Source organism: Larus michahellis, chromosome Z (assembly GCF_964199755.1).
Source record: "Larus michahellis chromosome Z, bLarMic1.1, whole genome shotgun sequence".
NCBI classification, from domain to species: domain Eukaryota; kingdom Metazoa; phylum Chordata; class Aves; order Charadriiformes; family Laridae; genus Larus; species Larus michahellis.
In genome coordinates this window covers 39068888-39140976 of record NC_133930.1, presented here as the reverse complement: position 1 = coordinate 39140976, position 72089 = coordinate 39068888, and the positions used below count along the sequence as shown (strand labels likewise).

The following is a 72089-nucleotide window of genomic DNA, read 5'->3' as shown; positions in this document are numbered from 1 at the left end:
TTACCCAGTCATTTAACACATATAAAATAAAAGCATACAGACAAGCCTTATACTAAGTTTGAGTCTGGAAAAGTGCCACCCTGTGAGTTGAAATCGGTGCAAAACTTTTATTGCTCTTAGTGGTATAACAAAAAGCAGATGCAGAAGACAGCCCAGTAAGGCAAGTAAATCATTAACAGTCTGTGAACATGAAATTGCTTTATAAGAAGATTGAGAAACTCACAGATATTGCTCAAATAAAACACCAATACAGTTTTACTCTTACCAGACAAAGAATAAAGTTCATTCTTATTTATATTAGCACCTGAGCTTAAGTTGCAGTTAAAATCATAACACCACCACTACATCAGTATCACTTCACTGATGCATTATTTATGTAAAGATCTGTCTAAGAGCATGATTTCCAGATATCGATCCTAAATATAGGCAGTGTTTAAGCTACATATCAACACACAGAGGTAGCCTTACAGTTGTGCTGTGTCTGTATAGTCTTGAATAGGGTTTTAGACATTTCTCATACAGATATAATAAAGACAACCAGAGTAAGCAACTATGAATGAGCAGATGAATACTCAAGGTATATATAATAAAATCAACACTTCTACAGAAAGGATAGAAATTATTTTCAATAGCTGCCACCTAGTTCATCTCCATTCTGAGTTTCTAAAAAATAGTGTTCGTACAGCCCAGAAATACAACAATGTCCTTAAAAAGGCTGAGCAAAATGAAGCTGATGAAAATTCCAGTCAGGCTTGTTTTTCTAGAGCATGCTCTGTTGGATGCCCATGAATTCAGAATCCAGATTGAACCTTTCCTTAAAAGTGGTGTCTCTTCATTGCCTCCTTCATGGTCTCCTCTGCCATGATTCCTTATAAAAGCAAGGATCTTGTCATGATGATAAACTGTCAGTTTTAAACAAAATTAAAAACACAGGCACAAATATAAGTGGTATGCTGCTCTGATGAACAGGTTGTGTAAGAACTTTTGTCTATGATGTGATAGTCCCCCTTCCTCCCTCTCTGCATTAGTGAATTCCAGGAGCCAATAATATTCGGAAACATTGCTGCAAGCAGTAGAGTAAGGCATGGTAGGAGCACTTTAGACTGGAAAAATAGTAAATAGCACAAACAGCCGTAACTTGTAATACCCTATTTATCATTTATTTTTTGTCACGTTTGATGGCAGGTATTAATTTTCTCATTTAACTTCAATCTTCCATGTTGAGTAGAGAATGATTGTTAGAAGAGTTAAATAATAATCTTCTAAATTAAGGGCAATAAAAAGTATGGTAGTCTGAGTTCAAACAACCTTCAGGACTTTATTAGGCATTTTCCTTAAGCGGTATGTGTTTCTGTGTTTGAGGTAAGGAATTGTTAAATTGATGCTCATTAATTTTCTGAATGAGCACTGTTTTTTTACTGAGAATGGCCAGCCCTTGGTCTCAGGTTATAGTGTTTTTCAAATTAATTTGACAAGTTTTATTAAATCAGTGCTCATTCAGAAATCAATCCTATTATGACCAGAATTTACAGACATTAGATTGTTCATATTAGAAAAGTTCACATCCACTTACTGCATTAACTTGGTTAAATTAATGAACATCAATTTAACAATACTGGAAAAAGAGAAACTTCAGAAACTTTAGCAAAATAATGGAAAAGAAATAATGACAATGAAATCTAATGAGATAAGCAATTAGAGCCTGTAAATTAAAACCTAGCTAATAAATCCTAATGCACAAGTATTTAAGTTAATCAGTACAAAATAAATCAAATTCTCTCTGCAGTATTCCACAACTAACTACCAATAATTAAATGCTATTCAGGATTACCTTGATGAGAACAAGCAGATTACTTTCATTCATTCTTGTAAAGAACCCAAAATTTTTTGGATAGGCGAAGGAAGTGAACAGTGAGTAGCATTTAATGAATTCCTTGGTTCAGAGCTTTTTCAAGATTTAACAATCCAGTGAATATATTTTTATTCTAAGTCTCACACCTATTATCTTTTTTCTGTGACAAAGAGTAGAAAATTTTTCAAGGAAGGAGGAAAGTGGTATTTTAAATCTAATTCCCTATTAAAACAGCAGGTCTCAAGAAAACTCAACAGAGAAAAAGATGTCAATATAAACAAAAGTCAATTATTTCAACACCCATGGTGAAACAGAAAATGAGGTAGCTTAAAACTTCATTTGGGTATACAAATTTCATGTAATCTAATAAAAATTATAATAAATAGAGATTTTTATTATGAATGTAAAAATAGCGCCAATTACATATAAGAAGAAATGATGACAAAGAAAATCATGAGATGCTCTAATAGAAAAATATGAGAATAAAGGTAGTCTTTCTGATGAAGCAGTTACATTCTGGAATTGCTTATTAGATGTGAGTGTTACGGTGGGAAGAAAGAATAGAACAGAACTCTGGTGGTGCAAGCTCCCCATTAAAGTGATGATACATAATTTTAGGATATAGTTAAGTGTGGAGAAAGATGTGTTTCTGGGAATTAACCGCAGCTTCTGGTAAAAAGCTTGAGCAGAAAAATGAGCAAGTGAAGTCAGTTAAGCAGGTGGTTTTGTTGTTTTTACTACATTTTAATATAAAATTAATTTTCCTAATTAAAGAGTCTGGCTCTTATCAAACCTTCCCCAATCTCTTGATAGTTAAAGAAGGTATGTGCAAGCCTTGCTTAAGTGATATTTACTGTACAGAGGTTGGAATAGTTCAATTTTTAAGTACAGTGTTAAGCCTTACAGTAAGTCAAGCATTTTTAATTTTTCTTCAATAGGTCTTCATTCTAAGTTGTATTCTACAAATCTGCAAACTGAACTCTCAGTCCTGCTATTGGATGTAAAAAGGAGCAACTTTTCTCTGGTCAAGTTGTGTAAATGCTAACTGATTTGCTAAAATATAGTTAATTTCTACTTTGCTATGCTTTTATTTCTAGTTCATATTAACAATTCTAAAACAACTACGGGATTTTCTTCCGTTGCTATTTTGATTTTATTTTTTTAGTGCCTAGCGACAATTCAAAAATTCCTTGGTCAACCACCAATATTAAAGGTGCACACACAGGCTAACTGGTCTTTGCTGTGTTTGTAACAACACCAACAGAACCACTGTAATTGAAGTCTGACTTTTTCTTTGGTAAATATATGTTAGCTCAGAACTTTAAGTTTCCCGCACCTTGATGCTAGCCCTAGCTGATTAAGACCCAGTTTACAACAATAAAATGGAACAGCAGACAGTAACAGAAGTAAAACCACAACACACTCCCTTTGCTTCTACAACTGCCACTGTCTTGTGCTTTTTTTCTGTTGGAGACAGCAAAAGATAACCAGGACCTACCGTTAGAATACCTGGAGTATTAGTGGAAGTAACAATATCTAATGTAAAAAAATAGGAGGATCTTAGGAAAGACATGTAACCTCAGAAGAAAAACAGTTACAACTGTTAAGCATAGACCTTGAAAAAATAAATAGTGATTATATCCACTGGATTGACATGTCACTTCAGATACCATCTGAAAAGTGCTACCAGTAACTATTAAGAGAAAACTAAACTGCAAAAAGTTTCTTAGATAACGGTTAAAAAAAAATAATAAAAATAACTGATAATTAATGCTTGGGAATCCTATAAAAGCACTTTAGATAATGTATCATAAAAGTCCAACCACATCTGCTTTCATTACCACAAAGCGTAAGGGCTTAATCCTGATTACACATGCTATAAATTGAAATGATCCCACAGTTAGTCTGGATTTGCTAAGCAAGGATGTAAATTAAATGAGAACTGAGCCCTAAATTACTTTCTTTTCCTTTATTCTAAGAGAGACTGTTTACAAATACTGCCCTGAAAAATCCTAACCACATGCATAGCATTTCAAATGGTCAAAGTACACTATGAACAGTAATGAATTGGCAATATAAGGCTATTTACTACTGCAATCTTTCACATAATTTGAGTAGATTTGAGGGAATTCAGCCATGAAAGTTACGTCTTGAATTCAATAAATTTTTATCAATGGAAATAGTGAATGGGTAAGAAGCAAGGGTCTTGAACTTTTACCAAACTTATTGAAATACTCTGTTATGCAATGTGCATAGTAGACACTGTATTAATTTATCAGGTTTTCAGGAATAAATGCATCTATATTAAAGATACGCTGCAATATAATTCATTTTTACAATTCATTAATCTAGTTTTGAAGGAGTTTATTAATGCCATTTGAAAGAAAAAGTAATACAAGAGATACTGAGGTTTAATCATGTATATATCGAAAGTCTGCTGTTGATACCTCAGTCGTTAATGAAGCAATCTCATGGAATCTCTGTAGTACTTTTGAGAATTATATTTAATTATAAAGAAAAAGATGTTAAAATGCCAATCAGAGAGCAACGTATGTCAGCTGAGTACACAGCCTGAAAAAATCTTTTGGACTCAATCAATATTAGTTCAGTCCACATGTCCCCTAGGAGCGGCAAAACTTCTTTCGATGCAGAATTTATTTTAATTTCTCTTAATACAGAAGATAGCTGATTTGAGAAGTCATACTCAAGCAGCTGTCTTTGGAAAAGTCTAAAACCCAGTGAAACATGGGAGTTCATAAAGATATTAAAAAAAAAATACCCCAAAGAATGACTAAACAGTCAGCTAAATTCAATCTCTTTGTCCAGTAAAAGCTATTCATGTTTATTACAGGTAGACTTCCACCGAAGAAAACAGCAGCAGAAAAGGTGGGTTTTTTTCATTCAGACACACTGCTGTCTTCAAAGACAGCAAGAATTAAAAAGGCAGCCCTTGAAAAAAAAAAAAAGCAGGGTTTGTTTGCATGAAGAAATAGAAGATAAATCTTCATGTGACAGGTTCCTTATACAGCTTGGTCAGCTCTAATTCAAGCAAGGTCACCATGACAAGGAGCAAATAGAACACCTCACAGTTAGCTCCTTTTTCCTTAACAATAAAAAAATCAGAAACAAGAAACTCCAAGACAGTACTTTAAGACAGTAATTAACATGAAGACTTCCAGGTAGAAGGACAGACAGATCCCACCTGCCCTGAGCAATTCCGATTGTCCTGTTCTGGGAGTCCTAGTGAATCAGCTACTTCAGAGCCCATCTGTCGGCTCACATACGGCCACAGTCTGAACAGCGCTGCACTCCAGGGGCTTCGTCCTCTGTGCCTTCAATATCTGACACTTCACAGAACTCAGGCATTTTCCTGACTACTCTGGTGCTGTTCTTTTCAGTTGTAAAAAGCAGCACTATGACTAAAGCATTTCCCATTACACTGGCTGCTGTACTAATTTCCCACCAAATGGCAAAGACTCATCCATTACTTTTGTTTTGGGGGACACTTTTCTAGTTGAATTTTTTTACAGGAACATGACTATGAGTTTTGGAGATAGACATTCATTGCTTGGCGAGAAATTTAGCAGTGTTGTGCCTAGAATTTTCCTATGCAACTTTTTCCCAGATTCAGATGTACAAGTGTTTTATAGTAAATTTATCATTTAAATATCTTTCTCTCTCTTAATGAAAATCTGACTTACAGTTAACATGGAGCATGTGCTAAATGTTGTTTCTCAGCTAAGTGAGCATGCTAAATATTTCCTTTAGGTTGGCAGATATTTGTTGCTTACCTTAATTTCCAATATATACCAAGTTAAACTAAACTGTACTTTTAATGACGCATACATGTGATAAAAGGTGTATTTTATCACGGAGGTGCAACAGACACGTAGTTCACGTCAAGAGGCTGTTTTGTCCCAAAAAATGTTTAATAACAATAGTATACTATATTTCACAATAGTTGCATCTCCTCCAAAATGACATACATTGTTTCACTGCCATGGGCATAGATCTGCCTGAAATAAACCTGTAATAAATGACACATTTTTAGATTCAGTCATGCCAGACATCATTTACAGGATGGACTTCTCTGAAGTCCCTAGGTTCCTGTTTGCTTGACTTGGCAACTGATAGTACATTTTACAGCAGAATGAAGACCAAAATTGATGGACAAGTGCCAAAAAGTCCTCCATCCTCCACTGATTTGCAAATCGTTGAGTCAAAAGGTGATGAATAATACGACAATTTCTCCATATGTTAAAATACTGCTTCCCCTCTGCTGAGTGCATTACCATCTACCAGGAGACGTTCAGCTTTTGTGAGTGTAATACTACACCACAATTATGTTTCTCGGGAATCCAGACTAGAACTAACGGAGACACAAAAGGTGTTAAAATATTTGCAAACTATGAAAACACATGCAATAAAAATAGCAAAAAAAAAGCACCTAAAATGTAAGCCACCTCTCGTTATAAAGGCCTGACCTTGTTCCACTGCTGGAGTAATTTAACAGTAATGTGACTAAACTCATTGAGTTGTGCTGATGTAAAGCTGGTATGACATTAGCTTCAGGCATAAGTCTACGTTGAGTGCTGATAACTATTTTAGAGCTTTCCATGCTCCAAGGGTAGGAAAAGAAAGATGTAGAAAGCGCATACATGCAATGAACAGACCTAAAACCTGGGGATGTGTTGCCAAATGCTGCATCATTCACGTAACCGATGCATGTAGGAGTGGGAAGGGTAGTCACAGTACAGACAAGTGCTGGCATAATTTATGCGGGATCTACAGAATTGCGAAGAGGGGCTGCTAAGACAGCTGGCTGCTCTGCTGTATTCACATCTGTCTGGGCAGATGTGCCAGTGCTTGACAAGTTTGGTGGCAAAAATTCATCAAGATGCTCAGGAGGGATTGTTTTCAAGTTCAGGCAAGTGGCTTATACCTGCCTGTTCCCTTGGGTCTGCTCCTCGTGTGTTGGCTGCTACAGAGCTCAAAAACATCCTTCCTATGAGTATGGCAATTAATTTCTTCTCACATGAAAAGCACTAGGAAACTCCAAAGTTTCCTAAAGCTTTAGGAAATTCCTGCTAGCACACAGTGGCAGAAAACAAAATGCCGCTTGCGGCAGCAAAATGGAATCCCTTGCGATCCAATAATTAATCCAAAATTGAAGATAGTGATTTCCATGCCATCTTCATTTTAAAGAGAAAGTTTAGATTTGTTCTCTGCATAGCCTCAGCAGTTATAAAACACTAAATTGAATAGTGCACACTTCTTACAGTGTTTTTTTTCATGCTCTCTGAAGTCTCAGGGAGGTGCCTATTCATAGAGATTTACTGGGTTCCCACCTGTGGGGTTTTCAGAACATGCTTTTTTTAGTAAAATGTAAAATCCAACATAAATGTGGTTGCTGACTAATCATAATATCTATGAGACTTTGCTTACCCAGCAGTAGAGTATATGTTGAAAGTGTTTTTTTGTTATGATGGTTTTTTTGATAATAGATTTCCAGAGAAGCTTTTAATACAACTGGAATATGTATTGCCTTATAAAACAAAATCTAATTCTGAAGGGAATTGCCCAAGAAATCTATGACAAGTACTACGCAGAAAACATTATTAATGTCCTTGCATGCTTCTTCTCAAAACACAAATTTTGTTGGAATAACTTGAAGATAATTACACAAATTTTTAAAAACCCTATTTTGATAAAAAGGTGAGGAGTGTGTGATTCTACGTATTACTTGGTGGAATTCAAGCTGTAATGAAGGACTGCTACAGGTAAGCGTGATAGAAAGTTTTTAGCTGGTGGAACTTCATTGATTCCAACACATACCAGTAATCTGAATGTAATTTCTCATTATTTATACTTTGTGATATAAGCCTTTCCTTTTTTTTCTACATCAGGATTAGACCAGAAACACACTTTTTTTATTTATTTTTTTTCTTCTCCTTTTTGGCATGAAAAGACTTGGTGTAATTTGATATTTGGGGTTTACTTCTATGTATTTCAGAAAACCTTTTGTTCTCTAAGGAGTTAATTTTTATTTTTCTGCAATCATTCCCGTTACTGTGTCAGTCTGGAAAAGGACAGAGTAATTTAACCCTCATTTGAGCAAGCTATTCCAGCAAGCAGACTGGCAGAAGATGTGAGTTTGGGCTGTACCATTCCTTGTATCTTCAATCCTCTGTCCTCCCTGAATTTGACACATAGGATACCACTTTAAGAGCCTTCCTGAGGGCTGGAGAGATCAAGCACTCAATGCATTCTGTTTTCCAAAGCCTCATAGCAGTTGTAAACCTACATTTCTGGCAGACCTTTGTGCCAGTATACGAGGACCAGACTGGTCTGTTTCAACTTAATTTAGCCAAAGAAGAGAGATATGCTAGTCTGTGTGACAGGACTGTCTGCATTAGCTTTCTGTAAATATATAGCATAATATGTGTATGTAACAGGTTTAATGCCAGTTGTCTACAGAGTTTTGCTTATTTGAGCTGGGACTTCAGCCAAATTGTCATCAGTTTTCCCTAGTTCTTCTGTTTTCTCATGAATACAATTTTTCAGGTGACATACAATATCCATCTGGATTTATGAATGTTGCATGGGGAAAAAAAGTGATTATGCATTGTAGAAGACCCATTTCAGAAAGAAAGTTAATTTACAACTTTGAAAATTTCATCTTTCTCATTTACTTATGTGTGCACACAGATGCAATACAGAAGGGTCTGCCAGTTAAAACTGTCAAAAACGGAGACCTGTTCTTTTTTTTTGCCTTTACAAATCTCTGTGTGCTCTTAATAATTATTGGGAACCACGGATTTCTGACTTTTGTGTTTTCCAGTGCAAAGAGAAAGAATGTTGGCATGAGCACAGATGTGTTATGTTCTAGATAATCAAGTGTAAAAATAGTAAAACAGTTGCCTTTTTGGCATCCTGCACTCAGTTGATTGTTTTTGACTCCAAGCAGCACTGTACGTTAACCATAATATGGCTTCTGTAAAATACTAATCCCTAGTGTGAGCTTTGCACAGTGAAATGCAGCAGCCTAAACCTACCCACTGTTACCACTTATTTATCTTGTATTTTTGAAACATCACAATAAGATGAAAGTCAAATTTAGGCTACTGAGAACAAAAGTATATTCTACTATTTTGCATTACTAAAGGCAATAAACTGCAGTATGCATACTTTTTTTCTTTCTTCTCGGTAATCATTTTCTCTTATTATTTCCTTTTTTAGGAAATTACAGCAGCAGGGAATGCAAAATGCAGCTACCCTATAGCTACATATGTATTTCTTCAGATATGCCTTTGCTTGCTTCTAAACCCTAGTAGCAGTTGGTTTGTTGTTCCCATGGGGAGAATTTTTTAGTGGTAACCAGAATATTCTGCTACCTTTGATATATTTCCACTACTTCCACTACTTTTAATTTTTAAATTACGATTCGCATTCTCCTTTTTACTTTGCTTTGTCAAACAGCTAGACTTAGGCACATGATAAAATAGAACATCCCTAAGTGTATTTCAACAGCTTCTCATAAAAGTTTTTTGAGCAAGGGGTATTTCTAGGTAAGTAAATTCTCTGGCCCATGTGGACCTGGATATATACACATCTACAGAAAGAATATTCCCATAATTGTAGAAACACAGTCAACAGCACATTCATCTTATGGTCTATTGCAGCCGTACCTGTTTGCCAATGCTATACATTAATGTCTTTGGATGCCCAAAGCCACTTAATGATTGCAAAGATAGTGGTGGTCATATACTTAGGACCCAGAAGTCAGGCTGTTCATCATTTGGCTATGTTGCTGAATGCATTTTGACAGCTAATGTTTGCGTCCTCTCATACACCATGTACCCTCCTCCCTACAAAAAACCCCAAACCCTCTGTTGTTAATGAGATGAAGATGTGAGAATCTTTATAGTTATTTTGCCCTATGTGAAGTGAATGTGTCAAAAAATTCCTTGGAAAAAGAATTAAAAAAAAAAAAATCAAAGAAAACCTTGTTGCAAAGTTCTGTGTTGGCTGAGTTTGTAATTAAAGTTGCTTTTGTGCTCAGTCTGAAACAAGGTGTTGTAGGGCCCCCCTTTCCCGTCCTCCCTCCCCAGCCCCTTCTCCCCCAAGCCAGGGCTGTGTCCCAGCACCCTGCGCTCCCGCCGTCCCTCCCCTTACTCTCCCAAAGATGTCTGGGGTGGTTAGGATTCGTCAGGTCACACCTCGGCCTGTCAGGACGCGGCGCCTCCTTTGCCCTGCTTCAGCCCATCGCTTCATTTCATCTGCACAGAGCCTGGTGACGAGCTGGCCTCGTTAGACACAAATAACCACAGCCAGCCAAAAAGAGCTGGCTCTTTCCTTCCCGCTTACCTGTCACATCCCCTCGGCTGTTGTTAAACCAGCCGGCGCTTTTATTAACCCCAATCCAGGCCACGGTAGAGAGGCAAGCACATGCATGCACGCATGTGCGCATGCGTGTGCCAGCACACGCAGGCATGGAGTCCAACAAGAGCATCTGATTTTGGCCTGAGGGTAGTGGGGACGAGGCTACACCCCAGCCCTTGCCTCCCCGCTGCCTTCCTTTTCCCCTTCCCCTCCCTGCTGCACGCTGCCTGTGGAATCTCCTCCTCATCCAGCCCCGCTCTGTTTTTGGCCTCTCCCACCTCTCCGCATGTTGCTTTCCCACTATTTCCCTCATTTCCCCAATGTGAAGGTTTGACTCCTTCTCCACCTTCCCTTCCCTTGGTCTGACACCATGTTCTGACACTGCCATTTTCCTTCAGGCTGACTCACAGTGACTGTCCCCAGCCTGCCCTCCTCCTTGTCATCACCAGCTCTCCCCTTCCACCTCCACTTCTCCTATTGCTTCCCTAGCTTTTATCAGCCCTTTTTCTTCCTGCCTGGCCTGAATCTCTAGCGGGGACGTGTTGAAGTTGTGAAGTCCCACTTTGGGCAAGCCCTACAGCCTCAGTTGCAACTACAGCAGACATGCTCCCATCGTCCCCTCCGCCTCCAGCAGGCTTCCGTCCCCATCTCTGCACGTGGAGAGAGGAGACCCCAGGCACAGAAACATGGGATTGCTGGCCAGAGCCTTCTCCTGGCACTGGGGCAAAAAGGCACCCCTCTAAACATGACATTATGCACACTATGTGCGCACCTGAAACTCAAGTCTAATTTCACACTTGCTCTGCATTAAAGTTGGTCAGTGCTATTTTATTATAGGTTGCGCTACCAGGCCCAGCAAATACCCTACTGGTAACAGCAGTGTGAGAGCAGAATCAGGACAGCACTGAATGTATTTAAGATCACTAGAGATTCAGATTTGTGTATTTACATAGGAAATCTTCCAAAGAAGGTCTATCAAAAAATGTGTTGTAATATATTCTGTTTAAAGATGTCTACATACAAAATAATTTGTAACAGTAAAAATGAAGAGTGAAAACATCTTGTACATGAACATAAAATCTAGAAATTACTCTATCCATAGCTGAGAAAATTACACACTGTTTTTACACTGGGACCATTCACTTCTACCTTCCTCTTTGTGCATTTGTGCCCATTTCTGACTCCTAGTATAAGGAAAATTACACTGAAGTTTGTTCGGTACAGTACAGGAAAACCTGACATTTCCCTGGCATTTTTTGTGAGGCTTAGAAAGAACAGACCACTTTCTTCCATGAGTAGTTCACATGGTATTTTGTTGGCAAAAATAACTATGTCAATAAATTTTGGGTACATGCTGGAGAAAGCTGTTGATAGCAGAGCAATAGCTGGATTTTGGAATCTGAGCTGTTCTCCAGTGGGTGCTGAAGTATTTCCTAACAACAAGCAAGAATCTGACCTCAGTACAATGTTGGATTGCTTATATTTCTTTGGTGTTTTTGCAAGGCATCTTTGCCTTTTCTTGGAAATAAAGGGCAAATCTGTTCTCAGGTCCTTCTCCCCTACTTCTCAGCCTAACTGTATCTGCAACTCCTCCCCCTCCCCTCCTTTTTCTTTTCCTTTCTCCATCCCCTTTAAGTTGTAATTCAATCTCTTCCAACTCATGATCTCTTTTCTCTTTCTGGCACTCCCTCCACCCTCTCTCTCTCATTAGTTTAACTTGAGTTAATTAGGAATAGTAGGCAGCCCTCAATCTGTTATGTGTTAAAATAGAACAATCCAAAACAGAGAGGCACAGACACAACTATGTGATTTCATTGTCTACGGGAGACAGAAAACCAGTGGGGATTCTCTTATCTACACTAACATCTTCCCAATGGTTAATCTAACTGGCTTTAAAATGTTCCGCAAATGCAGATCTAGGATAACAATCTTTCCGTGTTTCCTTTTCTTTTTTTTTTTTTTTTTTTCATTTCATCATTGGCAAGAATGAGTGAATTGGATTGACATGGAGGTGATAGAGGAAGAGAAATAGTCTACACGTCAAAATGACAATGTATATTACATGGTTAACAGAATGAGTGGTACGTGTAATGGCTGCGGGTATTTTCATCTGCTGTGTTGTACAATAAGCTCCTTTTTTTTTCCCAAGTGTATCATCAAGATCATTCCCAATTCAATGCAGATTAAGTGTTTGCTTGAAGGATCTCTTTCTATGAGTAATATCATTTGATAAATGTGGAACTGAAGTAAGAATCTAAGTATTCACTTGTTGCTATTACTCAATTGTGTATATATAGAGGTCATGCCTGGTACTCTGACTGTAGTGCTGATCACAGACCTTAGGGCAGAGAGTGCTGTGGAAGTGAAATATAACAGATCTAAGAAATCAAGCCCTGATTGTAAAGGTAAGGCCTTGCATTTTTGATTGACTACATATGGTACTGTTTGATTGAAATGCATGCTCAGGAAAGACAGGTATAACTGTGCAACTAATAGAAAAATATGTAAATCCTATGTAAAACATATATATGTTTCTGTGTACTTGTATGTTTATATATGTATATGTAAAAACACAAATACATAAAGTTTAAGTCTTCAGAGAGAGTTGTGCAAGATTCAAGGACTATCCACAGTCAAATTTACGGCAATGGTTACATTAAATTGCTAATTTTGTATGTATGTGCCTGCCTGCACATGAAGATGTGTGGCAGTAATTAGTGTTAATAATTTATGCATTAATTAGCAATGCTAATGCAAATATGTTTGAAATTAAAAGAATTCCATTGGTCTTTTTGAAATCTGACATTCAGGAAACAGAATGAAAAATCTATTTGAAAAAGGGAAGAAAGATATTGAAAGTACTGCAATTGAAATGTCATTATACCTGTTAAGAAAAATTAATTTCCTTTCTGCCAAAAACACCTCTTTATGATAGAGAAAACTTCAGGCTAATGGGGCACAAAAGGAATGTGTAATGAAGGACAAAGTATAAGCTTGATTATGAGAACGTACAAGAATGTTAAAGCATTGTATAAGATAATATCCCCTGAAAAGGTATCCTTGGCCGTTTCTTTTGGGGGAGTGTGAGGGAGGTTCTAGCTAGCCAGAATCAACATGAGACCAAATAAGGAGATGTTGCACTAAGTTTAGGGGATTTTTACAGTTTATGGTTAATATATTGATTATTTATTTCACAAAATATTGGTACAACTGTGTGCAAACTGTATTAGATCCAGTGAGGAGAGACAGATTTGGCCCTTACAATGATCCTCTGTTTGATTTTTGCTTTATACAGTAATGCAAAAATGCAGTGATGGCTGTTGGTCTATTTTACACCACAAACGAAAAATACTTTTCTTTTTCCATGTAATGAAAAGAATTTACAGTAACACCTCTGTTTCAACATTGATGATTAAGACTGTTTAATTTACATATCATCTTTTTCTATAAGCATTATAGAAGACAGTGGGACTGTTGCATAGGAAAAATGTATAAACGTGATTAAATAAAACTCCAGGGTATCGTAAACCTGTACACTAGATGACATTAATAATTTTATGCAGTTTTAACACCTGAAATTATATTAATTCCAGTTCTACATGGATGCTGAAACATCTTCAGGAGGCCATAAAACACATATGAACTCACGCTTAAAAACATTATTTAGTCAGAAAGTAAAATAGTAGGGAAAAATAGTAAAACTAAGTTAATGTAACATCTATCCAACAGATATTTAGAAAGTGCATACCTTTAGAAAGGCAGAAATTAATTGCCATTCTATCACATAAAATAAACGTACTGGTGATTTTACAAGAATAAACATATTTATTCCCCCACATGCAGCAGATTAGAACCAGAGTTTTTGTCATTCCTTATTGCTTTCCCCACATAAAACTGACGTGCAAGCCCCTGAAAATGTTCTGTGCCCATAACAGCACACTTTTCAGTGCAACGCACACAAAACCCCCGTCTTCCATCAACATATATACTGGCATGGCAAAAGCAGGAGAAAGATAGTGCTGTGGTCTGAAAAGAACCACTTCAGTATGTAAAAAGCTAGGGCAAATATTTGTAATGAGCTGAGCGGAATGACTGTAGAAAATTGTTACGTAATGCAAAGAGGAATCCACAGTCCTGAGTGTTTTCAGCTCACTGCTATCTATGAAATTTAGTCCTGACAGAGTTTCCACAACAAGCTCAGTTTCAGCCGTACTGGGTATGAGACTTTGTCAAAGCTGCAGAATGCAGCATCAGATAATAAACAGCTACAGGACCGAGAGCGAAGTAACTTTTAAAATGCACAGGTAGTGAAGGGGTGGCTGTGTTTTGTGGGAGTTAGTGACACACAGCTATTCATACATGTGGTTATCTAGCCCAGAATATTACAAAAGCATGAAGCCAATTGTTTTAGAAAATATCCTTTAAGAAACACTGTATCAAGTGGATTAATAACTTTGATATGAAAAACTGCTGTAAATCATTTTGGTGTGACGACAGTTTATCATGTGTTATCAGTGTTTATGTTTGTATTGATTCTGCTTTATTCTTGAGACATAGATTCTCTATCATATAGAGAAAGATTTTATAACACATAAAGATTATATATCATATAGAGAAAGATTCTATATCATATAGAGAATGATAAATATAAATATACAATGAAACGACGTATTTTGGCACTTGAAACAATGGTGGGTTTAGATTTGATATAATGCTTAAATTCACCTCAGAACTAAAACTCAGATTAAGAAATATTTTAAAATGCATTGCTTATATATTTAGGCAGACTGCTAAAAATTACATAAAAATTAATTCTGCCACCTAGACAAAGAAATCCAGGAAAAAAGAAAAGAGGTACTGAAAACATAAAGGCAATAAAGCTCACAATGTTCAAGCTGTAGCAGTATAATTCATGATCTCAAAGAATTTAGTTAGGCTAACTATAGAATATTAACTATGATCAGAGTCATCTTACGTGCTATCTCAGGAACACACAGAATATTAATCAGATTGCTAATTTTCTCAGAAGCCAGAGGTTCAGCAGAAAATTTTGAGGGTTAATAAGCTTTAATGTGTTAATAGGGACACTGGAAAAGGATTTAGATAGTCAGAACAGCTTGCTGTATGTAGAAATATGCTACAATTTTTGGACATGCTCCTACAGTATATTCCATCCTGGTTACTATTGCCTTTGGCAAAAAAAATCAGAGTTTAATTAGTTCTGTACCTTTAAATACATTTGCATTGTTGGACTGATGCTAAAAAAAGTATGATATATTAGACAATGAGGCCCTATATAAATGTTATAAATCTAAATCTAACATTTTCTCATAAAATATTAACTCCATACAGCGAAGTCTTCCTGGGATTTAGATTTGAACAGATTATTTTTGGTATCTGTGTGAGAATAGCAGATTGGGGGGGGGGGGAAATATATATATAAATATATAAAAACTTCATAAATGAAATGGAAAATATTGAGAAAGGACTTCAAGGTCCCAGCAGACACAGGAACCACCCACAGCTTTAGGTGAGGAAGCTCTGCTTGATGACACCACCATGCAATGACCCTGCCACTGTAAATAATTCACTCTCACTGACACATGGCATGGTCCTTTCTTCTGAAAGATGTTTTGTTTCCATAAAACAAACTCTTATTTCAAGGGGTTTCAATCCTGATGCAATATGGTGTGATTATTCTAAATGTTAAGGAAGTTTGCTTGCTGTTGGGGTGTGGGGGACTTGTTTTTTGGTTTGGTTTGTTTTTTTTTTTCTTCTTTTATCTTTTGACTGAAAAAAATAGAGGTATGTGGGTAAAAATACTCACTAAGATTTTGGATGGTGTCTGTGTCTCAGGTGACAGCATTCTTTTTTTCATCTTCGTACAGCAGCAAAAAATCTATAAAGAAAATATTTTCAACTTTTATGCAGAGATATTTGAGTGCTTTTATATTTCAGTCATAGAGAGAGATATCTGATATTATTAGGACAAAAATCAGACAGATTCTTACTGTACTGTACTGTAGTGTACTGTACTGTGGAGTCACCCACACAAAATAGCCTTTCCTTTTTTGAACCCTGACCATCCCTATTCACAAACACTCCCTTTTTAATCCACTGCTTGGCATTACATAGAGTCCCTGCTTCTGCAAATTCTCACCATACGGCAAAGCACTTTCTACCATGAATATTCATGCTGAATTTCCCATATTGGCTGTCCAGCTGCAGGGACAAACATATTTGACAAAATGTCTTTACATAATACTCAGGTTAGTATCTTTTCTTGGTTGTTAGCATATTGCTTACGCCTGAATTTGAGTAAGTGAATTTAATTTGTCTTGTTTCCTAACTTCTATTAACATGAATAATTATTCCAAAATTAGTAAAGAAAGTTCAGAGCCCTAAGAAGTATTATCTTTTTAGATGAAAGCAAACAGCTTTTCTTGTTTTGTGGTCAGGTCTGGGGGAAAATGAAAAAGAACTCAGAGAACATTTATTTGGAGATATTTGTGAAGTCATGACATTCTCATGTGTTTGGAATTTTAAAACTTTTTCCAAAACAAATTGCCATGACTTACGTTAAGAAATGTTCTTTGTGGTCTTTGTATAAAGTGAACAATGAAATGTTGTACAAAAATACATAGCCTTAAGAATACGTTGTCAGTGTATATTATTTAACTAACTCTACAGTTTGTTATAAAATTAGGGACTGGATAGCACACAAAGGGAAGGGATTTGAAATGCTTTATCAGAACTTCATTACTTTTTAAGTTCACTCTTGCAGTTTCCACAGAGGTAGCATGGCCAGATAGCTATTCCTTTATCCTCATTAAAACACTTACACAAAAATTAGTAGATTTGCTGTTGTCTTGCATTTGAATGCATTATTTGTACAACTGTAGCTACACAAAAACTAGACAAGATGTGCTGTCGCAAAGAGAAGAAATGGGAAAAATAAATCATAAGACTAATATTGTCAAAACAACTCATGCACTTTGCCTTTCAGAGATTCTTACGTTGATTATCCTTCCATCCAAAAACTGCTGTCTATGATTAAATATTTTTAACTATATTAGGTGAACTGAAAATGCAATTCTGCAAACACTGAACATTTCTGAACTGTGAGTACTGAGTATTTTGGTAAATTTACTTACATACCAAGTGACATCTTAACAGTCCCCTTTGACTTAATATGAACTTGCATGACTTTTCCAGATAGATGAATCTGCTCTTATCTTGCAATTGCTCTTCCTCTTCATTGCAAATTACAGCACTTGAATCTCATGTAATTTCCCCTCAGAGAACAGATAGTCTGTAGTTTTTCTAAGAATGATCCAGAGGAAAAACAACATTTTCTCCGCTTTTGTAGAAATACGGCAGTATTCTCTTTCACTATTCATTAAGTGTCCTTGGCAATGCAGGACACTTTACAAACAAATGAATTAACAGATAGGTTTCTGTTCATAAGAACTTACAATATCATGAAGATATTAGACAGGTATTGCACAGGTATTACACAATCATTACTAGTATCGTTTTATTATTATTTTTTCATTTGATTTCTAACAAGAAATCAGCTACATGGATTTTGCTGGCAAATTGGAGGCTGAAAGAGGTGCTATTGATGAAAGATTGAAAAAGGGAAGGGAGTCTTGTGAAAAACAGACCACAAAAGGTAAGGATTCACAGACTCCAACTTGATACTGCAGTTGCATCAGTGCATAGAGTTACTTGAGAGAGAACAAAATGGAACATATTCTAGTTTACAGCATATTCTAGCTGTGAACTTTACCAGTCACGCTTGTAGTGCAATATAGTGATTTAAAACAAGGCAGAGGAAAAGCAGATTTATTAAAGGGACATGAAAGAAAGTAAGAAGTTTCAGTGTTAGACAGAAGTTCAAGAGCCCCTGTATGGCCCCAACCACAGTGATTAACTGGTTAGAGTGAATGGAAGAACACTGGTTTTAAAAATCCATTTGCTGCAGTTCGAGCCCCAGCTCCCAGTAACTGACAAGCTTTACAGTGGCTTTGGGATTATTTCTCTTGAAAAGGCACATCACAGAGATACGGATGCTAATGCACTGAAAGAGAATGTGAGTTGCCTGCTTGTGCTCTCACTGAGGTAGTGAAAGGAGGATTTGGCCATCATTGACCTATATTGGGATTTTCCCAATCAACGTGCAAACTAAGAAAATAAAATTTGCTATTGAGGTCTTTTCTAACAATTTTGCTTGCATTTTCTCATCTCATTTAAATAATTTGATACACACAGTTCTCTTAGATTCTAATGCATATCTTAGCCCACAGTGGCTAAGTCTTCATCTGCTCAAACATTTCTTTATCTTCATCAATGTTCTAAGTTTTAGCTTGCGTGTATTTTGATAATCTCTTCTTCTCCACTGCTTCTCCCTTCAATCTATCTCCTTTTTTGCCTTCTGGTCTGGTAAAAAAGTTTTCATACTTGCCTATGCTGAATTAATATGAAATTCCAGGTGAAACTGTGAGATAAAGTCAGAATTTTACTTATTTTTGATCTGAAATTGTAATTTTTTCTTGGCAGTGATAGGAAAGGAGTAGTTTTATTCAAACCGTACCCTGAGCAAAACAATAGTGAATTTATGTTGGTTGTGAAAGACTAAACACTGTCTTCCACAGCCTGCAAAACTTCTTTGTCAGTAGAGTTTGGCAAGCTAACTAAACAAGAAATAGTAGAAGTATTTTAATTGTTCAAGCCAAATTTATAACTTTAGCTACATGCGACTTGTTTTTCAGGGAAAAAATTGTAAGGAATAAATAGTAATTCTACCTTCGAGCACTGTCTCCTGCCTGTGACTCATTTTTGCCTCTCTACTTTCTCCAGAATCTGCTGATCACTGGTAAATTTCAGTTTATTACTATCTTTATCACCACCACGCAAAACAACTTTGGGTTGTCATGCACATAATGTAGAATTTGTAGAATTTTTTGAGTGCTCAGTATAAGCATAATAATTGTGCATAAAGCTTCACATTATCACTACCAAAGCGATAAGTCAGAGTGTATATATTAGACAAGCCTCAGAAGGATGTTGAAAAATGCACTAAAATGTTATAACGTGCACTGATTTTTCTTAAGAATATGAAAACTTGATGTTTTCTGTTCTCAAATGCTTCCTTACACAAAGTGACAGATTTAAGAAGTTTTTTTAATTTATTTGTTATCTAGTAAATGGGGCAGTCAAAACAAAGTAAAACCTCATTTTATTTGAAAATTTTAGAAAGATATTAAAGTCCTCAGAGATTTTCTTTAAAGGTCTGAACTTGTTTCTTTTTTTGGGACACTTTGGCAGCAACACCCAGATGATGTTACACAGAAATGGTGTAAAAAAAGGGTTTATTTACATTCTTAATTATATAGACTACCAGTGGCCTGTATCCACTAATGATCAGAGCAAGCTTTGGAGCACTAGCCTAAAGTTACAGGAAATCAAACAAGATGAAAAACAGTGTGAGACTCAAAAGGTACTTTTCACTGTTTAATGTGCTTATGGAAAGAAAAGCAGTGCACGCCCCACAACTCTCTGACAAAAAAAAAAAAAAAAAAAAAGAAAAAGAGGAATAGTTTTGTTGCTCCTGTTTTCTTAGAAATTGTGTAACAATCTAAAATATTTGCAGCCATTTTTTTTCTCAGAATTACAATAAAGTAGTTAAGTACTGGTACATTTTATTGGTCTACACTGTTCCCAGGTCAAACATTCTCACTCCTTAGAAAATGGAGAGTGTTTTTTTCACTTTTCCTATTTTTCTTCTTAGAAGGGATGTGAAACATATTTGTTGAATGAGTCCCAAAAAGTGGATCTCGTTCTGTCACTATCTGCAATAATCTACATATATATTCAAATGCACACACGTGCACACACACATCCACAAAACATATTTCTAATTTTAGATTAAAAGTGAATAATGTCGCACACCACATGCAGAGATGTTGTTGTCACTGTAAGCTTGGCTCCTTCCAAGATTTACTGTTACTGGGTTTGCATTTGTAAATCTGCTGGCTAACATGTTTCTGTAACAATGCAGGAAATTGGTTCCCAGAGTGTATGTTATTCATCTGATTTCTTGTACTAGGATGTTATCATCTTTTTTTGATCCTGAGTTCATAGGATCTTACAGAAATGACTAATATAAGTCAAATTTGTCACAACACATATTCCATTTTAATTACAATTATTTAATTAAATGGTACACAGGACTTAAAACTACTCCTTCACAAGACAATGGGAAAGCTCTTGACAGCATTCAGTGGAAGCTAGGCTAATCACATCATCTTTCTAAAAATCATAGTCAAGTATTTTAGCTGTTAATTCTCACTTACCAGTGATGCTAATGAGTAGCGTATGTAGACTTGTACAATACTTCTATCAAAAAACACATGAGATTTGGATTATAACCATGAGAAAGTACAGAAAAATGGGTATTACAAATGACAAGCTAATGGGATCAACTCATTACAGCTAAACTTGAAATTCAGATATAAACTACAGGACCGGGGATAATGTCCATCTTACTAATTGCCTTAAAAGGAGAGTAGATGTGCCAACAGGAAAACAGAGACTCTTCATAATGTGCTGCAAAAGCCTTATTCTGTAGTGGGATTTGGATTCTGAGTCCTAGTTCCTCAGAGCACATGTATGCAGAGATCTACAATCTGGTTAAAGTCCATTTTTCATTAGAAACACTGACCTCTGACAGCATCCACAGAAGCCTCCCTGAAATTTGCAAACAAAGAGGGGTCTTTCTTCCTGTTTGTTGTTTGTTTGTTTAAGTTAAACTAAATAGTTGGGAAATAGAGGAGTTGGAAATCCATCAAAGTCCTCCATTGGCATTATAACGCAAGGAAAATACTTGAGTGTCGCAGTTAATTTGGAAATGCTGTATGATGAATCTCTGTGCCAAGTTATTTTTTATTTCTAATAACTCGTATTCCTACTGCAAATATGGTTCTTTCCTAGCATTTCTTATTCTGCTTCAAATGTTATAAAGGTTTTTGACCCCAAGATTGCTTACCCATATGGGTGGTCTCTAGCCAACTCTGTAGGAACTTTCTGGGAATAATCGTAGTAAAAGCAAGTTGGGGAAGGAAGGGAACAGGATGACACAAATTAACTGTTGTTAATTTCATATCAGTTTTACATCAGTTTAATTGTAACTTCAGTCAACATTTGTTTGATTTCTTCTAATAATAGCAAGTTTCAAATCATGTCTTAGCAGTTTACTACCATGATGTAAGGAAAATGATCACAGGCTCTCGAGTGAGATGGTTTTTGTTATTTTCGCTGCAGAGACCTCAGGGCCCAATATATCCTATACCAAAAGATACAAAAGTAAATCTCACAAAAACACTGTAGTTATAATCATGATGATTATTAATATCAAATATTAACACTAGGAATAATAATAAATGACACAAGGAAACTAAGGAATACACATTTAGAAAATTATTTTTAAATATCAAAAGAAAAGGTGGGTTAAATATACCCCTGATGTTATTTTGTTTGCTTGTTTGTATCAGCTGTGCAATAACTTTTTTTTGTATGCTTTTTAAAACTTTAGAAGTAGAAAGAGGGTTATTCTGACACGTGAGGCTTTCATAACTGAAGAACACAATCACTACGCAAAGGCTTATAAAGCACACAGAGCAATTATGTAAAATCAATTGAGGCTGTCTAAATCTTGGCTTTGAAACAAAGGTTCATGGAGGAAATGCTGAAAATTACTTGGCAGTAATTGTTGCTAACAATGCAGGTTAATAACTAGTCTTGGGTCTGATTCTGATCTAACCCTGACTAGTTTTTCACTTGCATGAACTCTATTGATTTGCATCAAACTATTCATGATGTTAACTGATAAGAGCTTTTGTCTGTGACCTGTGGCATAAAATCTACCTCCTTAGTCATAATCAATTATTTGAGGAAACTTTAAACTATTTCCTTACTTATTACTTGCTCTCATTTCACCTGTGTATTGAAAAACAGTTAAAAAAATATTTAGTTTAATTTTTAACAGTAAAAAGGAATAAATTTGTTGTTCTGACTCATGCAAAATGGACTTTATTTACTGTCACACTTTTTAAGCATAGAATAGAGACAAAAGTAACAGTATCACAGAAAGATATTCTAAATATAAAAGTAATTCTATTCTTCCAAGACTGCCAGGACTGAAACTATAGTCGATAAAATTGCACTCATTTATTAATTAAGATGTTGTTGTGATCATACTGTTCTTTTATCAGTTTTCATTTTTACAGCCCATATATTCTTTCCAGTTTTCTCAATGCACCATTGCAAAAGATAAATGTCCATTAACTTTCAGCAATAGTTAGAAAAGCAATAGACCATTATTAATGTTTTAATTAAATAATATCCTGTTGACATGAAAACTAGTTTAGCCTGAGTGAAAAACGCACACTTTTGCCAGTTGCTAATTTATGAATGGACTGTTTCTGTGACCTTAATTTTGCAAATATTTGATGTCATGATTGAATAATAAGGAGGAATTAGTAAAGTAGGAAAAATTCTATTGATATAAGTAAAATACAATTCTTATGTTTTATATTTTAGGGCAAATATGAACATAGATCTTTACAAGTCACAGATACATTTTTTTGGTATGCTTTATTCCAGTTTTATGAGAATTCCCTTCTTCTCCAGAAATGTAGACACATTTTTGATGCATCAGACTTTAATGAGTTATTTTGGTTTGGTTTTATTCATTTGATTGCCTTCTTTACAGAAACTATCACCACTTTTACTTTTGTCTTGTTTGATAAATTCAAGAAGAGAGAAAAATATTTACAAGTCATATCAATTTAAGGAAATTAGGTATATCACATGTTACCAAATATTCTCGCGACTTTTAGGAAATGCGGTAATGCTGAAATAGCTAGCACTTAGTCTGCTGATTTGTGTTACAAAGAAAATTGCTTACTGTGGCCAAAATAGGTTATCTAGATAACTGTTTTTAAAAATGGTGTTAATAATTCCTGAAACACTACTCTATCTCTCCTTGTCCTACAACATATCCGGTTCCTTTAACTTTTCTTTTTTTTTTTATGTTATTTTTAGGATTGCATTTTAGTCATTATTCTGTATGCAAATTGCCCTATATACAAAGATAAAACATCTGTCCCCAAAATCAATACACAGTATGAAACACGCCACAGAAAATAAAGACCTCAAAGAGCAGATGTCCAGGTAGCAGAAAGAGAGATGAGTGCTGCAAAAATGTATTTAGACTGATATACATGCTTCTAGTAAAACATTTTGCTCTAAATAAACCCAGCTAGTTTTTAAATACATATTGCTGGGCTCCCAGTGAATCTTTTAAAGAGTAAAGACTCTTCAGCAAAGAGGATGTGTTTGTCTTGTCCTGAGGGCCTGCTATCCACAGAAGGATATTGTTAAGCTTATTTGCACTCCAGAAGCAATATAATAGTTCATAAGTGACAGATAGGAAGCCCTCTCCCTTGAGCGGGGGGGGAGTAGGGGGGGAAGTGAAAGCCATCTCACTTGACAGTACATATCTCCAGTAAGGTATTTGTTTCAGAGGCAGATGAGTAGACTTCCTTTATAGCCACTGACAATTATTTACCTATGGGATACTGCTCAGTTTACTGGGATCCTGAGCTACTTTAGAGACCCCTCCTTTGGAGTGAGAGGATTTCTGCTCTAAAATATCTTGTTTCTCACCACTGATTATGGAGAGTCGCGACACAATTAGCTCAGACATAGGTAGCTGTATGGGTGCGACGTAAATTTGTTGAAGCGTGCCCCTTTCCATTGGGCTAATCACGATACATCATGTTGTCCCACCCTACCAAAATCTGAGAAAGTGGAAATATGGTTGCTTTTCTAAAGGTGATTTTTGAATGGTTTTCTTCATCAAACTTGATTTGCAGAGCCACCGACTGCTCCACAGGCCAACCTTGGTACCATTGCGCTCAGGCATTATGTGTTATCGCACTGTTGCTAATCCAACAGTGAGTAGGCATTGTGGACTTTCGGCTCTGAGCCCCAAGCTTCCTTTCTAGGTGCTCTGTTCTCTCTTGCTCCATTGTCATATTTTGTTATCTGTTGTGAAAGGATTTATGGTGAAAAGGTGAATTTATCCTGAAATTTGTTGTGAAGGTCTGTGTTCAGCACACAATTGAACAGACAGTGTCTGATCTGTGTATGAAATCAGAAGCAATGATCTTTCCCCACTAGCAGGCGGGGCTCTATGTGAAAGAAAATAAACATCCAGTTGCTGTTGCACAGGCTTCTGTGTAGGAGCAGAGGAAATGCTTATTTGTCCCTCCCTGCAGAAAGTGTCTTAGGACCAATGTGTCATTAAAGATTCAGCAGAAAATAGGCCTCATGAGAGCATCCAGTTTCAGCCCAAGCACTGATATCAAGAACTTATTCAATATCTTTTGATACCAAGATTACAAAATTAGTAGCACTAGTTTTTCTACTTCTTGCTATGCCTCTGCCCTTGTTGCAGTGAACCAGCTCAAGTTAAATCTGGCCATTACTGGAGCAAAGGTGTTAGCATGAATCAGCCAAACAGTAGCTAGTATTATGGTGTGTGTTCAGACTTGTTTGTGGAGGCATTCTGCAGAAATATCTTCCGGGACATTTCTTCATACACTTTTATCGTCCATGTAGCAAAAGGGAAAGATTTTTCACTAAGTGAGTTCAAATTTCAAACTCAAATAAATAGTTATGCGCCTGTCAGATGCATCACTCCATGAGTTTATACCTTTCAGAAATTTTATAATGACTAAAGAACTGCTAATTGTGCTCAGAGATACTTGTATTTATACAAAAGGAACGCTTGGATTTTCAGAAATCCAGGTTATCCATTGTGCTGCAAAAGCCAATGGAATTTGTTCAGTGGCCTTGAAAATATTGTCATTTTGACTTCAGTGCTTCACAGTTAGAGTTATCAGAGCTTGTACATCCTTTGGACTCTCCATTTAGATGGGCAAATATGGCAGAAATTCCACACCAGTTCTGCCTAGTTTCTGATGTGTCTGCCTTTCCACGTCACGCTAAACAGTGACCACTGTTTCTGTTCTACTGCCATTAATGGGATGTCATAAGAAAGATTAGCAAAGTGAATAAAGCATTTCACAGTGAGAGTCCAGTGTTTTCATGAATCTCAATGATTTCCACTTTTTAAACATATTTTGGTGTTTCTGACACTTACATGCACTTACATCTTTCACTCTTAACCTAATGTCAGTTTCTGCCAGTATCAGCAGGGGATCTCTATGAATCACTGAATAACTCCCTTTCTTTAACTCCCTGTATAATCTGAGTTTGGAATAAGTGGTTCAGCTGATCAGAATTTTCAGTAACAGTGATATTGTCTCCATAGAGATTTTTTGAGTGAATTATTTTTATAAGGTTTTATAAAGTGCAAACACGTATGTAGGCATGTATAAATTCATCACAGATGATACAATACAGCTACCAAACTGTGGAGTGCTGCAGCCTACTCTGTTCATATCCTATTCCAGGGAACAGTGCCCTAAGTCACCAGGAAAGATTATTCACCCTCAATGCTTTAAATTATAGCAACTTTAACTTTCCGGAGGTTACTTATGTTTTTATGCCACCTTTTAGAAGGCATAATTGTTACACAGTTCAAGATGTAATTTTGATAGATCATCAGATGCCAAAAATATGCCATTTGGAACATTCCCAGAGCTATAAATGACAAAAAACAAAAGCAGAGAACATCTACTGTCTGTTAACCTGAAATAAAATTCTTGCACTGTCCTAAATTAGAGGTGGTCCAAGCTAAATACATGCAGTGTTATCTGATCTGCATAGCTTTGAGCATGTCTAGTACAAGATAATAGTTAGATTTCTTTAATGATCTAACATATGTAATTTGAAGGGCAAAGTCTGCTTTCTGTAGAAACCTATGGACCAGAATTTCTTACTGCTGTGATTACAATCTCGGCATTACTCAAAGAGCAAGTCACCTGTCCCCTATCGCAGGAGAATGGAGACACCCAGGCTGTGGGAACTGGGAAGATAGTTTGGCAGTCATTCAAGAAAGAAGAAAAAAAAGAAAAAAGAAAAGACTGCTTTGAAAAAAGACAAGCTTGTGCCTACTTCTGGGGAAAAAAACCCAACAGCCTCTGTCCTTTAGGAAAGTCAAAGTAGTTTCTGGATAAGAGATAATTCCATTCTGCGAATAATCTTCTACAATGTAAAGTAAATATTTCACTATTAAATGCTGGAAGGGGAATTTCTATAACAAGTATATGGCTTTCAGACTGTATTAGCCCAGCATTCACCAACATAAAAATACCAAGTAGAATCATAAACCTTATGGTCAAGTCATTTCCTCTGACGTCAAGTGCCACTTGAGCTGCACAAGGGGTTGAAGGCACTGATATAACTTTGGCAAGGTGACATACGATCTACAGGACTCTCCTGGACTGACATGTCAGGGCAGCTAGGAAAGGCCAGGGCATTTCAGATAGTGATAGTATTGTGTTTAGGGAAGTGAACCCAGTCACAGGTTACCTCTGGCTGATTCTTGTGACACACTGATTTCATTAGTTGGATTGCCAGCTAGCCCAAAGAAAAGCTCTGCTTTTGACTGTGTGCCGCTGGCTATTAAATCGTATCTCTGTAATGAATATTGGGCTGCAATGAATCTCAGGGATATAGGCTAAATAGTTTGCCCACCTAGACTACAAAGAATCCAACCAAACAGTAACTGCTAACAACATAGGTGATATCCCACTGTATGATCACATCTGAGGACAAAGGTTACTACATCTGAGAAGAAAGGTTACTTGTACTCTGGAATGCTGTGTTTGGTTAGTTATTAATTATTTTTTTAAAATCTTTCTGAAGAAACACATAGACAAATGATTTACAGCTTCTTCCAGCATAAAACTTTCATTTAACTTACTGACACAGACACATCAAACCTAAAGTTCATGCAGCCCTAAATCTTGTGTTTTAGCAGCATCAACGTCACACAGTAAGGCATCTCATAGCTTAACTACCGTTTGCATGGTGAACCACTGCCTTTTGTTTGTTCTTCTTTGATCTTGCATTGAATAAGGGAGCTCAGTAAATTTAAATTGTGAGAAATGTTACGCATTAAAGTGTAGAAAGCAGTATCACATAGTTACATAATATATCACATAGTTCTCTGAGGTGTGAAGTGTCTAAGGTTCATTCCTTATCAAGGAAAAGGCAACAACAAGTAACATTCAAATTATTGACTAAAAGAAATGAAAAAAATAGATAGAATCTAACATTTTCCATGAAAGTATTAACAACAAAACTATGTAAACTTCCATGTAGAATATCTGTAATATCCAAGTGTAAAAGCCACTATTTGAAAGAATATAGTCCACTAACATTGTAGTGCTTGAAGTGTACATCTTAATTTATGTGAAACGTGTAACAGTAGTGATGCAGGATAGGGGAAAAAATGTCACAGAATGAAAACAGAAGGAAGCTGTAATAACCAGGAACATGAGACATGAAGAAAAGGGTATAATTTCTACACTAGGCTAAAAGGAATCCTAGGCTGAAAGTGAATAGGAAAGTTATTGGATGGGAGATGGGAGTGAATAGGAAAGTTATTGGATGGGAGATGATTGAGATGGTCATGAACAGCTAGTCTAAGCAATAGTTAGAATTTCCTAGAAAAAGGAAGGAGATTCAGGCACATGAGAACACAGAGAAGTTAAAGGAATTATTGACATTAAAGGTAATGCCTGGAACAAGTCTCAGCAGATAAGAAACTATGATAGGATAAGCAAATTGCTCAAGATAGCAAGTAATCTTTTTAAGACATGAGACCTTTTTAACAATACTGAAGGTTTATAGAGAAAGGAAGGACTTAACAGAAAGCATGGTAGTGAAGGTGATTCATGCCATCCAAGAGTGAAAGAGGGAAACAGAAAGGAAAAAAGAGGGTAAAGTAAGTGTTAAATGAATGACTGGAGTGGAAAATAAAACAATGATTACCAGCATGTTTGGAAAAGTTGAAACTTTTCACCCAGGGCTGTACCTCTAAAGCCTGTCCAAGCAGATTTCAGGCTATTCTTACAGGCATGAGATGAGAATAAATGCTATCATTTTCCAAATAAGCTATCATAATTCATTCCTAGTTTAATCATTTTAAAAATATCAGGAAGGCAACGGTACCTAAATACGAGAATGTATTTAGAACACTGCTGCCTGGGAGAAATATTATTTGTTTTGCTTGAAACCAGACAATTCCACTGATCTCTGTCTTACAACTCCCATTAAATTCTGTTTAATTTAGGCAAATGTGAGCAATTAGTAGGTGAATTAACTAGAGACAAACTCTTTGGCATTAATGGAGAAATGAGTGGCAGGAAGATTATTAGAGTAGACTTTAGTGTCTAAACCAGAAAATCACATGTACATTTAAAAAAAAAAAAAAAAGAAAGAAAATCACAAAAATTTGCTACATGAAGATAGCACAGAAAATATATATTCCAAATAAAAGTGAACAAGCCCTATTTAGACATTGTCTTTTTTCAGGAGATTCAAAGACATTCTTTACGACAGGCAAACATTGTAACCCAAAATATTAAGCCCTGAAAGTGATGTTCACAAAACTTTCAAACATACCATTCTACATTGAGATGTCTTGAGCCAGCCAGCAAGGGCAGAAGAGCTAAGGGATGCATCCAAAAAGAAGTAACTGAGCTGGTAACCCTGGATCTCATGGCATTATGGCAATGGGAACGGGTGCCCTTCATTTCCATAACAGAGTGAATGGTTGAAACTTGTTCAAGTCCCCACAGCTTTTTACATCTCAACAAGATGACTATTATGAGAAAAAAATTCTCCCTTAACCAGAAATTACTTGGACCTTTCTAAAGGCCAGAAATTGTTGCTCCAACCATATGTCCAAACACAAAAATCATCAATGATAATTACAACATGCTTTTTAATTCAGAAAGTATGTTACATATAACTAACGCATCGTAATTAATGTCATGATAAGTCCTATATCATCCACCAGTTAAGAGCAACAAAGCCTCCATTGCCAGATGGTTTAGATGATGCCTGATACATGAATTAACTGATCTCAGTGACTTTTTCAAACATCTGTGTAGTGTCAATGAAAGCAATAAGATCATTGCTCTTTATTACTATTGCACAAATCCATTCTGCATACATTAGAAGCTTAGCATATAAAACCAAGTGCTAATTCAGTCCCAGTTTGTTCTGTGATAACATTCATCAGAAAAGGTAGGACTTAATGAAGAAAGGAGTTTCTTCTGCCTTATGAAATGATTTGCCAGCACCAGAGATATTTTTGTAATTGAATAATCAGAACTGGGTATATATACACAACGTGTTCCACCCTGGGTAGAAAAGTCCTGTCTATTAAATAACTTCTTTTGAAAGGCACAAACTCAGATTTTCCAAAGAGTACTGTAGTAAAAATTGTGTCCTTAAAATTGTAGTGCTACCTGGAAAAAAAAAACAAGTTTTGCTTGGTTCTACCCATAGACTATTTTTTCTGGATTGATCAATTTTATCCTACTTTCACACTTCTTGAAAAACATGTGAGACATTTGGTATCACCATAGTCATCCCTTATCTCTGTGATCTATAAAGCAGGTACTAATTACAGGAATTATAAAGTACTCTGAACGCATTAAAGTGTAACTTAAGGTAGCTTGCTTTTTAGTGAACACTTTCCAGCTCTGGGAAATATTCTTGCCAACTGTCCAGAGAGAAGGGCTTAATTTGTTTCCGGAGCTAACAAGTCTGTCTTTTCCTTCAGAGCTGCCTTCAAGAACGTGAAGAACTTCACTTAAAATCTGGGGACCTGCCTGCTGAGACAAAGAAATTTTACAGGTAAGATGAGGAGGCCTTAAACTGTGTTCCCCAATAAGAAATTCATACTGCCTGGCTAAGCAGATTGTTTCAGCAGCGTTTGTTTCATCAAGGTCTCAGCTCGGTGAAAAGGCTGTTGCTTTTGGTCTTAAAAGTAAGTAGTGTCATTTTCTCTTTGCAATGAATTCTTTCATCCAATCATATTCCTGTATGCAAATATACCATAGCTGGTACAGATAAAAAAGCACAAATAAAGCTAAGAGCTCAGTCAGGACAAAAATCACTGCGCTTCCCTTATATCTCATTTCACCTGTGTTTCAGGAACATCCTCAAGCTCCTCAACTGAAAATATGAAGAAGCAAGGTTCAGACAGCAATCCTGCTCCAGTTTTGCCAGCGCTGCCAGAACCACTCAAAGATCTGAAAATTAAGTACACCAAGGTTAGTAGTGTTTGGGTTTCTTAATTTTTCTTATGCATTCAGCTCAAACAGTAGGATGTGCTCATTTTAATCTTATATGAACCATGGAGGCAACTGTAAATCAGTGCTTAAAATGTTTATTCTGACCTGCTTCTAATATTATACATATTAGCAATTAATCTTCAGTGATCCTTTTAACCTAAGTATTTCAGGAAGTGTGCAAGTGTGATAGAATCATTTCATATTTCACTTGGGGTGGGTGTTATTTTTCTCCTGAAACAAACTTTCTGCTGTGATAAGTTTCTCCGAAAGTATAAATGGAGCAAAGGAGGAAAAGTTTCTATTATTATTTTATTTTTCAGAACAGCAAGAACAAATTAAAATGTTAGTGTATTGCATCGTATTACAATCAGATTTAAATAATTATACCAAATAAGCTTATGTGGAAATTAATGTATGAAAATGAAACTAAAATAAAATTCATTCCACTCACATATTTTTCTTAGTGATAATGAATCTGTTTTTCAGCTTAAATAACTATCATTAAAACAGAAAGTCTGCCATCACTAATTAGTAAATATTACCATAAACTTTTTGTAATAGCAAATTCTTTCCATATGTAGTTGGAAATACACAGATAAAGAAGGTCTGAATCCAAACTTGCATTCTCAGCTTGAAAAGACCCTTTGCCTGTTTTATATCACAGTATGCAGATATCTGCAAGAACGTAGAACAAACTGTTGGCAGAGAATACTGAAGTTTTGCCCTCTGCAACATTCAGGTAGAACAATTGATCAGAAAGGACCTTTTCTCTTTGGAGACTCCTTGGTCACTTTACATTTTTTTTCTCATTACCATTGCAATCGAAATGAATTTTATTTACTAAAACCACTGTTTATTTTCTTTTCCAAAAGCAAGGTGTTCAGTGATTATCTAGATTAGTCCTTTTGAATTCCATTCTATCTATTTTTTTCATGGAAAAAACCTAACCAGATTTCAATGCATATCTTTCTTGAATAAATCACACAGGACCTTACTTTGTAAATATTTAACCGGCTATGAAAGATATGTAGTTCTGCCATGTGATAGCTCTCTACTGCTCTTCCTGTCTCAAAAAAAAAAAAAAAAGCTTAATTCAGAGAAGATACTTTAGTACCTACATGGCAGTGGTGTGTCAGAAACTACAGTTTCGTTTGTTTTTTTTTATTCTTCCAAAGGAAAACAACTAATATAGCAAAACATCAGCTCAGAAATCTGCTGTAACTAAATATGCAAGACATACATAAATTCCTGTAAACACTTCTATCCTTCTAATATATTTAGTTAGCAAAAACCTATTCCATTAATACAAAAAGCAACCATAAGACAGCCAGCGTGGCTGAAATGTCTATGGTGTGCAATCAGGAAGAGTGTCGCATAGCAGATGCATGTTTCTTTTGCCTTGACAATAGATACCACTTCCTTAAAACTTTATATAATGTATAACTGTGCAGAAGTGCAATGCACTTGTTTGCAAAAGTGTATACCCACAAGTGAGCAAATCCAACACACCTTTGCAGAGGGGTGGTTTTTGTACTGCTGTCCGCCTCTCTTGAAATATCACAAAGGATTTTCTGGAAGCCGCAACAGTGTACTGAGGGACAGGGAGACAGGATAATAGAAATGTCATCCAATACTCAGCAGTCATCCCACGGTTTAATAAAGCCTTTCCACTCTTGTATTCTTACCCATCCTCTTCCCCTCCTGTCCCATACAAGTGAGAAAGCGGAGTGTGGGATTGTTTTGACTAGTTACATTGGAGGGATCAAGACGAGGGAAGCATTAATTACTGCTGAGGTATTTACCTTTCTGAAGCACCTTGGACGTTGGCAGATCCCTCAGCTCTAGAAACTCATTTTTCTCTTTTTCTACCATGGCACAATATCAACAGGCACCACGCAAGGATCTGAAGAAATGTCTGCAGGAGATGTTCCAAGGACTTTCATTTTTACTTAACACTCTCTCTATTTTATTTTCTATGAGAGGGATCATTTGGGGCCTTTAACAGAGATCATTTAAGTATTTCCATATGTCTATGGATCTATAGGTTGGTATAGCTACATTTCAGATTATGCCTTTCATGTATAGCAAAAAACTAAGCACTCTTCAGGGAATTTTAAACTAAAGAATTTATCTGAATGCATTTTAAGCAGCTAAATTGGCTTGGATGTTGAACCACAAAGTGAACTTGGATTGGATTCGTATCTGAATCTCCTTTAAAGATATTCCAATGAACTGATGAGTGTTGGTAACTAGCTAAAAATGTACTAGTAAATATTTTACTCAGTCAACGCTGAGGAATTAGGCAATGATTGTTTGACAAATGATTTCTGTCATGATGCTTTCACATACACTAATCCCTGTAGTGTTCCTTTAATCAGAGAAACTCAGATTAGTTAATTATTAGGTTGTCAAATTACATGAGGGAGAGAAAACAGCAGCACATTCTCTCAATGAGCTGCATGTGGAATATCAGAAAGTGTGCTAGGGTAAACCACTGTGAGTGAAGAAAAACTGTAGCTGAGTATCACATATGTTCCAATCACTTGACTCACAAACATAAATGAGGGGTAAAACCACAAAAATTTAATTAGAATATCTGGGAAAATGTTATCAGCTATAAAGGTACTACAGAAATATGTTCTTTTTATGATCAGCTGACTTTGTAGATACATAGCCACTAACTGACTAATCAAAAAGATATAATAAATAATTAATAGAAAGGGTATATTCTCTGATTATGAGTTCATTGCAGCAGTAAAATATAACTCCTGCATCAATAATGACATAAAATTCCAAGGTGAAAAAAAGTTATGAGAAATTTTAGACAAATATCAACTTCTTGTATGGAAAAACTGTGGGGAAAAAAAAATAATAGAGATTTCATGGCAAGTATTCTATATTGATATATTGCTCAAAGCTTCAACTTCAACTTTTAGTTGTTCCTCTAAAGAATGTCATGTATTTTAACTGTATTGAAGAATACAGTGAGACTCCATAACATATTTGGGACTAGTAAATCAGAACTTGTAGCATTTGAAATGAACCTCCTCTTGGGCCACAAATGTCTTTCAGGTTTAGGTGTAACTGTAAGATTTACTTCCACCATCAAACTCAAGAATATCTGAATGACTCTCATAATCTATACGAGCAGGTGTGAATAGGGGCCTGCAACTGTTAGCACTGTGCACCACCACACCTGAATGATGCAGAATTGCCTCCAGCATGCAGTAGCCCAGCCACGGACCTGGTGCCTTTTCACTGTTCCTGGCCTCTAAAAAAACGCTGGTGGTCTCATTCCCTGGTTTACTGTCTGCACTGGAAAGGTTGTGCGCAGTCAGCTGAGCAGCGCTGTGAAACAAGCAGCTGGGCTCATTTGAAGAGCATTGTCACAAAAAATTTCATCATAGCAAGAACTGGAGGCTATCTGGGGGCAGATTTATGGTGGGAAGAGGCTACGCTTTTTCTTGTACTGTAAGTTTGGAAGAGTTTCTGGTATCTAAAGAGAAGATAGCTTAGACATTTCATTCCATATTTATAAAGCTACCCGCAATAGCTAAGTTTGGGAAAGTCCACATTTTAGATAGTTCTAGTACTTTTCTTGGCGACATCTCTGTGTATGGATTATAGTTTTTAACAATAATAGTGAATTACATTAAAATTCTTCCCTGACTAAGAATAAGTTTATAAACAGATGTTGAATATGGGATCACGTATAGGAACATTGCAAAATCAGAAATAAGTGGGTTTTTTCTCCAAACTGCACTTTTAAATCACTTCGACAGAAGTACTGAGGCCTGAGACCCTGTACAGACTTTGACCCTTTTGTACCTGCAAAAAGGGGATTCTTATTCTAAAGAAGATGCAGCAGGAAGTTATGTTTCAAAAGGTGATGGTACCAAATGGAGACACCCTAAAATCTATTTCAGAGGAGCTACGGTGTGGTCCATCTGAGACAAAGCTGTCTGGAGTCAAATACTTTCTTTCCTCATGCAGCACAGACACAAATTTGGCCCTTCCTACATAGCAGATACTTTATAAAATGAACACACAGTTGTATCAAAATACTCAAGGACTGAACAGAAAAAAACACTGGGATAACAAAGAAAGGCAAACAGCAGGTCTTGTCTCCCTCTTTTCTGCTGAGGTGATTTGAGTGACCAAATCAACTGTCTAAATGATGGCAGAAGTACTGTAGTCTTGCAGGTAACTTCAACCCCAAATGGTGAATGATATCAGGTTATCTGAACTGAAATAAATCATTTCAGAGAATCAAGATTTTATTGCACTCTGGCACTGGGAAATAAAGACAGTCAGAGAGTTTTTGACTGCAATAGCCTGTTACCTGGGCTCTGTTTTAAATACTAAGCTTTAGCAGTGTGCAGTCTAATCTACAAGAAATCTATATACCTAGGTCTAGTGCAAAGTCTGAAAGCCATTAATTCCTTAGGTTGTTGAAATAAAAACCATATTCTTTCCTAAAAATGCCAGTGAAATAACAGTTACAAAATGCCTGCAACAACATTTCTAAATCCTTGCAAAATAAATCTGCAGCCCTAAGTCTCATGGACCATAGTCAGTCACCACAGCCAAACCTCTGCACAGCACACGCTGCAGAAGCGTAGGTCTTTCACATTTATGTCTGACAAACCAGCACACAAAAAATAAAAACAAACAAACAAACAAAGCACCTTGGCTGCATTGGAGTTCTGCCTGACAGGCAAAGCACTGCAGCCCATTGCGAGATGATTCCAAATGTTTCTTTTCAGTCGGACAGGGGGAGTCACGGCAGGCTGCTGTTGGCTAGTACTTCAATGCCACCCGGACGTAGAGATCCACACCATTTGTTTGCAGCATACACTCCGCAGCAGTAAATGAGCATGGCTGCATGCACATTTATGAGTGCAGCTGCCCGCAATGTAGGTAACGCTACTTACATGGTCAGTTTTGAGTTTTTCCTTCTTTTTCCCGTCTTTTTATACCTGCATATGCAAGACTTCTATCTAGCACACGGAAGACATCTGGGTAGTTTGATTTATATAGCCCTGATACAATGTTGTATATAAATTTAATATAATGAGGTTATGCTTTAAATGGGAATGGTATTAGAAACATTAATAAGAACGATATTCTAAACTAATATTGTGGGTGATACTGGTTGGTGCAATAAATGTAGTATTTAAACAAATACTTTAAAAACTTCCAAAAATGGTATGTTTTGCTATTATTCCTTTCAGAGACAGATATGAATTTGGCATACTGTAACATCATAGCAGTGTTATCTTAATATTTACCTTTTACTTTGTCTCTTTTCTTGGCAATGTAGCTAGTTACTAAAGATGGCTTTTTTCATATTAACCATTTAACTGCTATCTTTGCTGATTCATAACAGCCAGAATTTTGTGCGGATATTCCCGTAATCAAATTCATCACATATCTGAAATTTCCAGGGACTTTCATATTTATTTCCCTGAAAGCTTTTGTTATATCAGAAGTTTGCTAGTCAGTCCTGATGGTCGCAGGCCGCAATGACGCTCTCTATACAATCATTCCCCCTTATAAACAAGCTGAAATATACAGGAATATATTAATAGCAAATTGTTACCATATCCATTTATAGATAATATTTTTATTGATCTTGGTAGTCATTACCAAACTATTCATCAATTATTAACAATCACCCAGACAGTCAGTGTAAGCAATTTCAGTAATATGCAAAAAAACTCTTCCCTGAAAGCTGACATGTTTTTGAACATATGTGGTTGTGGGGTTTAAATCCCTGGTCTGTGTGACAAAAAGCATTTATCCTGCAGTTTTGGTGTCTTCTTGACTTTGTACTGCAAGCAAAGCAATCATTGGCTTTGATTTACCTGCCCCATAGTATTTTCTTGTTTTCTGTTCAAATGTTCCTCTTCCTCTGAGCAGTAACAGAGTAGCTCCTTTATCCTCTCCTTTATCCTAATGGAGAGGAAATGGGAATCACATCTTTTCTGCCAGTTGGTCTCGCAGCTAAGCTCCCAAGACTAAAGATGGGGCAAGATGCCATGACCCTAAAGATAGGGACAGTTTGAGCAAAAAATACCTGGTACAGTCAGTCATAGCCTGCCATGGTCTCAATGACGAGCATGATCAGTATCTCACACACGTGCCAGCAATGCAACAACACTGGGAGAGAGCAAGAAGGGAGGGCACCAAGCCATCAGCTGCAGAAAGGTGGACTCATGCACTGGGAGGGTGGCTTAGGGTGGGGATCCCGCTCCCACACTGACTCAAATGCAGAGATTGCAGAGATTCCAGATTGAATCTCGAACCCAGATGGTTAGACAGAGGATGGCAGGTACTGTTAAGATTGGACTATATACAATATCATGTCCACTTTAAAGAACAACCTACACAACTCTTGGTAGCAACATAGCCTCCTCTTTGCAACATCTGTGCCATGTATCAGATCTTTCCGATGAGATTTTCCTTTCTGTTTCAAGGCTAACCTGCAGAGCCAGAAATAAAAAGTTAACTCATTTTGACAATTTCACCAGCAGTGGCTCAGAAATGGCATGCTCTAGGGTAGCACAGATCTTGTGGGTAAGGCCCACATTCTATTTTGCATTTGTGAACAGGGTTAAGTACCTCAAATTTCACCCAGTGATCCTTAGCCTTCACTCTACTTGTTCTCTAAATTTCCACAGTTGTGTAATATCATATAATTTCTCAGTAACTACGACTAAAGTACAGCATATTTTTAGTAGATTGTTTTATTCTTTGTCACTTAGCAATTGCTGAATCAATTCACTTTATATCATCTTTAGTATAACAGAAGAGAAAATTCTGAAATTATATTTAATAATGGTATAAAGTACATCTTTTAAAAGACAACATTTACCTTTTTAGAAGAGTGCGCATGGTGACATATTTTCCCTACAGAACTGAAGAAATATTTTTCAGGAACAATTGCAGTGGTTTATTTCCTGGTTGGTTGGTTTGTTTTAATGGAAAAGCAGACTTATTTCCACAGATTTCATCAACACTCTTATTAATATTCAGTAACTAAAAACCTAGAGAGTTGCAGGACTTCTCACTCCTAAAACCCTCTTTGGACATAGTTTTAAAGGATGTATACAGTGCAACTGAAATTAGGACACCAGAGCGTGAAAGAGAAGGAAAGTGTCATACCAAAGAGACAACAAAATTAATAGTAAAAGGAAAGAAGACATGGTGGGAATTTTGTGTTGTCTTTGGAGAAAGTATTCTTGTATGACAGTGATGTCTAGATTTTATAAGAATTTCAAACATTTAATTATTCCTTCAGCTGTAACAGTACCTTTGCCAATTACTTATTCCCATACAAAAGGGCCTAGGTTTGAATTTCTGGTGTTATTACACCACAAAAGATTACGGATCATAAAAGTTCAATATGGGCAACAACAACGCCCACCTTGCTTTGTTCAGGTCTTGTTCTAAGTGTGCCAGCAATGTTGCAATCAAGAATTGATGGTATTTGTTACAGCCATGCAAAGTAAATTCAGCACTCAATGTGCTTTCAGCCAGTATAAAAGTTGAGCAAGGACACTGTTCCTAACGTTTATTAAATGAACTTTTGGATATCAATTTCATTGCTGCTGTGTAAGCTGTTATGATTAACTTTGGTGTAGGCCAGCTGCTGTGCAATTGCGGTTCTTTTGTGCTTCTTAATAGCTAGCTATATATTGAAAAGCTTGAAACAGAAAAATATTAAATAACAAGACAGAATCTTCTAGAAAAAGTAAGGAAAGCACTATTTTACCTTATTTTCTTGGTTTTACCGTTAGATTTTTTTCCAGTCCTTGTCAGGTAAAAGTCAGGAGAAAACAAGAAAACCAGCAACGCATGCTGGCCTGGTTTCCCTGGTACATGGATGTTCCGCACGAAGGCAACAGATTAGTAAAAGGGGTTAGATGACTTCTGGGAGGATGGAAAATCAAGAGTGGTGGCACTAGGCAAATTCAGTGTAGAAACATAACAGAGATCCTAAGAGTTGCAATGAAGTGTGAAAAACTATCAAAATTACACAATTCATATTAATTTGCTGTAATATCTCTTGCAGTTCAAATACTAATAGTCAGACATCGGCACTAATAGTCAGAAAAACAGGAATATGTTTGCATTTTATGCCTAAAGGCTGAAAGGGAGGTAGGAAAGTCTCACCAATGTCAGTGTGACAAAAGATTTGACAGCTGTGACCATTATTGGTAGAAATTATTGCACAAATAATAAATAGCATCAAATGGCTAGGATCACCTTAAACAGAAGATAGTCATACTGATTATAAACCAATGATAACTAAAATGGCTACCCGAGGGTCATCTTGTCAAAGCCTGAAGTCACACGAGGCAAGTAGATTCACCCTTCAAAAGCAGGAATTGCAGCGTGTGCTGGAGACCAAACCCAGAGAGGTTTGAATTCCTGGTGTTTTGCAGAGAAACCTTCAGGCAGGGAGGGGAGAGAAAAGAGCCCTCCCATATACATGGCCGTCAACTTTAATCCTGCCGAGCTGTGAGGGCATGTATACTGTCAGCACCCACATTTGCTGCATGTTTGTATGCCTATATTCACACGCTGTGTGCAGGATTATGGTAATATGGCACAACCCCACTTCTGGGACCCATACTATAGCCGCTGGGATGTAACAGCATTGTGATGTGACAATCTTCAGACTGAGATCCTTCAAATAGTCTTTCCAAAGGAGGAGCAGCAACTAGCTTTGAAAACTATGATCAGAAGCGCCACTCGCTGTTTCCCATATATTTTCATCTAGGACCTGTTGGGTTGTATGGGGTATATATGCAGCTGATCCTCAGCTGTATATATGCAGCTGAGGATCACTGTCATGTTCTGGCCATAAACCACCCATAAAATTCCCCTCATTGTCAGCTCTTGAATATTTTAATTTGGCCAATGTAAACATTTTGGCATGTGCTAGTTCAATCTGGAAGGCTAGTCCTCCTTTTCTTGTAAGATCAGGACAGGAAGAAAAACAGCAGGTAAAGAAAAAGGTGTTTGTGATTTCATCAATAAAGTAATTCAACTTGTTTTCAAGGCAACAAATATACATCAGAGAGGGTTTTTCTCCCAGTTTGTGCTGCTAAGTGTGTTTTAAGACAGTGTCTCTGTGAAATGCACCAACTACCAACATCAAGGACAGTCTAGGCTTTCTCTGAGCTTGCAAACATCATACTTCTGGTGAATGCATCAGCCATTTCTTCCTATCTTTATTTAATGGAGTAAATTCTGGTGGTTTGTTTTTTTTTTCTGCAAAAGATTAAGAGCATTGTTTCTGCTGTTAAATCTTGATTAGGATCACATTCAATGAAGCACCAATCAACACAAACAAAGGATTTTGGGGAAAAATAAAAGAGCATTCCCTAATCTCTAATTATTTTTCTCCTGTAACATGAAAATACAGAAGTATACTTGCTTGCTTTTTACTCAGTTTAAGAGGTTCTTTCTTTGTTTCCTTCAATTGACTGTGGTGGGGATTTTTATTCTTGACTTTAATTTGAGAAAAATATACTATTAATTCTTTTTTGTTGGGATTTTCTTTCTTGGCAGGAGTGACGAGAAATCAAAGCAGAGATAAATAAAATAGTGTTCTCCAAGATACAACATGTACTATATATACCAAACGCAAGGATTGGGTTTACTTATGTTGGGGCCTGTAACAGAAAGGCCCTCCATCATTACCAGCCCTGTCAGCATATTAAACCCAGGTAGTTTTCAGTAGGTCAGTTTGGGCAATACCTCCCTTGTACATCGCAGACTTCAGCTTAAGAGAGGAAGGACCCCTTTGTAACAGTATGTTTTTATGACATGAAACAAAGTGAAAATATTGTGGAAAGAGAGAGTTTGCCTCTTCAAAGGAAGCCCATTTTATAAAGCTGTTCCTGGTTAAGTGCTTATGCGATTACCCATCTCTTCATATTCCTGGAAGAGCTATTCCATTTTTAATTCAGGTACCTATCAATCAGGCAGCTCTCGGCTATGAAAGATAGATTTATTCATTCAAACAGATAACAGGCAACACCTATACATAGGTTACTGATATTGTTGCACTATTTCCTCTCCTGCAGATATTTATAAACAATGAGTGGCACGATGCGGTCAGTGGTAAAAAATTTGAAGTCTTTAACCCTGCAACTGAAGAGAAAATCTGTGAGGTTGAAGAAGGCGACAAGGTAGGGGTTTCTTTCTCGCTCTTAACCCTAGCTTTAAATTTAATTCTGCATTTTAAAAGCAGGAAGGCAACCATCCATCTCTGCCAATGTAAAACATCACCTCAGGGATGTATGTACATCATGCCGTATATCTTCTGCTGCAAACGTAATTCTTAGCTTTCTTATGAAGCCCTAATATTGTTTGTAAACAGACACTGAAAAACCACTTTACTCTTAGGACCTTGCTCATGTGAGAAGAGTTCTGAAAATTCTGAAATATTTTTTGTTATTTTTTTTTTAATATTATCAATTCATTTTGTTATCTTTGATTAATGACATAAAATAATTTAATTGTTTGGGGGGGGTGTTATTTTTTCTTAGCTCTTCTTTACACTGTGATGTAATCTGTTCATTGCACAGATACGCAAGGCTTTTCATTATAGATAACATGAAGTGGACAAATACAGATATTTTCCCACACAGACTCTGCGAAGATGATCATTACTGTCAGCATTTTTAGCTATGAATATGTCTTCTCATTACTGCCCCGTTCAAAAATTTAGTTTTGTGAAAAACATGTTGAAACATAGTCCTAAAATAGACTTTGAAGCTGCAGGTAACCTATCAAATAGACACAAATTCCACGAAGACTGGTTCCCTTACAGCTTGTTGAATTGATGAATTTAAGCAAAGGACTAAAAAGATAGTTCGCACTTGTAAACAAACATTTATTTTTTATATTGATGAGGTTTCTTAGTGGAAAATTACAGGTAGATGCCACATACTCAAAAAATACAATGAAAACCTAAGCCCTCAAATAAGCAGCTCTGCGGTTTTTTTGTATTATGAATTTTTCTGCTGAAAAAGGATTTTCCTAGTACTACCATATATTTTAAATGGAAGTTATCAAGTAAGGGGTTTTTTTACTTTTTACTTTTATTTTTTAAATAGAACAGACAATGTTGCTTCGACAGTTTTAAAACCAATGACTAAAGAATATTTTTTTATAAACACTGAGAAAGCAAGTATGAAAAATGAATGTTCTATTTCTACTTCACAGGTATACAAAAAGTGATGACTGTGACTGAAAATAAAATTGGGTTTATAGTTACTGTTTTGACTCTTGCACATATTTATTTCATTTTTGATACTTTCCCCTTCAAAGTCAAATTTTGGCATCCAAAAGTGAGAAAATTTTCTCACATTTCTCAAAAAATGAAATCTGATGTTCATTTTAGTAAAGATATATGGATGTTTAGAATAATTTGCATAAGTGTTTTAAACTTAGCAGTAAAGTGTCCATTAAACACCTTTTTTATCCATGAGAACTACTATAAAACTTGTAAGCCATTTATCTGTGTTATAAATTCACCAAAAATTTACTGTCAATATGATAAACACAATCTCTTTCTGAATATTTTAATTTCCTGTACAAAGACTCGCTCTGAAATGAAATGCTCTTTTCAGAAATATATAGAAACCCAGTCCATTTAACATCCTGAGCTCACCGAGTCATAGTTATTCTGTTCTGTTCTGTAATTTTATCATGAATCTCCTGGTAAACTTTGTCTCAAATGCTATCTGTCTAGCACATGAGCGATAGTAACTACACATTATTAAGAAGGTCATAGTGATGACACATTTAAAGCTTTTTATTAGACAAAGATGGCTGAAAAGGTCTGCATTAATCTGTCTTTGATAATTTCATATATTTAATCCTAAATTCTTCAAATGCCTTGTTCTTCATTTTCTTTACTCTCGGTTATCTGTATATAGTGCTCAGAGTCACTGAGATTATTTCAGGCTTTTTTTGTTCTCAGTCAAAGCATTTCATAAACATACTGTTAACATCTGAATTGTATCCCACGAGAACCATACATGCTTTTGATGTAAAATGCTACTTCTACCTCTTCTCTATTCAGTGTTTAAAAACCAAATTACATTGCAAATCTGGCTGGTCTGATATTTGATCATCCTCAAATTAAATTACTCATGACCTGCAACTGTTCACTTACCATTCAGAATTTTTTGTAGTTTTCTTTCCTTACAAGCAATCTAACAACTCGTTAAATAAAGAGATAATAGTGTTCGACACAGAGGTTTGCTTTCTCTTCAATAATTTTGCAAACTAATGTGTAATGACAACTGCTATTAACTAAATTGCCAAGTGAAATGTACAAATCTAGTAAATTACACAGTCATTGTGAACCTAATATTCTAGAGCCTAGTCTTTAGATAATGAGCCAAGAGATTTTAGGAATTTAATTTGTGTGTACAATAGGGTTGACAAAGGGCTGTACACTGCCTTGCAGTGGTATTTAAAAAAACAAGTGGAGATTACAAAGCACAGACACATATGTGGGTGGGAACTGTTTTCCTTTCAGTTTGATGGCTCTTTCAGGCCACATTTGCTAATCCTAAAGGCCCCTAGTAATAATAAAACAGCTCAACAAATGGTCAGTGGGATGTAAAGTAAATGTACTTCTGCAAAAGTCTAAACTAGCTCTGGAAGGAGCTATCAGTCTTTACATTCATGGTGTAGATTTATATACCCAAATTAAATTTCTTAGAGCTAAAGAACATCTTTTTTTTTTTTTTCCTTACTTTTCATTTACAGCCTTGTATTGGCTTTATATAATTTTGCTTGGTTTTAATTATTTCTGCACTAGTAGTTGAAAAAACACATGGCACTCTATTTAGTTTTAATTTACATCATTCACATAAGTATGACTTATGGTTTTCCCTTGTTCTTTTCCAGTAAAGGTCAAGGCGTATACCCTAAGTCATACTGCAAAGCTGTAGCGTATGTATGATAGGAAGAGATAAGAAAAATATAGAATTAATTAAATATTCATTGAATACAGTTTTCTGGGTCACAGATAAGTGATGAGGTATTTGATGAAATTCTGACAGATTCTGAAGAAAAGTAATTATTTTTAATCTGGTAAATTTCACCTACCTGAGATAGGTGACTGGTCAGTATTACTTTATAGTACTGACTGTCCCATTTGTAGAGATCCTTCCTATCTTTTTCCCAAACTTTCTGGAAAGAACTTTGGGAAGTTCTGTGGGCCTCCTGCCTAGCATATCTGTGCTGGATTTTCCAAGCCATTTATCCACCCCACTCCTTCCTTTTAAAAATTCATTGTTGGCTACCAACATCAGTTAAAGATTCAAGATCTGGTTCAAATTTAGAACAATTGACTTCAGTGTTGACTTAGTTAACTTTGCTGTCTTAGTTAACCTCGATAGTGATTTCCCCAGAGGTTATTCTAGCAACCAGCAGTACAAAAAAAAAAAAAAAAAGTTTGAAAGAAATTCTTTAAACAATGCATGTAAATTGGTTAGGGAAATGTGCCATGCAGAGATTCCTTTTCTTTTTCCCTTGAAATTTGTTTTTAATTTCTAACAAAAAACTAGAATAAACCTCCATTTTTTGTCATTGTTTTCCTGGGAAATTTTTTATAAGAATTGTGAAATATAGAATAATTCCAAGTACTAAAAGCCATTTCTCAAGAGATTTTTGATTGGGTATTTTATATCCTGGAACACCCTCATATAAGTCATTGTAGATTTGCCTGCTATAGCAAAAACCAAATGATAAATAACAAATTATGCTATAAAAAACATTAATGGACTGACAAATTAGCTTGCTTAATGCAAAGACAATGCTTGGAGTTCAGAAAATTTAGGCTTTGCATTTCAAGCCTGGTCAATTAGTCAATTGGTAAAATTATTTTAAATACAAATGTTCCTTAAAACTTTCAAAACCAAATGCATTGATTTGTCTTCCTCAATAATAAATCTGTATTAGTGTTACAAAACATTCTAAGGAATAGATTTTTCTAACCTGGTCTTCATCACACCACCAGATACTTTTAGATAAAGTTGAGTGCTTAAATATTTAACTTACAGATTTATGCAACTCTAGTACATAAAAGAGATTAAATTGCATCAGCAGTGTAATCGGTGGGTATTCCCAATTAAAGACATAAGGAGGCAGAGGGTTTGAAAATCTAAATTTTAAAAATGGACTACCTTAATATGTTTTTATTTTACAAGCTTTGAGAACCCATCTGTTTCTTATACAACTTCACATTGCTAAAATGATAGCAGAAGTGTTTGAAAGAAAATAACACATGTATCTAACATTACTGTACTAGTTCTGATTAGATTGGGGCTGGTGCCTCTTATTTATCTTGCAAAACACCTTGCACATTTAACAAGCAAGAAGACTGATGACAGAATCAATTATTGATTATGAAAGTTTTTCTGTTTTCCCCACAGGCAGATGTTGACAAGGCTGTTAAAGCAGCTAGGAAAGCTTTTGAGCTCGGGTCACCCTGGCGTACAATGGATGCTTCAGAGCGAGGAAGGCTCTTGAATAAACTAGCTGACTTAGTTGAAAGAGATCGGCTGATTTTAGCTGTGAGTATGATATGTGAACAAAAGGACTGTGAAAAAAAAAGCCTATGTCCTGATATTTAAAGAAAGATATAAACAAGCAAGCGTAACATACTAAATCCTTGGAAAGTCAGGCTGTCTCAATCCTTGTTTTTCTACTGTATTGCAAATGGACCTCATTAAACTGTCTTGCAGTCTGGTCTACTAACACCTCATGTCCACAAGGTATTTAAGTATTTGATTAGCTTTAAGGTGATACTTAGGCCACCTACACTGGATGCAATTTCAGCTCTTGATTCTTAAGGACACACTAACACTGACCACATGCTTAATACTTGTCTAAACCAAGGGCTGAATCAAGGCCTAAACTCAAAGCCTGGCTCAGTGCTTACGCACAATACAAGTCAGAGCTGGGAGAAATTTTGAATTTCATGGCTATATATTTTGTTGTAACTGGTTCTTCATTAACTCCAGCTTGCAAATGGCAGTAAGTGAAAAACCTTAACCAGAACCAAAAGCAGCAATGAATTACTTATCAGTAGGAAGAACCTGTGGGGTGGGGAATGATGTCTGTCTTTACCACCTACTGTCTATTGGCCATTTTACCACTCTTAGCAGCAGACACATAAGCTACAACACCACCACCTACTAATTGTGCACTAAGACAACAAAGAACATTTAAAATAGAAATGCACGACCAATTTGATAAAGGGTAATACCCCTCACTCTCATTTCAAACGCCACATATGATGCTACCATTATGACAATCATTTTGCTGTTTCAAGCACCTTCTGGAATTATCATTTAGGCAGGATAGTAGTTTGCAATGGTTCATCCTGAAGATGAACCCTGCTTTTCTGCCAACAGCGTCAAAAATTTAAGAGACCAGGAGACGAGTATCCAACATGCAGGATCATCACTGAGATTGGTCTAGTCACAATTTGAAGTATTTAGCCATTAGCTACAACTACACCATTGATAAGCTTATAAAACTTAAACCTTCAAAATATGTAAAACCTGCAAAGAATCTATTGCCCACACTATTGTACTTATACTATACATATATATATGTTTATACACTTATGCTATACTATAGTATAAGAAGACACTTGCATGCATCCCAAACAGGTTTTTAAAAGAAAAAATGAAAATTTAAAGGAACTGAGGTTATTTCCTTGAGCTCCAAAGTCTGCAACTGTCAAATTTACACTTTTCTTCAACCAGATTATTTCTCTAAATGAATCTTGTAACCTTGATAGGATTGATGATCACCTAGCTTCTCAGAAAAAAACTTGGGTGGCTAGAACTCATGTCTTTAACAACACTAGATTTATTGGAGTTGAGAGAGACAGAATTTTAAGGGAATTACATTTTTATTAGCAAAACTATGTCCTCTTGTCATTTAAATACTGGATAAGCCAGCATTTACTTCTTTATTGTACAGCCTAAGGCATTACACATGCAAAGAGGATGGAGAAATCTTTTTTCTACAGGAAACCTGAAACATTAAGTTAGTTTTTGTTCCCACTTGCCATTTTCATAAAATGAAAGTATAGCTTTTCTCTGGGACCCCTCCCAAGTTTCTATTTTACTGAGTGTTTTTATTTTCTACACCTTACTTACATTATTGACTACTTTTAGATAAAATATGTTTCAATGAAGTGCTTTCCAGACTTTGTCAAAATGGAGAGAGATTTTCTCGAGTCACAGCTTATCCTAACTGCAGAACTAGTACTATAGAATAGCAAATAGCCTTGTAACACTAGAGGTCCAAATAGACCCCCAAAGCTCATTGTAAATGCATTTTTCTGTGTTTGTGCATCTGGCCAGGATCAAAATTATTCCATTTCAGTGTTTCGTATAATGATAAGATGCCCCTCCTGAAGCTCCAGAGGCTCAATAGCCATACAGGTAGGCTACTGGAAGAATAAGTCAAAGCAGCGTACTGAAAGAGCCACTGACAATTTTGTTTCTTATGTTTCAGTCTGTTGTGGTGTTCAAAGCCATAGAGTTCGCAAGTTTGAGGCCAGGAAAAATTTTATCCCATGTCCACACAGAACAACACAGTGCTGCGTATATCGCCTGGAATGACAGAGGCATATCTCATTTAATCACTTCCTTGTCGCTGAAAGCCATCAAGCATTGCTGGCCTCTCCGTTTGTTCTGTTCTCTTCCCAAGTGTGATATCTGCAATGTGTCCAGTTAACTAAAACTGCAAACTCCACAGAGGAGTTGTTGGTGATACATTGTGCTTGCAGAATCAGTCTGTAGACTCCACCTGAAATGCTGAAGAAACTTAGGCATATAAAATAATAAATTTAGAAAATAAAATAGATCTAACTAGATCTTGAAACTGTAGTTAGGTGTTTTCCTACTAAGCATTCTAACAGGATTGTTCCCAGTGTCTCTATGCTGAAAAACAAGAAAAAAACACTAGCAGTGTCAAGAAGACGTTGACACCATTGAAGAACTGCACATGTTCTTTACTAGATGTCCCAACAATATAGGGGTATTACAATGGCATTAATCCAAACCACACTCTCTAGATTTGGCTGGAAATCAACCCTACTTAGGGTTGGTGTCTCTGTGGGATCATTAGAGCACTGTGGGTGGAACAGAATTGGTCAACTGAAAAGTTGTAGATGTTGAAGAGTATTCACTGATTATCATTCTCAAGGTTTATATCTGCCTGGAATGGAGATCCATGCTATGGAGAGTCAGGCCTGGCTTCAAAGAAGACCAGTTAGTTAATTCAGTTAATGGTTAGCCAATAAAAGAAGTCTCTTCTGTGTAAATATTTATTTTTTATTGTGAATTTTTCTCAAGAGTTCTTGGTGGCTCAGATCTTTCCTTTGCACATCAAAAACTCAAGGTGTATTTGGGGTATTTTATTCCATGCTTTGAGTCTTCCTGCTTATATAAGTTGCTAATTAAGCGCCTAGAAAGATGTTCCTTAGTAATTATAAAGCACAAGACCCTCAGTTAATGTGACAGTTATTTCCAGGAAACTACTGCCTACCTTGAGTCTCAGTGCGAATAGTCTGAGGGAGGCCACTCATTTTATTTGCATCAGTTATTTGCACAGACTCCTAGCTGATCTTTTCATCTACACTTGTAGAATATTTAATATAAATTAGAACAGTGTAACTGATTCAGATGGGAGAAACGTTATTGTTTTTTCAGAACATCTCACCATTACAAATGTGCTGTGATCATGTTGTCTGCATAGCTCACTGTGAATGAACCATCATGAAAATTTCTCATTTGTACGTTTCTACCTTGGGTTTTTCAAATGCTAAGTATCCTTCAGAGTGGAATTAATCCAAATGTTTGTACTAAAGCTGAAAATCTCTGAACTGAACAACCAAAAACTAAGTGATAGAGTACACTCATGAGAACCATTGTCAATATTAGATATTAACTTTGCAATTGCTGTTGTCTGCAGACAATGGAAGCCATTGATGGTGGGAAACTCTTTTCCACCGCCTACCTAATGGATTTAGGTGCCTGTATCAAAACATTACGCTACTCTGCAGGCTGGGCTGATAAAATCCATGGGCGTACTGTTCCAATGGGTGAGTAGTTTTGAGATAACAAAAGGACAGAACTGAAGCCAATATGATCTGTAAAAAACTGCTTTTTTCTAGAAGTTGTGCAACACCTATCTCAAATGGAAGATATTTTGGATAGCTTAATAGAGGTTATTTAAGATTTATCATAGTGCTTGTTTTAAACATTTAGTGCAATTATTCACATTTATTTCTTGTTCTATACACCACTAATATACACTGTTTATTGACCAAAATATTTTAGTCTGTATGTACACCTAAGAAGTCTGGTAGGTTACTTTTGCACAGTAATATATAGCTTATGCAATGGTACACTAATGAAAACCAGGTATTTGCTTATTAAAGCTAAGATTAGCACAAACAGTAATATTTGTTTCAGTTATTGGATAACATATTAGGAGGAGTACTAAGACATAGGAATGAGGAAACATTCCTTTATTTTGCTGAAATTTCATTTCATTCCCTCTCCCATTAAGCAGCTCTATGAAAACATTGCTTCTAGCTTCCTTCTCTCAGGACAAAGAAAAGAATGGTAATAAAGAAGGAATTAAGGAAAACTAGAGTGATAAATACTTCCAACTTTTTTGCATCACATAGATCTCTATACTAGGCTTAATGGAACACATGTTTATTTGAATCAAAGAGAATTCTATACTTAATGGATTTGATTTAAGCTAAGATCTAATATTAAAAAAATGTCTGATATGTACCTAGGATTGCAAGTAGTTTTTAAAAGAGCACTTTCCAAAAGCAAAGGTGATAAAAGAAAAAAGAAATGAGGAATGCTCATCGGTGTGCTGTGCATACCATATTGAGAAGCAGGGTTATCACTGCAGAAAGTCAGTCAGACTGGCAGAATCAAACCTCGGAGCTATGAAGAAAGTAGATATTGAATCCAGATGTACTTTATGGTTGTTTTTTTGCATAGTTAAGATTTTGAAAATATCATTTATAAGTAAAATTTTATCTTGCTAAGTTTAGCGTCCAACTTTATCGTCTTTCTGATTTAACTGTTTCTCACAAATGCTTTGTCTGAATGCCTAATTTATTGCTTCTTCCCCTAGATGGAAACTTTTTTACATTTACAAGACATGAGCCTATTGGTGTTTGTGGACAAATTATTCCTGTAAGTTGGAGCCATTTATGTAAAACACAAACATTCCTGTTACAAATGGAAGTCTTTTGAAAGTTTGTCTATGCAAGTGCATTTATGAAGCATTACCAATCAGAAACTTTCAGATCCTGAAAGACAAAGGCTACCCTGCGTACTCATCAAATTCTGCAACATGGAGTTTTTGATGAGTCGGTCTGGTCTAGCCTTATCTCTATCCTCCCTGTATATGGAGGGGAAAAAAAAAAATCTCAAAAGATTGATTGATGGATTGGTTTGAAAGACAGAATTGTGTTTTGTTAGAACGGAAAGAATTAGAAATAAACAAGTAGAAAATTTATTAGAAATAAACAAGTAGAATATTTACAGCCTATAAAAACAATAAGCTCTTTTGGACCTGGAATATCTGTACTGCTCTGTACAGCATCCAGACAGCTGGATCTTTACTTATGACTAAAACTCATTCACTGTGTTGATGGTACAAGTAACAACACAAAGAATGTGTCCAATAAGCTCAGTGATACTGAGCCATATGTTCCCAAACTCCTGTTCAGAGTGTCTAAATTCCCAGCTTTGAAGACACATATTTTAAGCGAAGATTCAAAAGGCCTGCCTGAGTCTGAACATCCAAAACACTGAGGAACTCAACTTTTAAACTTATTTGTGAGGTCTACACAGCTACAATGAGTTGCTGTGAAAATGGTTATATGCACTAGACACTCCTAATCCACCCACCTCTTTGCACATGGTAGGTGTGGGCAGCCTAACCTGACCTGCTTGACAATTTAACCAGATTCTGAAACAGTCAGCTTGTCTATCAGGTTTGCTCAGACATACGTGTCGCACATGTTCCTGATGTCTTTCAGTTAAGCTTTCAGAGGTGCTGTCTCTTTTGACCACCACATTGATTTAGAGAACATCACTGGAGTATGGATCCAGCTGCATATTTGGGAATCTGCTGGTTTAGATTCTCTTGTATATCAGGCATAGGGTATTTCAAGTAAAGCACTCACAGTCAAGATAGACTAGACACACTAGATGTTGCCATTTTTAAAAATATGCAATCTGGAAGTATAAGCAGTTAGTACAAACATTATAAAATGTTCAAGGACTTCTGAGTGTATCTTTATTTTCACTCCATTGAAATGTGAACCCACGAAGTTGGAGGTTTTGTCGTAAGCTGAAAACCTTGAGGACTATGTGAATGCTACAAAACGCTTTTGCTAGCTCAGCAATTCGATTTCCCTTCCACTCACACATTTCCACCTTAATGATGAAGATTCAGAAAACCCTGTAATCCCTTTACTTTGTGGTATCTGTTGTGCTCCTGTAATTTTTAGGGGTGGGGTGAGATTTAAATGAGATAAGAAGAGGGATAAAGAACAGTTGCATGTATACTTCTCCAAACCTTTCTGACATAATAGGCAACTGTTAAGTGCCTTTTTCCCCACTTTCATAAAGGTAAGGCACACTGCATCTTTTGTGATGAGGGTCATGAGCTCATTGCTTCCAAAACTATTAGAAATATTCTCGAAGGGGCAACCCATTTTTCCCCAGTCACATTGTCCATCGTACTGCTGAATATGGGGTCAAAGGAGTCAGTTGCTCTGCAGTCTGGCTGGACTGACCACAATGGGGAGCTGCCAGTGAAACCTCCAGGGAAGAGAGCAGGGGCAGCGTTACACGTTATTACCTTGTCTCCCTTAGAAAACTGAATTGATGATGGATGTGATCATTTAAGATAGCAAAACTCCCAATTTCACCACTAATCCAGCAACTTTCTGTAAGGCTTTGTTAGAGGAGTACACTTATTGTCTCTTGAGCTTTTAACTAAAACCTTGAATCCCCTGGACTCACATACACAAAAATCACTGGTCTTTGTATAACATGGCTTGCCAGTTGCTTTTTCAAAATATCTTCATTCTGAAAAGAGTTCAACAAAGAGTTCAACCACCCAGTTCACAATTTGTGCTATTATCATAGAAAAAGCAAAGGCATTTTGGTGATGTATTAGAAATAGGATACACCTTCTCGTCTGTCTTTCAGTGGAACTTTCCATTGGTTATGTTCATCTGGAAGATCGCCCCTGCCCTTTGTTGTGGAAACACAGTGGTTGTCAAACCAGCAGAGCAAACTCCACTCACTGCCCTTTACATGGGATCCTTAATTAAAGAGGTAAGTCAGCAACAGCAGAGTATTTTGCCCTTCTCAGAAATGTAAGAGTACAGTGCAGCTGAAGTGCCACAGAGGTAATATAAGCCAGACTGTCCTCTGCAAGTACCTCTCATTGCATGTCTAGCCTTGTACTATGGAACTTAACTTACTGTAAACCAGTGAAGCAAATCCAGGGCAAAAGCATGCATATCTTTCAGCCTAGTCCATACACCAAAAAAAAACCCCACAATAGCAATTTAGTAAACTTCATTCCTTGGCAAACATATTTGTATTACAAAAGCACAGTACCTTTCAAAGTCAAAAGCAAACAAGGACTCAAGAGCAAAGTACTTCGAGTTGGATGGCAATTACTATATTAACATAGTTATCACAGAAAAGGACCTGTTTGTACAGCTAATTATTATTGTTCTTTAATTGAACAAACCTTTCATCCACCTGGCTTTTTTGTTAACAGGGAGCTGTAAAATTGAACTGGTGTCTGCTGCCAAATTTGTGAACTCTCTTTGCACAGAAACTGGGAGAGTATACTTTATTGAACACAAGGAGCGTGGTAGTTTCTCCAATGTCTCCAAAGTTACGTTGACTATTGTGCCCAGCCCAGCAAATACCCAAAGAACAGTTAAATAGTTTAGCTAACTTGCTTCACAATGAAATCAACAAATGTAATCTAACATGTTTGAAGAGTTGGCGCAGATGTCAATAATCACCAGCACAGTAATCTTGCAGAGTGTTAATGGAAATGACTTAGCACATTTTATTATTCTGCTTCAAAACAATGATTCAGCAAAGCATACAGACTCAATATGCGTTAATATTTCACAGAAACTAAGTGAGTATCAGGAAGGAGCCAAGTCCTGCTGCTATTGCATCACACAGTAAATGCTATTAGATAATATTGGGGAGGAGGAATTTCTTTAAAAAAAATATGAGATACGGTCTCTATTAATTTTTAACAATAAACATCAGAAAATATATTTCTCTGAAAAAAGAACTATATAGTCGCTTTTGGTAATCCTCATTATCCTTATTAAAAGTCCTTACAAGGCTCCTTTGCTAATATGTAGAGAATAACTTCTAATACAGACATGGAAATTAAATGCCAAGAGTAACAGTGTGAATTAGTCCCATATTCTTCTTATTTTTCTCTACAAATTAAGTATGAAACAGAATGCTAAGCAAATTGAAGCAACCTCATTATCTCACCGGTTCCTGGGTAGATTTTAACGTACAATATGAAATGAGCATAAAAAGTATTGACGGTGCATATCTGAGCATGAACCTGTCAGGAACCAAAGTTGCTCGAACAAAAGTAATTATCTGGTGTCCATAATGCAGGACATGAGGTTTAGGAGCTGTAACTCACCAGCTGAAATTCCCTATTTTCCAAATGAAAATGAAACCTTTGCAATTCCAAAGTCCTGTTTAATGCTAAAAAGAGACTCATTTAAGTGATAATACAGGAAATGCATCTTTTTGGTCTTTTAATTCTGTGCTTGCACTGCTTTGTAAGTGCCATTGAGATCCCACAGCTGTTTCATAAGCCAGCAGGAAATCCAGTCACACTTCACACATCCATGGAAGTTTGCCTGACAAGCTGTTGGAAGAAAATAACTTATTTTGCCTATGAACGGAACATAACTAACACAGAATTGGTGGGAAACAATAGGTTTGATTTGGCCTACAGGAAAAACCTCTTTAAATAGAAAATTTTCAAGATAACGGAAATGTGCATGTCTCAGGTAGCCAGGTTTTTCATGCTTGGTAGCTGATCTACGTCTTTTGTGCTGTCAACTCCCATGTTGCCCACTCTACTTTCAACCCACCTCCAGAGGAAGAAGCAAAGACTTTGAGTTTGAAGTATTATTTCCATCATTTTTCTTAATAGAATTTCAGTCTAAATCAGCAGATCATGAATTAAATTCCAGCTAGCGTAAGGGTTAGTGAGCAGAAGTCAGTAAGCACACAGGATGATTCAAATAGCTTTACTGAAGCAGACATGAAATTAAGCAATCTTTTTCTTTACACATCTGACTGGGGGAAAAAAACCCAAATTCATTCCTTATCAATGGTATTGAAAAAGAACTAAAATGGAATGTTCTTTTTTGTTTTGTTTTGTTTTTTTAAAAAAAGAGCCAGTTAATAGCCTAAATATAGGTGAGGGAAAGAGGGCATAAATCATGTGAGAATGAACACATTTGGGGTGCTAAGGCTGAGAATAACTGTATGGGAAAAGATGGCTGGAGAACTGAAAAGGGAAGACTATATGACATATTCTTTTAGTCATTACCCTTCCCCAAATTTACAGGGTTCTCTCTTCCAATTCAGGCAGGATTTCCACCTGGAGTAGTGAACATTGTGCCAGGCTTTGGACCCACCGCTGGAGCAGCAATTTCTCACCACATGGATGTAGATAAAGTAGCTTTCACAGGCTCTACAGAGGTACTATAATGAATGCAAGAAAATATAAGCAGGAACTGTGCCCCTCTGATTCCCAGTAATGATTTAATGTCTAACTGGTTCTATGTAACTATTTTAACTTCTTTCTTTCTTTTGGCTTCTGGTTTGTTAAACAAAGTCTGTTTAATGATTTGTTGGTTATTATTAACTTTGAACACATTTAAACAATGTTTGTATTGCAGGAAAGCCCTTCAAACAAAGGCACACCATGAGATACAATAGGTTCTAGTATACCAAAGCTATTTTAAGTCTTGTCCTTTAAAAAGAAAATGTTTTCATAACTTTATGTTTGATTCTTTTTTTAAGAATAATTATTTAAAAAATGCAAAAAGTGAAACAGGCTGTGCTCCATTCTCTTGAATTTTAATAACAACAGGATGGTAGGAGGGTAATTCAGAAATTTCATTCCCGGTTCTGCACACACTTAGAAGAGGTGTTGGCTTTTTGGTATTTGAATGACACTGATGATCATCTGTGTGGTCTTATAAGGGTATTTGAATATTTATCAGTTTAATAATTAAAAGGAAAGTTACTGATAATTTTCCCTAACCTTCACTCTGAAGAAGTGCGAGTGATACAATTGAAAATCTCTCCATACAGGCATTATATAGCTATACCATTAACGCAGTACATTATATTATCTCTCTGCATTCATGCTACATGGAAGACCTGACAACTGGTCTCTTAGCTTCTTGGATGTACACTCCAAAGATAAGTATCACTGTCTCATGTCAAGGATCAGTAGGCACTGAGTACAAAAGCTATGTTTACTCTTAGAAACCTTTAACTTTAAAGTAATGGGAAAGGAAAACAACCCAAAACCCAAACATCTGAGAAATATCCCACAGATGTTCCAAATGAACAGTAACAACTACAATTCTCAATGCCCCATGTTCCTCTAAAGGCAGGTGGACCAGAGGGTGTATTCATAGACTTTGGTGACAGTCCTCTTCTGACAGTGTAATTTAACAGCAAGAAATGAAGGCAGGAAGGCTGGCAGAGGAAGGAAGACATACAATGGTTGCTACACATGAACAGTTACAGATGAAAGACGCAAGGATTACCAGCATGTTTTCCCTTCACAGTTTTTCCAGAACAATTCATATTAAGTAGTTCCTTTAATTATGCCATCAATGGAAAGAAGAAGGACAGAGATTCTGCCTTACAGTGTCCATTTCCTCTTCTTTTTTCTCCTATGGGAGAAACTGGAATAAGGAAGAGTTGGCCATGCAGACAGTGTAGATATCTACTTTTTCTCTCATACACTTTGTGCATCAAAGGTCTTTTCAATGTATAAAACAGAGGATTTTCAACCTAATGGGAGTCACTGGCAGAGCAGGAATCAATGCCTACTTTAGATTACAGACACAACTAAGTAGAGTGGTGGTAACCAAAAAAAGCACCAGATGTCTTTGGCAGTTAACATGAGTGTGTCCAGAGGGAAACTCTTCTAGAAAGCATTCCTGGTTTGTGGACTGCAAGTCATCTGCACCCGGGCTCCTCTTTTCAAACTATTATTTTTTAAAATTTATTTTTCATTTCTACAGGTACTGGAATAGTAGACAGCTGTGAACTGATTTTCACTTTTGAGGAACTCAGAGAAGTGTTATTGAGGTCATAATAAACTTTATGAGATGAAGCTGTCTTCTCCCTACCTTTTAGGTTGGCAAACTGATTAAAGAAGCAGCAGGGAAGAGCAATCTGAAGAGAGTTACATTGGAACTTGGAGGAAAAAGTCCTAACATTATATTTGCGGATGCAGACTGTTAGTAGCATTTTTATTATATAAACCTACTCCTTTTGCAAATCCCATTTTCTTTTTGTTTTCTTTGTCAATAAATAATTTGTATTTGTTTAATGAAGGAGTAATTTTTAAGGTTTTCTGGTCATGCTATAGTTTTAAGTTAGATTGCCACCAAAAATTATTAGCTCCTGAATGGATATGAACCTTTGACAACCTGTCCACCTTTACTGTAATTAATGATCATCCTACCGAAACATGAATGCAGACCAAAAGCAGCTAGATGGATCTTGTACAGGTTTATTAATTTTCTAGCCGAGTACTCCTCTTGGTACTGCTGATAGAGCAAATAATATTGAATCTATGTTTCACATAGAGCAGCTGAATGTTTTTTTGTCCAGGTGTACCATGCTACTTTTGATAAGAGTAGTTTTGGATATAAGTAAATGAATGAGTATCTGTGTTTTAAAGGGCCATAAAAATAAAAAGTGCTAAAAGGGGAAATGTAATGGAGTGGCAAAGGTCTGTAAAGAATTTATGATGTGACCATTCAAGTTTATGATCTGATGAACTCTGCATTTCTTTGCAGTGGACAGCGCTGTGGAATTTGCACATATTGGTCTGTTCTACCACCAAGGACAGTGTTGTATAGCAGGATCTAGGATTTTTGTGGAAGAGCCTATTTATGAGGAGTTTGTTCGCCGGAGCATTGAACGAGCAAAGAAGTATACTCTTGGGAATCCTCTGTTGCCTGGTGTACAGCAAGGCCCTCAAGTAAGTAATGTTATGCCTTTCCAACATAATTGTGACATGACATCACAGTTTAATGTACTTCTAAACCTGTTGCATTGGTGTCAAGGCTAAGTACAGTTGTCTAGTGGTTAGTCTGCAGGACCAGCAGGAAGAAACTGGAGTGATGGTTGTTTGTGCCACTATCATAAGCCTAAGGGTGAGATTTCTTTCTCTTTTCTATTTCCTTTTATTATGGAATAGAAACAACTACGTAGAATTGAAATGCTTTGAGAAAGCTCCAATGCAACAGCTGTAAAAGTGCTAGTATGATCATCCACGTCAAAGATTACTAACATTATATTCAAACAGTGCCACTGTGAGTAGCTTGGGGAAATACAATTTGATAGTGTCTTTTCTCCTTTTTCAAGGTGTTAGTGTTCATTATGCTGCTCTCTGTTTTAGAACATTGCTCAATCAAAATGCATCATTTTGTACTTTTTCCCGCTTATGTGTAAAGTTTATGCCAACAGCTTCCCTGTTAAAGGAATGCTAAAATGCAACATTGAAAAACATTGCTATCACAATGCTGTGGATTCAGTGGATCACATTAGAGCATTGCTAAATTAGTTTTCACCTAGAGTCTTATTTCCATATCAGCTTGTACTACAAGATGTACACTTTCTTGGCAGAGCTGTTATGCACATATTTCATTGTCACAAAGTAAAAGCCGCAGACAAAGCAACTCCCACACATTTGATAACATAACAAGTTCTTCATTCGTTATCACAGTCACTTTATACAATCAAAGACACCAAGTAAATTGCAAAACTGCATTCCAAGCCACACAAGCGTTGGAGAACTTTAAAATACTAAGGATGCTATTTTGGTATCCTGCAATGTGTTTTGCTAATAAGTTAATGTTCACCTGAGTAAGACAAAATAAGTCCTTCCAGAGCACTGGAAGATTGAAACAAGTAAACTCCAGGTGTCTGGTGAACAGCTAATACAAAACTAACAGGAATACACTCTCTTGTTACTGTGGCTTTACTGAGTTTGAAAGTCATGCTAACAATCTAAATGAGAAATGAAAGTAAACTTTTATTTAAAAAAAAACCAAATCTTTTACTTAAAAAAAAAAGAGAAGGTTAAACTTGTGGAAAAAAAGCATTACTGAAAATATTTGACAGAGCATGAAGACTCTTTTCTCCTCCAGTCTCATCATTTGCCTTTCTTGACCTATTTTTCTTCTAAGCAAGCTTTAGCAGAAATCTGAACTTTTTTATAGATTAGCAAAGATTCTCCTTTTAGAAGCGGTATGGTCCTATTTAATGGAAAATTGTAACTATGCAGTTTAGGTTCATTTTTTTTGTGGTAATTGTGTTAAATATCTCTCTTGGTCTTCAAATTCCTTGTGCTTTGACTAATTCTTTCTAGAAAGAAAAAATTATAGCCTGTATCAGGCATATTCACTGTGCTCTCTTATCATAGAAGACTCCTTGACAGCTGTATTTGTCCTTCAGTTCACGGGCCCTCTGGGACAGCACCTGCCTCAGGCAGCAAGTTTGGGTAATGCTTTGCACAGTGGGCACCAAAGAAGAGCCAAAAGCCCTACTGTAATGCAAAAGATCATATATACACTAATTCACACGTTATTAAGAAAAATAATGATGATGAGAATAACAAAGGAATGACTGACAGCAACGTGATCTGTATCATCTAAAACTTGTCTTCTCTTCAAGATGTTTATGTACGAGAGATATTTGGCCACCAGGGTAGCAGAAATTTTATGTCTTCAGCATGCAGTGAAGCAATTGTTTGAAAGCAAAATGACAAGGGAAGCACTCAGAACTAAAAATCACCTCCTTATAAATATCCTTATAAATTCATGTCCTTATAAATATAAGCCTTTATCACAGCTTTAGCTGAATAGCTGTTTAGTCTAATACGCACCCAGGATTCCCCAGAACCTTTGAAAATACCGTTGCGTCCTATGACCATGGTAATACTTGTTGCTTAAACTGAAATGCGACCTTATTACTGCATGAATAAGAGAACAAGATACACACCAAGACACACACCTACTTTGCTGACTGGCAAGTATGATCACAGAGAGGAAGCTTCTCTGCAAGAGTCCCTCTAGAAGTAATCTCAGTATCTTCATAAGCCAGTGCCAGAAGGGCTTAACTCTGAAAGAGTGAAGGAAAGAATAATGAAAATTAAACACATGAAAAAAAATACCAACAAAACAAGAGGGTGTCAGAGGTCTATACCAAACAAGCTTTATCATTGAGTTTTTCTTGACATAAATGTTATCTTGTGCACACTTTCCCTTCAGGTCTGAAGTGGTGATTGGATGATTTGGAAAGGGAGGAGAAGAAACTATGTCTGATCTGTTTCTAGCCCTCTTTTATCCACTTTGTCACTGAAAACTGGAAGGGGTTAGAGAAATATAAGTCCCTATTGTACTGCCACCATAAACACGTTTTCCTAGTGAAGTACAGAAGGGTCTTCCTGCCTAGACCAAACCCTCCTGTTATTTTTGCAGAATTTTTATTTTGATGAACCATTTGCAGTTGGCAAGAGTACCCAGAGAAGTATAAAAGACATTCATTTTATAGATTTTTTTCCTTTTTTTACCAAAGAAAAACAGGGTATCAGTCCCTCTACAGCTGGTTCTCCTACGTCAAAATTTCTGATTACTGCTCCATATGAGAAAAACCCGTAAAGTTTTGAGAAGTTAGTGACAAGAATAATTGCAGCAGTCTCCAGCTGTTCCACTTCAATACATGCAATTGAACAAAGCGGGAACATTGTTAGGTTTTGGTTAATGAGTTAGAAGACCAATTGTTATCAGTGTATGCTGTTTCATCCCTGTGATATCTTTTCATTTAGATTGATAAGGAGCAGTTTAAAAAAATCCTGGAGCTAATTGAGAGTGGGAAAAAGGAAGGAGCCAAACTGGAATGTGGAGGAGGTCCATGGGGAGACAAAGGTTACTTCATCCAGCCCACAGTTTTTTCTAATGTTACAGATGATATGCGCATCGCCAAAGAAGAGGTAAATAAATTCTTGGCAGTCTGTACTCTCACTGGAGATTGTCTGTTTAAATGTCTGTACAAAATATCCATTTATAAGGTCAAGTGGCTACATAAAAATGCTCTCATTAAATCTGTCGTTCCATTCTGGTGGTGTTTAAAATGCTTTTCTTGGGTTCTGATGCCTGTTTCACCAACTCAGTGGATGTGAGGGAGAGGAGCATGAAGCTGGCCTGCCAATAAAGGCTCTGGTTTAAGCTGGCACTAGATAAGAAATGCTGAGGTCCAGACTGTTTGCATCACTCCATACTGCCCATGTCTCACATATCAGAGTCACAGTAACCTTTAACAGAGAAGCAGACCTTGAAGGCACAGCTTGTGAACTCTTTGCATTGCCTAAGGAGCCACTTAAGTTGGGGTTTGAACACAACATACACCAAGCAGCTATTTTGCAATGAGAGAAAATAGATTGTGCTTCCACAGGCTTTTTTTGGTGGTAATTACAGCAAAGCAGAGTTTAACCTAGATCAGTTTGCAGAAGTGTCTACATAGCGTTGAAAGAGCTTTTACTGACGCAACTACGGTGGCAGTGCCCAGGCAGCGGTGATCATCTGAAAGGAATGAGAGTTCGGACTGCAGAGTTGCTGTGCCATTGAGAAAAACAGTTCAGTAAACATAGCCTCAAAGTCCAGTCATGACCTCTTCTCTGTGCTTGTTTTCTTTTTTTTACATTCATCTTGATTAGTAACTGCTGCAATTGTGCTGCAATTTTGCTGCAATTGGTGTCCATTAAACATACTAGAAAGCTCCTACAAAATTGTTACCAATCAAGGTGTTGCTTTATGTAGCCAGCGATACTGCTGATGCAGTCTGCTGAACATATCTAGTATATTCAGCAAGAGCCAACATTCTGAGTTAAAATGAACACCAGAGCATCTAGAGTTAATTGTGAATGGAACAGAGCTGTAAAACAGGAGAGAGCTGTATGAGAAATAATTCTGATTGTTTCCGTTGGTCTAGGAGGCTGGTAGGAAACTGCACAGAGGTATGTTTCTTCACAGATGTATGTTTCCTTCATGTCAGCGGTACAAGAACTGCATTTCTCACACTATTTTAAGTGCATTGAATAATGAAACCCCAGAGAGCCAAGGCAACTAAAAGAATATCCAGGTTCTGAAACTCACAGTTTGGACAGTGAGGGAATGTTCGATGGTTTTTTTTGATCTACGTAAATCAATCCCTGGTTAGAAACTAGCACTAAACATTTTCTAGGAAAATCCGGTGGAAATCTCACGATCTATGGGAATGGAAGTAATTAGATGTGGTAATTCCCCCTTGCCCTACACAGCCTTTGCACTGGGTGGGTGTGTGTGGGCACCTCTGGCTGAGAAGACAGAGCGAGAATAGTGGGAAAGCCAAGCCTGAGGGACTACTACCTCACATAACACCCATAATGTAGAGCAGAATTAGCTATCTCGTTTGGGGTACATGCCCAGTTGTGCAACTATCTGCAGAGATAAAAGTCTAGTAGAAAGTTTAGGGGAAGGAAAAGTTGAATGTCCTTCTCAACACTAAAACTGGAACTTACCAAGAAAACACCAGTCTGTTGGTAACCAGTACAGGTACGCAACATACTGCAGCAACATGCTAACTACCTTTATAGGGGTTGTCTTTTCATCTTTATTTATTTGTTTTCATCTTATTTATTTATTTATTGTTTTGTTAATCATTTTGCAATAGGCTATCCTGATTTGCTCCATACTACAAAAAATTTCATCTTTGTGCAAATTTATCATCTTTTTTAGATCTCTGTTCTGAGACATACACTCTTGACTGAAAGAATTTAGGAATAAGGCCATCTGACACAAATGAATTTTAAAAATATGAATTATTTACTTTACTAAATTATTATTATTTATGGTAAGCTATACTAGTCCATATGTTTACATGTGTCTGAAACAGATATTTGGACCTGTTCAACAAATCATGAAGTTTAAAACTATAGATGAGGTTATCAAGAGGGCAAATAATACTACCTATGGCTTAGCAGCAGCAGTTTTTACCAAAGACATTGATAAAGCACTGACGTTTGCAGCTGCTCTTCAGGCTGGAACAGTATGGTAAGTAATGTTGTTTTTTTTTAATTCTTCATTCAGAAATGCAGGTGCCAATGGCAGTAATTGTAGGACATTTTAACACTTCTTCGAGTGGTATACTTTTATAATTCAATTCTTTGTCATCTTTAGAGAGGTAGATTAATCTATCCTCCCATGTATCTCTTCCCCTCACCTTTCCATACTTAAAATGCTTACATGAAGACTTCATGTAAGTCTTCATACGATTGTCCTGTAAAGTTAGTCTGAAGGAGGAAACTGATTTGCTAAAAAGGAAAAGAGACAGAAGGAAATACAAGTGCCACTTTTCTTTGTGTTCAGGATCTGAGAATAGCCCAATACACACTTACTTTGTCGGGAAAATTTTCTGTACTGTGTAAAAAAATTAATTATCTGAAGTTCTCTGGCCATTAACCTGGGCAGAACAATGACCTGTGAGGGAAAAGATTGAAAAAATGTGGTTGAAAAAGAGAAAGAAACACAAGTGGGGGAGACCTGCTACGAGTACAAGGACAGCTGTTTCCAGAGATGGAAAGAGGCAACCTACATGCAGCTGGAAAGGCAAAGGCTGAGAGATACAAGAGTGAAATCTTGGAGAAATAACAGACTGAGTCTAATGATTGTCACTGACAGAGACCTGCATTTCCCTACAGTTATCTCAATGCATCAGAAAAAGACCAACCAATTTTACTTGAACACAAAGCCTGTGTCCGATTTACCTTTTATCTGAAAGAACTTGCAACCAGCACAAATTCCTGACCAGGTCCTGTCACCTAAAAACATACACTTTCTAAAAATAAGTTAACTGTTTTGACTTAGGAGTTGGTATTCTTTAAATGGAAGAAAGCTTAAAATAGAAGTGTAATCTTTGGGTTTTACTCTTACATGATTACTGGTCTGTCTAGGAATCTAACTATGAGAAGAAACTCATTTGTTAACACCAGTAGACTGGCAGCAGGAGAAAGTATAAGATATGAAAATAGAGAATATCTGATTTGCCAATGTTGCAAGACAAAAAGAGCTTCTCAGCTAGGGAGCAGGATGCATATTCTGCCAAAACTCTTCATACTACAAATTCCACAGTGAAATTCCTTTCTTATTCATTATTGTATTTTTGTTCTCAACCACAATACAGAATATGGTCAAACATTGAGTAGAACCCAACAACATTTCCTAAATATGTACTGAAGTGACTCTGAATTTACCTATTGGAAGTGTACCTGCAGAAGGTTTGACTGTGACTAATCTTTGGTTTGGGAGTTTGTGCATTAGTTAGAAAGGAATTTTATCATAACTGTCAGAGAAAGATACGACTGTCAGTCTGCTTGAAGACCCTTGAGTGTTAGAACCCTGATCATAAGTATAGTTTCTGGTAATGTTTTGTTTCTCTGAACCTTGAACTACACATATTTTTGCAAATATGTTAGTCAGATATAGTTTGTAAGTAACATCAAAGGCTTTTTACAATTAACTGAAAAGCACTGATTTTTCAGAAGTGGAAAAAAAAAAGTTGTTTTATGCTGTCAAAATTAATTCTCCTGTTCTTCTAGGGTTAATTGTTATAGTGCAATGTCTGCTCAGTGCCCATTTGGAGGATTTAAGATGTCAGGAAATGGACGAGAAATGTAAGTAAATACTTTTAAAAATGTAGATTCACAGGAACTGCAAAATAAAATTCCATACCCCAGCTTTAAACATTCTAGTTTGAGATTTTGTCAAATTAGTCTATATAGTGTTTAGAGGCTTCACATTGCCAGACACAATGTCAAGCAAAGAATTCCTCTATAAAACAAATAAGAAAACAAAAATACACACTTTTTCAAAATGACCATTTTAATTAGCTTTCAGTCTACTGATATCTAAAACTGATCATTGTGTTTATGGTTTACATTTTTTGCATATATACAGAAAGTGTCATTTGCATGAAGATATATATGTCTGTAGTTTGTGGAATCCCCTTTAAATGCTAGGTTTTTGAAAACACAAGACATTTCAAGATCCTTGATTTAAGCAAGAGTTTTTGGTTTAAAAGTCTTGCAATAACAATGTTTTTACAGGACGTTCCATCTTGCTCAAAAGTTATGACAAAAATAGTCCCCTGTAGTCTTCAGACCTTTGGCCTTTTCCCAAACTAGAAGTGGAGGACTATACAGAAATTATAAGCTAATCAAATTCTTTCAAACTAAACAAAGGTTTAGTCCAGTTTCACCTTGAATCATGCCCTGTCTTACCAGTATTCATCCTGATCTTCATATTAGCAAGACAATCATGTAATGTGTTACATCATGAAACATTTGATATAATACATGTTCATTACATTATGTAGAGTTATGTTTTCTGGGGTTTTTTGGAACATAAATCAAACGCAGCCCTTTGTTAAAAATTACATATATCTGGGAGCAACAAATTATTTTTAAAGCAATGAATAAAAATCAAAATACGTAAGCTTTCTCTTTTATTAAGTCAAATGCATAGTACTTCTAATGAATAATGGAAGTAATTAAAAAATACATGTGCAGATGAAGTGCTTCAGAGCTTCTTCTTCTCTTTTTCATTTTTTTTTTAAGAGATAAAGACTAGGTTTTTCATGCTTGCTCATCACTGGACTCAATCTGCTCCTCATGGCAAATCTCCCACTGACTTCAAAGGAAACAGAGTTATGCCAATGCTGAGAGCTTTAGAAGATGTCAAAATGAAAAAAAAAAAAAAAAAACAAACAAAAAAAACCCAACAAAAAACCACCAATAATTTAGGCCATTACTATCAAGTACTGGTTTGCATTTGCTGAGTGCCAAAAACTGGGAGATCACCAACTCTGAATTACAGAGTTTTGCAGAAATATTTTTGGGATTTATTTGCTATAAATAACAGGAAAACAATAATAGGCTGCCATAAAGATTAATATTCTCTGTAACAATGCATTTTGAAGGAGTTAAGCAAATGAAGTGCAAATGAAGTTTTTCCTAATGCTTTGTTCAAAATCACAATTGGTGGACCAGTAAAAGTATTCCTGCCAGAAGGCAAGGAAGGAATTAAGGAATCAGCACCAGATAGATGTTTGCTATGGGAAAAAAGTATTGTAAACATGTGTCAATCAATTTTAGGAGAGGCAGAAATATGTGTGAAACAACTGCACTGCAATAATCAGGAAGTCAGTGTGTTAAGCTGACTTCCTTGAATCCCAGAATAAAATTCCCTGTATAATTCTTGGAATGATAATACCATTATGAATTAAACTACTGAATGTCACATAGTAACAGAATGCTTCTTCAAAAATGAAGAGAACATTTTCCCATAGCACAAAAATCCTGAGCAGGGGTTTCTGTTTTGCATACATATGTATCTAGTATAATGGCAGTGAGAACTGGGTAATGTTGAACTGTAGCAAACACTTGTTCTATAAAACAATCAATTACGTCTAAATAGTTCGAGTGAGTCAGATGTCAAACACCTAGGCACACAAACAAGCATCATCTCACCACGTAAAACATAAAGATGGAATCATGCTAATAACACGTCAGTAAGATTTAAGTGTTTTTCACCGACTGGGAGAATTCATAGTGAATTAAGTATGTCCCCCATTTACTTGAGATGAAGCATCTATTCTTTGACTCTGGAGAAAAATCTTGACATTAGAGGAAGGCCTTTACAAATATACATGCTTGAACATGCTTGTGAATACCTAGCATGTGCCTGATTTGCTGCACAGAAACCCAGTTTAGAAATGCACTAAATTGATTAAACACCATTCTTTTGCACAGAAATGAAATTGCACTCTCTCCCATTTTTTCAGTAGGCAGTTGTTGTAGCTTTTTGAAAGGCTTCCAGCAGCAGTCTAGCTTCACAGATGTCTTCCGAATACATCCAGTATGCTTGTTATACATCTGGCCAATTGCACACCACCACCAAAAATCCCATCCAGGACATAACTCATATAAAAAGCATTAGCATAAATATTGCTCTTGGTTCTCTTTTATCTAGGGGAGAATATGGCCTTCATGAATACACAGAAGTGAAGACTGTCACAATCAAAATCCCACAGAAGAACTCATAATGCTGCTTGAGGGGCAGAATTTAGCATCTTCAAATGAATCTGAAAAGGCTATCTGAATTCTGAAAAGTTTTAAATCCCAAATAACTCATTAACCATTTTCCTTTCTGTTTGTATAAGAGGTACTTGCTTATATTAACAATATAAAGAATAATGTAGAAAATTTTCATGTGACTAACTGAGAAAAGGAAAATTTAATGTCTGGTACATAGCTAACTAATTTTGAAATTCCTGTTCAGAAAGAAGTATTTTTTATTTTCAGTGGAAGGTCTCTGTAGTGCTGTGAAAATGTTCTTTTTTCAATATATCCTACAGGTAGAATCTGAATTTATGTGTTCTACTAAATGCTCTAAGCTTTCTTTGCATTTTCTTCTCTTTGTGGCCTTAACAAAAGCACTTATGAGTAATTAGCAGGTAGATACATTTCTGTGTCTTTCAAAAATAATAGACTTATTCTAGACATATTTCTTAGACTACTGAATTTGTTCATCATACTACACAAATGTAATCTCGGTAATATTAAACAATATTAAAATCCACTTTCAAAACGTAATATTGCTCCTTTCATTAGTCTTTTTTACTACACTGGTTTACCTCTGGGTACTCTCCAGCACATGGTTTATATCCTTAAAGAGGCACTACTGTCTTTCTGCTGTGTTTAGAGCACCAGAACTATGCTATACTGGCTATAGGGAGACCAAATTCCCTAATTCTTTGACAGTATTATAAAAGGAAAAACATGAACACACAGAACACTGGACAATTTGCATTTGGCTTTGTAGTGATACATACATAAAAAAGTCTTAACAGATAACAAGCAAGAAATATTGCAGGGAAAGAAAAGAAGGGGAGGTGAGGAAGGCAATCTCCTTTGTGACCTACACCTGCTCTGTTTTTCCTGTGCTTATATTCCTGCACGTAACTTGTATGTTTTCCTCCTCCTCTTTCCTCCTCTAGTGCATTGTTTCCCTTCATCCTTCTTCCTCAACCTCTCTTTTTCATAGAGTTGCTTACTCTCATAAAGTCCCTCTGCAGATATATGTGTCCCAAGCTCATCATAACCTCTAAGGTCTCTCGGTCTGCGCAGCTTCAGTGTTCCACAATTCTCTGCCAGCGCAGCTATCAGCACCGTCTGACAGACACTCACCATCAGCAGCCACCAGATAAGCTCTGGGACAGTAGTCTACAGACAACAAGTACAACAATTACATAGCCTGCTACTGACGGGGTCATATTTTCTCTGGACCAAATCCAGAGCAACAATTCACCTCTTGTTAGAGAGGGTCAGCCTTACTTACTACCTTACTACAAGCTCTGCCCATTAGTGAGAACGTAGCACACCACAAATTTTTAAGCAACAAGTATGGAGAATTTGCACAGTACTGAAATTAAATAAGTTCTGGTTTTTCGGATGTCAGTTTTGCTTGTCAATTTTATTTTATTTTTTAATAAGCTGCTTAAAACAAAACACACATCAGGTTTTCACCTATGACTCTTCTCTGGATGACTTTTTTCATGAAGTTAAGAACTGGACATAAGACTTGCATGACAGATATATCTCTCCACAGGCTTCTCCATTATCTGTTCTTGAAAGGTGTCAGTTCCAAATCACATACATTTGCCCTCTGAGATAATTTCATTAGCCATAGTTGTCAAACAAACCCGATTCTGGTCCCATATAAGAAACAAGTAACAAAATAAGAGAAGAAGGAAACGAAGGAAGAGCGAACCAAAAGTAAAAATATACTGTGACAATAATTAGCAGAGATTTTTCAGCAAAGGAAAGTGTACAGAATAAAGCACAGAAATCAAAATAAATGCCAAATATGGGGAAAAGAAAAAAAAATCATCAAGAAAGAAGTTGCAGAGAAAAAAAAGAATGGCAAAACACTCAGAAAGACTCTAAAAGTGGTAGTGAACATAGTATTAGAGAATACCTGGACACAAAGAAAGAGTAAATGTTTAAAAAGAGTTGAAAGGTAGTCTGTAGAGTAGGTACGGGTCTGCATAAATCTCAACTATCCAAATTCTGCTTTTGCTGAACTCAGCTGTAGAAATCTTAAAGGAGAATAAATAAGCCAAATGACAGTAAGCCTACATTTGCATTTCATTTTGGATCAGGAGTGCACTTCCAAAATTATATTCCTGATCATCCCCACTTACATTCGTTGGTTCACATGGGAGACTGATACCGGAGAGCAGAACTGGATGCCTTTTTGATGACACTAAGACAGGATAAGCATACTTGGCCTCTGTCTGTTATGATCCAACCACTAATAGCCATTCAGCTCTTAGAAGCAGACTAGGACTAGTTCGAAGTAACTCCCCTCTGAATGTGTACTGTGTGGGCGGTTGGTTCTCGTCTCCTCACGGTGTCCTTTGGCAGTATAGGTTTGCAAATCCAGTCCTACCGGGCTATGCTACCTGCAACTGCAAGCATAAGTAAAGAATGACTTCGAAGTATAACCCAATGAAAAAGAAAAGCCAACATAGATAGAGTAGTATTGGAGAATATTGCGTGGTATATATGTATTGTGTATATATATTGTATATTGCATGCATATATGTATTCTTCTTTACAGTGCTTAAAATATTTTAATACTGTTCTCAGCAATATTGTAAATCTATTTCAGCACTCGTTTGACAGAGTCTTTCTCCTATTCACAGGCAAAAGAAAGCTGGTGATGGTCTTGTTTTGCCAGTTTAAACATTTCCATGTGATTAAAATGTAGCACCTAGTAGTGACTCTAAGTCCGCATTTTTTCAAAAGTCTTGACTCAGATAATGTTTCCATGTGTATATGACTCATGAGAAAGACTGAGAGAGAGAGAGAAAAGAGCAAAAGAAGGCAAACAGTCATTCAACAAGGTGGAACACCCAACTTTTTAATCGGAGCCAAGTATAGCTTTGCGTTAATCTGATGACACACTGAAGTTGTTCCCAAGAGATGCCAATGTAAAGAGATACACCTTTTGGCATCCAGTAAGCTCAAGGAATTCGACACGTGTGTGTTTGCCTAAAGCACTTGAGATGTGTTTGAAGGAGACAAACAAGGTCTCAATAAATTGCATAGTTGGTTTACCTTACAGTTTACCTTACAAGAGCACGCCAGTTCATAGTGCATAGTAAAAGTGTCCAAACCATAAAAATTTCAGAATCTAGTCCCATTGTTCCTCAACTGTCAGGTTCCTAACTCAGAGTCAAGGTCAGGAGTGGATTTCTCTCCACAATGCATACAGTATTAACATTAATACAATCTCTCTGAGTGTACAAGAAATGTCCTTTCACAATTAAGAGTGTTTGTAACTGTGTTCATAGCATTAAAGACTCCCTCTGATGTAGAAATATCTTTGCTATGTCTTTACTTTATATCTGCACATGGGTGTATATCTGTACAGTGGCTTGTGATCACTCAGTCTGTGCAGGAACAAATGAGGACTTAAACTCCGCAAACATTACACAGGTAATTAAGTAGGTGCTTTCTTTCTGGGCTTGAATCACTATCATGTTACTCCTGCTACATGCCAAAGCAGCACCATTGAAATATACTGGGATGAAACACAAGAAGAGCAATAGTTGATCTCTATGCAAATATTGCTTATAATGTTAGTGAAGTTGTAAACAGCATTTCACAGAGAATAAAAATTAATGAGAGAAGTGAGCTTGTTGCACTTCCTTTCAAAGCTCCTGAAAACTGACTGCCGTAGTCAGGAGCAATTACTAAATTTATATTTTGTGTTTGGTTTCAAATGGTGCTCTTTCTCATATAGCTCTCCAGGACAGTGGGTGTCTGGGTAAATAACCTACAGCAAAATCCCTTCAGATTTGAATGGTACTATTTCTTTTTCCGGTGAACTACCTTTCTACCCCCTTCACATTTTTTAAACCATACCTTTAATTTTCTTGAAAGTACGATCAAGGAGATGTTTTCGCAGTCTTCTTTGAAAGTTATCTGTTTCGGGCAATTTTATACCATGTAGAAAAGAAAGTCCTAGAAACTTGGGGACCTTAAATACATTGTCTTGCCATCACGGAGGCCATCCGTGCTCCTCCCCTGCCCCTGACACACTATTTTTTTTAAGAGGAGGGAAGCTGCTGAATGGCAACAGCAGGACAGAGGGACCCTCAGGCTATTTCAGTCAAAATAGTGAAGCTGTAAGGAATTCTTATTCTTTCTCAAGAAAGAAAATTACTGATAATCCTCAACTGCCAGTTATCCAGGTCTTAAGACAGACAAGAGAAGATATGGAAAAAATATTCAGAGCAAGAAAGGCATCTGGCTTGGATAAGGAGTGAAAATTCCCTGATGAAGTAGGTTTTAGGGAGGAATTTGAAAGATCTTGGCAGGCAAAAGGGTTTGTGGGGAGGAGAGTGGGATATTCCTTCTGGGACGCAAAAGATAAATGCAGAAAAGACAAGTGCGAGAAAAAAAGGGAGAAAGGAAGGGAGTAATAGCAGAAGTATTAGGAGTGTGACAAGGAATGAAAGCAAAGCTGAGGATCACTTTGAGGTTCTGTAAGATCTCACTGTAAGATCTCATAATTCTGTAAGAGTTAACATGAAGGGCTTTAATAGATGAAGTGTCCTTCCCCAGCCTTTCCATCATAACGTTTGCTATCAGATCATATTTGCCCTGCCTGATCGTTCTGCTCTCCCTCTTCTCATTGAAGTCATGCTTCAGTTCTCTTGGTGTTGTTTTCTTCCATCTATTCCCCTACTGAAAAGTGAGATTTAAATAAATCCTTATTAGGAAAAGTCCACCTTAAAATAAAGTAGCTAAAAAAGAGTCTCTGCAAATTTGGGAATAATAGTTCCCTGTGAACTTAGTGGGAGGCCCTAAGGACTGAATTATAACCTTTGTTATGCTGAGAGAAAAACAGTGGCTTGATGAATATACTGCTCTGGAAACAAAAGTTAAAGATCTGGAAGCACAACATAAACTGACTCAGTTAAATAAAATGCTGCATAGTCTTGTAAGAAGGACATAAATCACTTGTTGCATGAAAAATTGGACAGGCATAAAGATCCAATAAACAGAACTGACTATCGTGTGGTTTCACTGTTGAAAATCCAACTTGTGCAACAGTCCTCAAAGGGCAGCAACCAAGATGATTCATACACAGTATAATAAATGGGCCATGCAAGAGGAAGAGACCACAGGTCTCTTTACACATTACTAGCAGGTGTTGCAGAGAGATTTGGGAGAAGAATTAACCAAAACACAATACAGTTGTCCTTGATGGGAGGGGAATAGAACTAGCTAACTCTTCCAAGAAAAATTATTAGTACTGACGGTTATTTAAAAGCAAGCAAAATAGAAGACACAGCAGCAAGAAGAGGGTTTGTTTTATTATTTTAGTTTATATCCACATATTGCTTATAGTTCTATGTGGAGCATAAGATTATGACTAAATAATAACTTGAAAATTACAAATGATCAGAACACCCCAATCCAAGACAGCTCTGGACATAAAGAGGAATTGGGTGTACTCTGACAAGCATTTCAAGTTATTAAACAAACCACTGCAACTGAGCACCATCCTGTCATTGTCAGCACAGAAAAAATCCCTTAGCCACCGTTCCTCTTTCATAGAATCATAGAATCACAGAATCATAGAATGTGCTGGGTTGGAAGCAACCTTTAAGGGATATCTATTCCAACCCCCCTGCAGTAAGCAGGGACACCTTTAACTAGATCACACTGCTCAGAGCCTCATCAAGCCTGGCCTAGATGGACTTTTTAATAGCCTTTCAAGGACTATTAAGAAGCTTTGATAATATGGTGTGAACCATACATCACAAATCCAGCCATGGTAAACAGAATAATGCCCTTGTATCATCATACCTTGCCAAATAGCACAAGCTGTCAAGGCATTCTCTATGGACTCCTTGCAGGTTGGTGAGTCCAGTAATATGGATTCTACAGTTGTTCTG

The 72089-nt window shown here is 36.5% G+C and overlaps 1 protein-coding gene across 2 annotated transcripts; it reads left to right on the top strand.

The window, feature by feature from the left end:
- Positions 1-30007: 30007 nt before the first annotated feature.
- Positions 30008-66708, top strand: ALDH1A1 (aldehyde dehydrogenase 1 family member A1). 2 transcript variants are annotated; one of them, XM_074570500.1, is made up of 14 exons: positions 30008-30142; positions 30443-30561; positions 40683-40787; positions 45054-45194; positions 48616-48745; positions 49804-49865; positions 51897-52025; positions 54351-54464; positions 56145-56247; positions 56813-56997; positions 59848-60012; positions 61953-62110; positions 63655-63729; positions 66086-66708. In XM_074570500.1, exons 2-14 carry the CDS (start codon positions 30472-30474, stop codon positions 66156-66158), a joined length of 1530 nt encoding a protein of 509 aa, XP_074426601.1. In that variant the 5' UTR covers positions 30008-30142; positions 30443-30471; the 3' UTR covers positions 66159-66708. The 2 variants fall into 2 exon arrangements, with proteins under 2 accessions (XP_074426601.1, XP_074426600.1); XM_074570499.1 differs by lacking the exon at positions 30008-30142 and having other exon boundaries at positions 30391-30561.
- Positions 66709-72089: the final 5381 nt, after the last annotated feature.

Bases quoted from the DNA above. Each gene is read 5' to 3' on its own strand.
- ALDH1A1 (XM_074570500.1), top strand. From the start codon at position 30,472: ATGAAGAAGCAAGGTTCAGACAGCAATCCTGCTCCAGTTTTGCCAGCG. The intron at 52,026-54,350 runs GTAAGTCAGCAA...CTTCCAATTCAG, and splicing joins TGGGATCCTTAATTAAAGAG to GCAGGATTTCCACCTGGAGT. The intron at 60,013-61,952 runs GTAAATAAATTC...TGTCTGAAACAG, and splicing joins TGCGCATCGCCAAAGAAGAG to ATATTTGGACCTGTTCAACA.